At 39.8% G+C, this 72089-nt stretch overlaps 2 protein-coding genes and 1 long non-coding RNA gene across 4 annotated transcripts in view; all 3 read right to left on the reverse strand.

Moving 5' to 3' along the window:
- Positions 1 to 616: 616 nt before the first annotated feature.
- LOC102959849 (ubiquitin-conjugating enzyme E2 variant 1-like) lies at positions 617 to 46717 on the reverse strand. Its single transcript, XM_042963646.1, has 3 exons — positions 46659 to 46717; positions 9695 to 9725; positions 617 to 1157 (listed from the first exon to the last, which is right to left on the reverse strand). Exons 1-3 carry the CDS (start codon positions 46700 to 46702, stop codon positions 708 to 710), a joined length of 525 nt encoding a protein of 174 aa, XP_042819580.1. The 5' UTR covers positions 46703 to 46717; the 3' UTR covers positions 617 to 707.
- On the reverse strand, positions 16791 to 17441 carry IFNE (interferon epsilon). The gene has a single exon (XM_007098513.2). It carries the CDS (start codon positions 17439 to 17441, stop codon positions 16815 to 16817), a length of 627 nt encoding a protein of 208 aa, XP_007098575.1. The 3' UTR covers positions 16791 to 16814.
- Positions 46718 to 66441: 19724 nt separating the features above from the next.
- The window catches only part of LOC122233065, a 9714-nt gene continuing 4066 nt past the window's right edge, over positions 66442 to 72089 (reverse strand). Inside the window, exons 2-3 of one of the 2 annotated variants that reach the window (XR_006210512.1) lie at positions 71918 to 72089; positions 66442 to 67753 (exon numbers count right to left, since the gene is read on the reverse strand). The exon at positions 71918 to 72089 is cut by the window's right edge and continues 23 nt beyond it. This is a non-coding gene — a long non-coding RNA (uncharacterized LOC122233065). Of the gene's footprint in view, positions 67754 to 70216; positions 70341 to 71917 lie in introns of those variants that run through there. The other variant, XR_006210513.1, reaches the window with a different exon arrangement.

Consider the following 72089-nt stretch of genomic DNA (forward strand, 5'->3'; position numbering starts at 1 on the left):
AGAGCCCTGAAGTCCTCACCAAAGGCCAATTTCAGAGGGGAGCAGAGGGGGTTATAATCTATGCTTCGGCCAAGGGTGGCGGTGGAAAGTTAAGAAGGGACAATGGCTTGGGGGGGTGTGGTGGGGGGGGCATCATTTAAGACTTAAAAAAAAGCAGGGGTGCAGGTGCAGCACCCCCACACACTCAGCAGTAGTCCCACAGGCTGTGACCTGAAACCTTCACACCTACTGTAGCAAGCCAACCCAAGCTGAAGGGCTGTTGCAGGGAGGGAAGGAGGGAGGGGAGGGAGGCAGGCAGGGAGGCAGGGGGAGGAGAAGGGGAGAAGGCAGAGACCCCAGGCCATGTTATCAGCAGCAAGGTGATTGTGTGATGTGTCTTTTCACAGTTGAGTTAGATGTGTGCCCCACCAGTTATGATGGGAATCAATTTAAATATACTTTCTTGATCCCAGAAGTTCAACCATGTGGACAGTGGTTACACTTGACAGGATGATTTGTTATAGCACAACTTATATATTTTAAATGGACAAAAAAAAATTAGTATCGTTTCCAGTATCTTAAGATAAATTGCCTTTGAATGGGAGCTTCCTTTCCAGTACTTTGAGGTCTACAAGACGTATCTAGAAAACTTACTACTGTGGAAAATGAAGACTGCTTAAATCGAATGGGAGGGGGGTAGGGGGAGGGCCTGTGGTTTTTCTTTTTGATTAATTGCTGTAACACTGTCCTTCGGGCGGCTGAGGGAGTTTCGTGTTTTCTTTAGACATCATTAGGTGCCGGAGCTCTTGCAGGATGACTTTGATGCTATATGAATTCTGCCATTTTGCTAGCACTGATATGGCTCTTGGGTCCACCGCTCCATTAATATTAATTTTTGTTACAAATCTTACAAAGGGGGGTGCTTCTGGGTATTTAGGTCCACATTCTATTTTAAGGCTGTATATTCGGTTTTCATAAATTGTTCTCGGAGGCCCAATTATCATCCCTGTCCATCTTGTAAGTGTCATGTCTTCGTCATCTTCTAGACCCCAGCTAACTGTGCCATCTCCTACTCCTTTCTGGCCTTCTTCCAGTTCTTCCAACCGTCGAAAATTGCGAGGGACTTTTACTCCCGAGCCCGTGGTGGCTGCCATCTTGCGTCGCTGTCGCTCCTGTCTCTGTCTCTCAAAAAAAAAAAAAACATTAAAAATTATAAAATGAAATGTGTCAACATTTGGATGGACGATATAATTCAGTGAACTAATAATTTCCAAATGACCAAAATCATGCAGAGGTAAAAGATTTATTGAAAGAGGGGGCACCTCGCTGGTTCTGTTGGTTAAGCATCTGACTTCGGCTCAGGTCATGATCTCACAGCTCATGAGTTCGAGCCCCGCGTCAGGTTCTATGCTGACAGCTCAGAGCCTGGAGCCTGATTGGGATTCTGTGTCTTCCTCTCTCTTTGCCCCTTCCCCACTTGTGCACGTGCGCGCGCGCTCTCTCTCTCTAAAAAAAAAAAAAAAAAAAAAAAAAAAAAAAACCACACAACACAAAAAACAAAACACATGCACATAAAAAAATACAAAAGGGAAAAAAGCTTATTAGATAGCAACAGAAACACATTACTAACAGGGGAAAATTCATTCACTGTATTTCTTATCTCAGGGACTCTCTCTAAATAAAATCCTGCATTTGTGTGATTGTTTTTCCTGTGTGCTAAGGATGATATATTGTATAGAAAGGGAAGCAGAACTGGAATGGAGCTAAAGCAAACCACTGGGCTTTTATACTGGACAGGAGGGAACATTTTGGGCAAAGAGGTAGGAAGAATGGATCCAGGAGACCAAGGGCATGCTGGGCGTGCTCACCTGTGCCCTGGGCAGGAGATCCAGCACCCAAGGGTGAAGAACCCTATGTTTATCTTTTTCCTTGAACTAAAATAAGGTGACCTTCCAAGGTTGGTGTTGATACATACAGAATGTAAGATATTTCTTGAAGTAAATTTGTAATTATTAGCTCAAAGAAGGTGTATGCATGTAGGCAGAGGGGATGACAGAAAAAAATGGGGTAAACTTTAAGCCTGGTGGAAGAAGTAAAATTTGCAAGGATTGTAAATTATGAGTTAATACTGACTTTTTTAAATTAAAATTCACACAGAGAAAATTTCTTATTGATGGCTGAATTTTGATTTAAAGAATATTTTGATTTCTGAGTCTTACACTTTCCCCATGTAATAAGATAAAGTAGATGAGTCAATAGTGATTATACTTTCCTTCTCCCCAGCCTCCTTGTCCATACTCCCAAAGCTGTTGACCGGATTTTGGCTGAAATAAGTCAAAGAATGATAAGACCCCATTTTTATTGTAACAGTTTTGGGAACATGGCCCAGTAAACAGTTGGATATGCTTTTATAGACAGGAGCTAGAAAAGGAGACTATGCATAATAAAACAGCACAGTCTGAGTCACAGACCTGGGGAGTTCTCATCTGATGTACATCGATCTTATTCTTATATTGCTTCTTATTTAAACTATTCCTTTGGTCATATCCACAAAAGAAAGATGGGAATATATTCAGACAAGCTGAGATTTTAGGAAGCACTACGAAATAGCACATGTGTTTATAGCCACATCCATCCTAAGTGAGAAAATGCTTCGTATAGGAGAACAACCTGCAGAAAGAATGTGCTGGAGAATAGGGGATGTAGTCATGGCCATCTGACTGTGCAGATGGTCAACAAATAACCTTGGCTGAAACGTGTCGAGCACTGGGAGAATCTGGGTTCACTGATCCAGAAGCTATTCTGTGTCATTCACACATGTGTGCTTGTGTATATGTGTGTGTGTGTGTGTGTGTGTGTGTGTGAACTAGATGAAAGCTACTGAGCTAAAGTGGCAAAGATCCTAGAGTCTTCAAGGAAATAGTGTATAAAAAGTACTTAGAATACTAAGACTTTGTCAGCTTTATTTGTGTTTGGGTATGTTACATGGTTCCTTTTTCCTGCCTTTAAAAAATGTTACTTTCTTAAGGCTTGAAGATATGGTACTCTTTAGAAAATGGCATGGAAAAGACTCTATTGAACTCCACCATTGGTTGTGAATGCCTAAAATCGAGTTGAAATGTCGTAGTTCTGAAAACTTTTGAATGACGTAATGGGCAAAACAATGGAAATCTGAATTACAGTGAGATCAAATTATTTCTGCTCTGATTATTTGACGATGTATATACATCAAGTTTTCCAGGCTGTTTTTTTATTTTTGGTTTGTTTTCCTTTTAAGGGGAGAATTTCACAAAGTTTCTACCTTATAGCAATTTTCCCGGAATGTATGTAGGCAGGGATTTTCAATTCGAACCACTAGAGGACAGAATAGTATCAGTCACTAGAGAGGCTGCTCAGTGTGTCCATAAAAAACAAAGTAATTCTAGGTATTCATACGTCTTACGGCATCTGGTTAATTAACGTAGCACCAGGCTATGTTCATCCTTAACGACCACAGCTAATGCTTTGTTGTTGTTGTCATTGTTGTTGTCTTTTGTTTTTACCAGCATTCAGCCATTCAAATATGCTTCTTACTTCTTAGCAAAGTGATACCAGGTGATAAAGTTATTAAAACCAGGATGGGAAAAATTACCCCCAATTCCCTTAAAAGCCAATTATATTGGATGGTGTGATGCAGTCAGATTAGACAGTAAATAACAACACAGAACTGGTGTTAGCCTGACATCATCATTTTAAAGCCTGCCTTTTCCCTTTGTTTTGCATTATTTATTTATTCTAGATTCCCATACATATATTTGCTATTTAAATAAAATGACAGTTGGAACATTTTTGTACACATTGTTTATAAGCTAGTTATCACAATCAATAATGTGAGCCGTAACATGGGTTTTCAAACCAACTTGTGAAAATTAATAAAAAGAAACCTCAATAAAATGGAGTCAGGAGGTTGGGCAGGGGGAACTCTCCTGCCTTGCCAGCCCTACCAATCAAAGTCAGTTGTGAATCCAACCGGAAGACATGGGCCTTGCGAGCCAATGTTACTTTACTATTGGCAATAGTCCAGCCAGTGAGAGACAGTCACAATTCAGCGAATGGGAAGCCACTATACTTTGACCTCCTAGTTTACTCCAATGGACTTTTTGTTTATAACAGCTACCCTCCCCGGCAACCCCACTCTCCCACTTTTCTCTATAAAAAACATTTCCTCTTTTTTTTTTTTTTCCAAACTTGTCTACTGTTTTGCTATACCTTGCTGTGCCTGATTGCAATTCTGTGCTATTCCCAAACAAACCCATCGATTGCTGGCAAAAATGTATCAGTTTTATTATTTTTTTTAACGTTTATTTATTTGTGAGACAGAGAGAGACAGAGCATGAACGGGGGAGGGTCAGAGAGAGGAGACACAGAATCTGAAACAGGCTCCAGGCTCTGAGCTGTCAGCACAGAGCCCGAAGCGGGGCTCGAACTCACGGACCGCGAGATCATGACCTGAGCCAAAGTCGGCTGCTTAACCGACTGAGCCACCCAAGTGCCGCCTAGTTTTATTTTTTAAGGCTAACAAAGTACTGGCAAAAATTCAAAACAATCTATTCATCACTATTTAACATGAGTCTGGATGCAGGTGAATATTCTTTACCCAAGTGAATTTAATGGCTATTACAGTATTCTATAAAATGGAGGGCCCATTGTTTACTTATCTAATCCTTTATAACAGCACATTATTATGGCTGCAATCATCTTTTATATAAATAATGCTGCAATAAAAAATTGGGCACACATTTGGACAGGTGTAGTTCTGTAATATAAATATCTAGAACTGCATTTTCTGGGTTCAGTGGTTCAAAAATTTTGGTAGATTTTACCAAATTAATCACCCAAGTTTGAGAATTATACACTTCTACTGTGTATAGGTATGTGCTCTTACCCCAATCATCACCAAGCCATCTTGTTTATCCGATTTTTCATTTATATAAATGATCGCCAGGGAAGCTGGTTTTTTGATATATGTATATTATCTACTTGTAGCTCTATCTGTTTTTGTAATTGGCACTGAGTTGTTAAACTTTTCTGAGTCCTTTTTATATTGAAAATGTTAGCATCAGTCATATGTTTCAAGATTTGTTTTCGTACATCTTTAAATTTCTTGATAGTTCTTTATCGGGCCGACTTAAAAAAAAAATCACATATTAAACTGTGTTGCTCTTTTCTTTTCTGGCCTTCGGTTTTCATATCACTCAGAAGAACTCTCCCATCTGGAGATTAAAAACTGTTTTCAAATTTTATTTTGATTTTATTATTTTTTTAATTTGAGGCAAGGAGGGGCAGAGGGAGAGGGAGAGAGAGAATCTTAAGTGGGGCTTGATCTCACAACTGTGAGATCATGACGTGAGCCGAAATCAAGAGTCAGACGCCTAACTGACTGAGCCACCTGGGCACCCCTAAAGCTTTTTACATACATGGTTTTTTCCCTCGTATTTAACAGGGCTTTTTCTCCTTTCTTATATTTCTATCCATAACCGTTCAGTGATTTAGCAACTTTTATTGTACTCACGTAACAGCTGGGTGGTCTTAGAGAGGCAGTGACATGCTCCTGGCCACAGAGCCCTGTATGTCAAAGCTGCTATCGAAACCCAGATGATCTCCCTTTACAGCCAACCTGCTCATTTCCTTTTATCCCTTAAACATCAAATTTCATTTTGCGTATTATGGGAGACTTGAAATCTCATTTTTTTTGTCCCAAAGAGACTATTTTCCCAACAACGTTAATTGAATCAGTCAACCTTCCCTTATTTATTTCGAAAACAACCATTATTCTATTATCAGTCCTCACTTATACGTATCTGCCAGGGATCGTAAAGCAATTTTATTTGTTTTTGTTCCAGTATCAACTTTAAAAATTCCAATTTCTAAAATTCTTTTTAAGTAGAGGTTACATATGTGTCAACAAAAAAAATACCCTTTTTTGCCAAGATATATGAAAATTCAATTCAAATTATTATCGGAAAGCATAACTCCTTCCCAGGTTCTTCCATCTGGATTCTGCTCACCCATCCTGCACCCTATTCCCCCAGCCTCTGCACCGTGGAACCCCTTAGGATCCTCCTTTTACCTCTCTTTCTAAATCTAAATTTGAAGAGGGGATCTCTCCTCAAATCGTCTCTAACTACATGGAATGTTTGCCTTTTTTTCTGATCCCTGCCCCTGCTCTGCTGGATCCATTCTTCTATCCATCTCACAATTATTTTCTTCCTATATATTATAAAAATTGCTTTCTATTGTTTTCTGGAGATCATTCCACTTCTGCATCACTTTCTACACTTTTATATATGCATACAATGGAGCATGACAAAAGACCCCCAGACCAAGCAGAGAGAGGCACAATCTTCCTTACAGGGTACCTGAGAGGAAGAAGCTGTGAATACACATGCATTTGCTTTTTGTTTTGCTCCTATGAATATTTCAATGCGTGTGACGATAGCTTGTATAATATATTTAAATACAAAACCAAATCAGGACTTAAGAGTTGTTGAGGGAGGAGGGTGTAGGGGGTCTCCTGATGATTCTGACCCACAGGCACCATGGAATGGCACTGCTCAGGATGCTTGAGGAAAGATAGCAACATCTTGGTTCCCTTGTGTTCAGAGGACGTGGCATGGGCCCCAGTTTCTGTGGCTCGATCTCTGCTCTTGAGAACAGATCCTCTGAGTGTTAGATCCTCTGAGTTAGCATTAATAAGTATCATTTTTCAACCCAGGGGCTACCAAACCATATCGCTTGTGTGGGCACCAGATATGTTCAACATTTCCACATGGAGAGACGCTGCGTCTCCTTCTTCGTTTCCTCAATTTTCCTTATTCTCTTAAATTTTCAACAGGTTTTTTCATGGAAAGATAGCACCTGCTGATTTCACCCTGACATCCTCCCAGGCCAGGGGCTGTATTCTTTTGCTTTCAACAGAGAGGCTTATTCCTTGGGAAATTCTCTTAATTCCCACTGTTAGTGCCTCACTGCTCAGGAGGGGAACTTCTTTTTTCTCCTCCCCCGCCCCTACTACGTCCACCTGCTGATGAAGCCAGGGGAGGAGTTGCTCCATCCGGGTCTCGTCCCGAATAACAGGAGATCCTCTGTGCCGCGAGGCTGAAAACCTGCTGGCACCTCACATGAAGGATACGATGGCTTGGTCTTTTGTCAGTGCCTGGCTCTCTTCCGTCAGCTACTGAGGGACTCTGAAGGTCCCTCCTATTCTCTGGGAGTGACAGAAGCAAAATTCTCATTTGGTACAGAAGTGTTAAGATCCCCTTCCTGTCCAAATTCTACCCTCAAGTCTGAACCCCGCCCAGGAAGCAAGTGAGGCTGGAGCAGAGTTAGGACCCAGGTAGGGGTGTATCTATCTCTCGAAAAACATGTTTTTATTAGGTCTGAGTTTCACAGTTTATTGGATGTATATCGAGCATTTGATTCATCATCTGAATTGCCTCAACATATGTACATACTGTATTATTATATTTTATATTTTTTCTTAAGTAGGGAAGATACCTACTAATTTGAGCCTCAAATAGCACTGCTTTTGGATTCACACCAGCAGGGGTTTACGTCAGGGGTCTTAGAGTGGGCTCACATTTACATTAGATGACAAGGAACATCCTAAGAACCCATTCTGAGGAAGAAGAAAGTTAATTCACAACCTGGTCCAATTCTCATTACCCAGCTTGGGAATAGAAAGTCAATTCTGATAAAGCCATGATGATGACACCAGGATCACCTTTGGCCTGACCCTTAAAATGCTGTATCTAAATGATGTGAAAGAGAAGGACAGTTGGCGTTTTATTGTTCTTGTTGTATTCGTTTATTTTTAATATGTCAGGCATTTGTTGCACACAGCAACCTGAGAGAGATGCTTTAGGGAAAGAAATCTTTCCTCCAGAACTGAGCCCTCTACCCATGTGTGTATAAGATGCATGTAGTTTTTGATGTCTGAGGCCTCAGATATGGGCCCAAGTGCTCCAAGGAACTTTGTGTCTAGAACTTAGAGATGAATCTGCTGGGGAGATCTCTAACATCCTTTCTGCCCAGGACCCTTGATTGTGTATCTTCTGAGACAATCTCCCTGTAGAAGGCTACGGCTGAAACCCTGAAATATCCAAACACCTCTCTTTGCCCTTCTAATTTCAACTCATGGTAGAAATCCACCCAGCCAGGGGCACCTGGGTGGCTCGGTCGGTGAGCGTCCGACTTCAGCTCAGGTCATGATCTCACGGTCCATGAGTTCGAGCCCCGCGTCGGGCTCTGTGCTGACAGCTCAGAGCCTGGAGCCTGTTTCGGATTCTGTGTCTCCCTCTCTCTCTGCCCCCTCCCCTGTTCATGCTCTGTCTCTCTCTGTCTCAAAAATAAATAGACGTTAAAAAAAAAAAAGAAATCCGCCCAGCCAGAGGGATTTTGAGGACAATTTTGTTGGTTTATTTATTTCAGTTCCTGAAACCCACCCACCCACAGAGAATGCATCCTCTTTCTCCCCCAACCCTCCGTAGGCACAAATGGGTCCTTCAAGGCATTTCTCGTGTAATCCCATAATTTGCTCTGGAAATATGCTTATTTTCTTCCCAGTTCCATTGAGCATCTTTCCTTCCTCCCAAGGAATGAGAATAAATGAGGAGCTGTTACTACAAAAAGTCCATTATACTGAATAATATACCAGCTAAGAATCCAATTTTTAGCACTCTCAAACTAACTCCCTTTTGATCATAAATATTTTTATCCACATTGGTAACCACTTTGTTCATCTGGCATGAGCCCAAATGAATTTCTGTTATTTGGAATAATTCAAGTTTCTCCCAGGGAAATATTATATTTATTACAAGGCGAATATGGAAACTTGGAATAAATTTCTACAACAAGGTACACTTAGATCTCTTACGTAGAAAAAGTCACATGATTTATGGGTCAAGGGTAACCTTGTTCTTTGTTCTCCTCAAACCTTGCTCCACCCTTCCCAACAGGTACACATCTCCACCTTCAGTGGCTAAAACGTGTCTGACCATCTTTCTATACTTCCAAGAAGATGGATTCTTCTCGCATTGAAGGTAAAACCATGGGGACCATTTTTGTGTTATGATCATTTCCCTGCATCACTGTCATGTGACTCTGGCTACTTGTTTCTAGATACTACATGCTGGCTATCTTCTGCTTACCCATAATATTTCAAGTGTACAAGCCAAAGAAATAAGGACATTTTCCATCAAATCTCTACTAATAGTGGGTGGAAAAACTAATTCAGCGGCCACCCACTTTGGACAGTAACAAGACAAGCGCTTTTTGGATACAACAATGGGAGGAGTGTTACACACCATACAACTATAAAAGTGAGCCATTTACACTATTTTCATGTATTGTTTTATGTATATCTGCTATATTAAGTGTTTCTTAAACTGCACCAAAAATAGGAAACACTCAAGTTGGTGTCAGTGGTTTCTATATTACTCGGCGGTCGAAAGCGTGACTAATGGTCACCAGCAGACAGCGACTGAAGGGCCATGAAGAGCGGGTTCAGGAAAGGATTTTCTCGGGTGAGCAGAACAATTAGTTGGGAGACGGGCTCCCACCGGCACTTCTGTCCTACATGTCATGTCTTATTGTGCTCTTACCATACAAGGATAAAAACCACCCTGTCATTAGAGAAAGAAAGATACTTCATTTTTTAGTGCAAGAAGTCGCTTACCCAAGTTGTCCATCCAGGAAGAGTAGAGAAACTGAAAAACAAAAGTAAGAATATGACCTCTTAGCAGACACGTTAACAAGACTTCCTCATCTGTAGGTAGAGTGTCTTCTTACGTGTATAACTGGCCATGACGATATGGTACTTATCTCTCTCTCTCTCTCTCTCTCTCTCTCTCTCTTTCTCTGTTAATGCTGCATTTAAAAAAATTTACTTATTTATTTTTATTTGAGAGAGAGAGAGCACACACAAGCAGGGGAGAGGGGCAGAGGGAGAGACAGAGATAATCCCAAACAGGCCCTGCACTGAGCGCAGAGCCTGATGAAGGGCTCCATCCCGTGACCCTGGGGTCATGACCTGAGCCAAAATCAAGAGTCAGACACTCAACCAACTGAGCCTCCCTGGTGCCCCCCTCTGTTAATGCTGCACTTTAAATTTCCCTACTCATTCAGTATTTAGATTGTCCCTTTATGTGTTCAGGAATGTGCTAGGCAAAGAGTTCAGAAGCCATTTCCCCACCATGAAGTAGGTCATACCTTAGTTGAGAGAGAACTAACCCATCATTGTACAGTGTGGTCTGGGACGTGATAAAAGTTTTACTCTGGAGGGGCAGATAGATTTAGACAGATCGGACTCTGAGGGCTTTCTGTGAAAAATTTTAAGGAGTCCTAAAGAGCCAGAATGAGATATTAGCACATATTAGGAAGCGAATCTGTACCTGGCCAAGGCAATAGCATGTGAGTTTGCGTTTTCTGTGGCCCCAGATGGAAGGTCTGTGTGTTATGCTTTCGGAGGTCAGGTGCTGAGAAAGCGGACTCTGAGACAAAAAGTGCCATGTGAGGAGTTTAGTAGGGAGTGCTACGGGCTCAACGCATGTGAGAAGAGCAGGCAGGATGAGGAACGGAGGAAAAGCCGAAGGGCTGTGCAGTCACAGTGTGGCTTCGGTCAAAACCCGGGTGGGGGAAGGGGCTCTGAGACTGCGATGACCCTTCAGGGGTGGAGTGAGGGGTCTGAGCCTTTATCCCTCCACATCCAGTCCTTGGATAGAGGGGAGAAAACTGGGGCTAAATGACTCATTTCAGCCAAAGGCAATTCCAAGAATGACTCCCAAGTCTCTGTATTTGCCAAACATCTACATTTCTCAACAGAAGAGATTACTGAACCGTCTGCCATCTTCCACCTTGGAATCCTCTGTCTTTCACAAGTTTGATTTCCCTGTGTTCACACCATATTCTTCATCCAATCGGATATTGTTATGGTTGCAGTTTTGATGTCACACGATCATAGGCATGAGGAACAGACACGGTTACAGAAACAAAACTTGGGTTGGATCATCTTCCTGAAGAGACAGTTACTGTCACCTGGCGTATTAGAGTCTTTACATCCAGCTTCTTTAAGAAGGAGAAAGACCATTGAATCCGCTGCTGTGAAAAGGCAGTGATAGAAAAAAGAAAAAAAAAAACTATCCTTACCAACTATCTCCCACCTGAGAGGCTCACTTCTCTCTAGGTATTATGGGAAAATATGAGATCAGTAACCTCAAAGAGACCATGTCTTCAGCTGTTAACAGTCTACCAAGGCTATCAAGAAACAGAGGCATGGGCTGTAATGTGGAGTCCGAGGACCAAAAGCATCAAAATCATCTAGAAATTGTTAGCAATGCAAATACTCAGTCCCCACTATAAGACTTAGTGGATCAGAAACACTGGGGTGAAGCCATGACCCCTGTATTTTAACAAGCCCTCCAGATGATTCTGATACACACTGGAGATGGGGCTTCATTTAGTGCAGGTGATAAGTATCTTAAGCCAAATCTCTACAAGAAGCCATATTTAGGGGAGCCTGGGTGGTGCAGTCAGTGGGGCGCCCGACTTCAGCTCAGGTCATGATCTCACGGTTTGTGAGTTCAAGTCCCACGGTGGGCTCTGGGCTGACTGTGTGGAGCCTGCTTGGGATTCTCTCTCTCCCCCTCTCCCTCTGCCCCTCTCCTGCTCATGTGTGCTCTCTCTCTCAAAATAAGTAAAGTTTAATAAAAGAAAATAATATTCAAAAATACGAGAATGGAAATTCTATTACCCAGATAGTACTGCTGTGAACATTTTAGTGCAATTCTTTTCAGACATTTTACAGGAATTTTAATTTATAGAAATTATGATGGTACTAGTTATTTTGTAACCTGCTTTTTGATTTAATAATCTGTTTAGCTCAGACATGTATATGTGATAAGGATAACTCAGATGACCCAGCCTATGAGTACAAATGAGCTTATCTTTACTCTGAGCCCCCAAACTTGTCTCTTCAAAATCAATGTACAGAAATCAGTTGCATTCTTATACACTAATAATGAAGCAACAGAAAGACAAATAAAGAAACTGATCCCATTCACAATTGCACCAAGAAGCATAAAATACCTAGGAATAAACCTAACCAAAGATGTAAAAGATCTGTATGCTGAAAACTATAGAAAGCTTATGAAGGAAATTGAAGAAGATATAAAGAAATGGAAAAACATTCCATGCTCATGGATTGGAAGAATAAATACTGTTAAAATGTCAATACTACCCAAAGCTATCTACACATTCAATCCCAATCAAAATTGCACCAGCATTCTTCTCGAAGCTAGAACAAGCAATCCTAAAATTTGTATGGAACCACAAAAGGCCCCAAATAGCCAAAGTAATTTTGAAGAAGAAGACCAAAGCAGGAGGCATCACAATCCCAGACTTTAGCCTCTACTACAAAGCTGTCATCATCAAGACAGCATGGTATTGGCACAAAAACAGACACATAGACCAATGGAATAGAATAGAAACCCCAGAACTAGACCCACAAACGTACGGCCAACTCATCTTTGACAAAACAGGAAAGAACATCCAATGGAAAAAAGACAGTCTCTTTAACAAATGGTGCTGGGAGAACTGGACAGCAACATGCAGAAGGTTGAAACTAGACCACTTTCTCACACCATTCACAAAAACAAACTCAAAATGGATAAAGGACCTGAATGTGAGACAGGAAACCATCAAAACCCTAGAGGAGAAAGCAGGAAAAGACCTCTCTGACCTCAGCCGCAGAAATTTCTTACTTGACACGTCCCCAAAGGCAAGGGAATTAAGAGCAAAAATGAACTATTGGGACCTCATGCAGATAAAAAGCTTCTGCACTGCAAAGGAAACAATCAACCAAACTAAAAGGCAACCAACGGAATGGGAAAAGATATTTGCAAATGACCTATCGGACAAAGGGCTAGTATCCAAAATCTATAAAGAGCTCACCAAACTCCACACCCGAAAAACAAATAATCCAGTGAAGAAGTGGGCAGAGAACATGAATAGACACTTCTCTAAAGACGACATCCGGATGGCCAACAGGCACATGAAAAGATGCTCAACGTCGCTCCTCATCAGGGAAATACAAATCAAAACCACAGTGAGATACCACCTTGTGCCAGAAAGAGTGGCTAAAATGAACAAATCACGAGACTAGATGCTGGCGAGGATGTGGAGAAACGGGAACCCTCTTGCACTGTTGGTGGGAATGCAAACTGGTGCAGCCGCTCTGGAAAACAGTGTGGAGGTTCCTCAAAAAATTAAATATAGACCTACCCTATGACCCAGCAATAGCACTGCTAAGAATTTACCCAAGGGATACACGAGTGCTGATGCATAGGGGCACTTGTACCCCAATGTTTATAGCAGCACTCTCAACAATAGCCAGATTATGGAAAGAGCCTAAATGTCCATCAGCTGATAAATGGATAAAGAAATTGTGGTTTATATACACAATGGAGTACTACGTGACAATGAGAAAGAATGAAATATGGCCCTTTGTAGCAACATGGATGGAACTGGAGAGTGTTGTGCTAAGTGAAATAAGCCATACAGAGAAAGACAGATACTGTTTTCACTCTTATGTGGATCCTGAGAAACTTAACAGAAACCCATGGGGGAGGGGAAGGAAAAAAAAAAGAGGTTAGAGTGGGAGAGAGCCAAAGCGTAAGAGACTCTTAAAAACTGAGAACAAACTGAGGGTTGATGGAGGGTGGGAGGGAAGGGAGGGTGGATGATGGGTATTGAGGAGGGCACCTTTTGGTGCACTGGGTGTCGTATGGAAACCAATTTGACAATAAATTTCATATATTGAAAAAAAAGAAAAAAACTGAGAACAAACTGAGGGTTGATGGGGGGTGGGAGAGAGGGGAGGGTGGGTGATGGGTATTGAGGAGGGCACCTTTTGGGATGAGCACTGGGTGTTGTATGGGAACCAATTTGACAATAAATTTCATATTTAAAAAATAGAAAATAAAAAATAAATAAAAGCTCACACAAAAAAATAAAAAAAATAAAGTATGTATCTTCCTCAATATCTCCAAGTTTAGAACTCTGGTTTTAAAGTTTTAAGAGAGCACACATATTTAAAAGCAAGCAATTTTTATTTTGTATGAAGCAGTTAAGACAGTAATACAAGTAGGATGTCAACCTAATAAAGCTAAATGTTTGGGGAAACATTAGCATGTACAGTATTGCTTTTAGCTTCTAGATAGGAGTACATATTAACTACTGTAAATTTCTACTTGGCCTCTTCTCCATTCTGTTCTCTTCAGTTCTTAGGAAAGAAATATCCAGGGGGAGAAAATGTTCTTTCTCTAATTCAAGACTGCGGACAGTATGTGAACGTGAATAAGGAAAGCCAGGAGCAAATTGTCGTCATGCTTGTTATCATTATTATTTCGCAGAGATCTCGCACAATGCCATTCGGGTTTGTGGGGTCTAGAACAGAGTGCACTCTTTTGAGTCAGACAGATCTGGTGGAGAATCTCTACTCTGGCATCTACTGGCTCCGTGACTTGCTACATTACTTTGAGCAAGTTACTTCACCTTTAAAGTCTTGTTATTCTCATTTCAGAAAAGAAGATAATACAGAAACTATCTTGCTAGGTTAACTTGAGAATCGAATAATGTGTTAAATGAAGGATTTGCTTCTGAAAACTTCCTGGTTTAAAGAAAACAAAAATTCTACTGATCATGTGAAGCAAATGACCTGTATTTGCAGTCAAGTGTGGTAAATGCCTCTCCTCTCTCCACCTCCCTACCTCTAGGTGAACTTGAAGGTACACAGGGGTTGAAAGGTGACGTGGACCAAGACTGCCTCTGCTTCTCTGCCCTTTTCCTCTCTGGCAGTTGGCCCTGCCTCAGACTCAGGAGCCTATTCAGCTCATCCTCCTTCCTCTGAAGCCAAATCCGAAAGCACAGGCCAACGACGAATACACTTACTAACACTAATTAAACCGAAATGAAATGTGTTTTGTTCTTCAGCAAGTTTTCACATTAAGTGATAGATTTCATCTCGAATTATACAATGAGTCAAAAACAGAGCATGACGTAAAGTGGCAGAACTAGCCCCAGAATTTTGGACCATGGCTCTGCTTCTTACATTGGGTGAAGGTCACCGTGGCCGTGGGAAAGCCACCAAGTCTCAACTGAACTTCAGTTTCTCTGGCCCCGCATTTGTTCCATCATGGTTTCGGGGAGCTCCCGGCTGGAAGAGCTGGAATCCTTTCATCCCTAGCAGCTCTCATGAGTGGAAACCCCCTCCCTTGGTTGGCACGAGTGCCCTTCTGTGCAGCCCTCCTCCTTCTCCTGGCCACTCCCCTCCCCTCCAGGGGAAGGCTGGAGCAGTCCTGTTTCTTCTACCCTTCATCTAACACTTCCTTTTGCCAGCAAGACTCCTTCATGCGTATTTCTAAGAACTCTGACTTGTTAGGTACATTTTCATTTATTGTTTTAATTTGTAATGTTCACATGATTAAAAATACAAAAATATGCTGGAAAACCTCCCTCCCCCTGTTTCTTCCCCTAGCGTCGTTTCCCCAAAACACAGGTCATCATTGTAGTTTATTCTTATATATTCTTTATTTGTTCATGCACAAGTTAGGTCAAATAGAAAATTTGTTTTACATTTTATTAAAAAAATTTTTTAATGTTTATTTATTTCTGAGAGACAGACAGAGACAGAGTGCGAGCAGGGAAGGGGCACACAGAGAGGGAGACACAGAATCCGAAGCAGGCTCCAGGCTCCGAGCTGTCAGCACAGAGCCCGACGTGGGGCTCGAACTCACAAACCGCAAGATCATGACCTGAGCCGAAGTTGGACGCCTAACCGAGTGAGCCACCCAGGCGCCCCTTGTTTTACATTTTAATGTCAAATACAGCACTTTATACACACTGTTCTTCATCTTGCCTATTTTTTTACTCTTTTCTTTCAGTATAGGAAGAGCATCCTCACTCTGTTGTCCAGCCAGGTGGTGTTCCTTTGCGTGACTATACTTCAACTGTCTCAAACTAAAAGAATTTGAGTGGTTTCCTGTCTTTTGATATTATAAATAATGCTGCAGTGAACAGTATTGTATGCACGCCATCAGACACATATGCAAGCATTTTTACAAGATCAAATTTATGGATCAAAGATGGTAATTTTAACAGATATCAATATATTGCCTCTACAGCGATCCTACCAATTTCCAGTGCTCTGGCAAATTATAGGAGCATCCCTCTCCAAAATCTCCACGAAAGTGTGGGCCTTCAGCTGTTATGAATGGCATGCTGTTCACTTTTAATTTGTATTTTTTATCATTATAAGTGAGGCTGAACCTGTTTTCATGCATTTGTTTTCCCTCTGCAATCTGCTGTTCGTGACCTTTGGCCATATTTCTATTGTGTCACCTGTAACAGATATTCAGTGTGTATTGACATTTTCAAGTCTGGCAATGCACATTATTCCTTGTACTTCTTAATGTTTCTACCAATTTCTGGCAAAGAAATCATTGGAATGGATGTGCTAAGTTAAGAAATTAGTACAGTGGAGACGTACCTCATTTACTCTGAGGAAAATAAACCCATTTGAAGAACCAAGTATGAAATACTGATGAATCTATTTTATCTCATGAAAATTTAAGATGAATGGAAAATACAAAGTGACATTACAAAACAAAGACCATTGTAGTCACTACGCATAATCTTAAAGGACAGGTAAATAAATATACATATATCTACACACACGAAACCAAAGCAATTAATGACAAGAAGAAATAATAGTCTCTGGAACAGTCCTCCCGCCCCTCCACCTACCCTATGCTTCTAAAGTCTGCCCTCGGCTCATGCTCCTCATTCTTCGAGGAATGCATTCCTCGTTTGCTTATCTTTCTTATCAGCTGGAGTGCAAAGAAGAGACACCGGTTGATTTCTCCTCGAACAATGGTCCAGGCACAGCTGCTGTACTCTTGGCTTTCCAGGTAATCGTGGATCCTTTGGAAGTACATTTTAATCGGTAACCTAACGTTCTCACTCCCCAAGATGCTGCTGTCCTGCTCTGCTTCCAGGCCTGTGAGTGTTTCTAGGTATTCCAGCTGTTGATGAAGCTCAGTGAGGAACTTCTCCACGTGGCTTTCCTCCCAACCACCCGAAGAAGTATTTGCCCTGAAGAGGTTGAAGATCTGCTGAAGCATCTCGTGAAGAATGGCCAGTGCTTGTCCTTTCTGGTACTGGCGAGGATTCACAGACCGCTGGGGAAGCAGGAAGTTTTTCCTGTGTGGCAGACACTGCTGAATTGATGAGCTTTGCAATGTACTCAAGAGTTTTAAACTCTCTCTGTTTACTCTTTGTTGGAAGAGAGCCAGTTTCAACTCTAGGGAGAAGATAGTAGAAGAGGCCAACAGCACCGACACAATTTCAAAGAAATGCTTGTTAATCATGGTGAAGGTCAAATATGCCACTTATCTCTGGGCAGACTTAGGAAAGCTCCAACTTTAGTGAATGTTTGCCTTTCATGCAGCTCAGATTGTTCTGGAAGGTGTTCTCTTTTGTTGGTTTTGTTTTCCGATGCTGTCATTACTCCAAGATTACATACTGGGTTTTCTGGTTCCCTTTTCATAGTGTTTATGGGACCTTTCCTCCACTTTCCCCATTGTGTTGGCTGTTTAACGAAGTAACCAAAAGAACTTGATTCATTGTATGTGTTCCTTGGATAATTACAGACTAGTCACCCAATATGATTTTCTATTACTCTCATTATGTATTAGATACAAAGTTTCACTCAACACAATATGCTTTCTAAATATTTAGTCAAGCTTATTAAAGTTCTTTTATTGAGAGTATTTTTTTAAAGGAGTACTCTTTCATGGAGTAATATTTATCAGAGGCTTAGCAGCACCTATAGGGTGCTTGGACAGGGGGTGGGGGGACAGGGAATTAAAATCTATACAGACTACTAAATTTAAAAACTCAAGTAGAACTGTAAATTTGTGCAAACGCTTGAGCAAATTAACCTTAAAATATGTATGAGCAATCTAAAATTGTTTTTTAATGTTTATTCATTATTTGTTTTTGAGAGAGAGCTAGAGAGAGAGCAGGTGAGGAGCAGAGAGAGAATCCCAAGCAGGCTCCTCACTGTCAGCACAGAGCCTGACATGGGGCTCCAACTCCCAAACCATGAAATCATGACCTGAGCAGAAACCAAGAGTCGGACGCTCAACAGACTGAGGCACCCAGGCATCCCAAATTGTTTTATATCTTACTAAAGTAGTTCAATATCTAAGTTTCTAACCTATGAAAGTAATGTGAATGAGAAAAAAATTAGCGAAAGAAGGTCATTATAAAGTTATTACAACTGCAGAATATTAGAAATGGCTTATAGGTCCAATAATAGGGAAATGGTTAAATAAATGTTGGTATATCCATATAATTAAATGCCATGTAATCATTATAAATGATAAAGTTATATGTGAAAAGGTTGGGCAGTTGGCTGATGTACATTCCCTCGGGTACCACTAACTATGGTAAAGCAAAGCTACTATCTTTACATTAATAATGCCTCTTGAATTACAAATACCCAGTTCCACATTTTAAGTCCTCCCAAATATGCCTTCAATCTACCTTTCCAATCTTATCTCCCACTGTTGCTCCAAATATAAGGTAAGGGAAACTGAATTCCAGATAAAGTTAATGACTCACTATTTCCTTAATACACCTAGCAGAGGTGTGTGTGTGTGTGTGTGTGTGTGTGTGTGTGTGTGTCTTCTCTCTCAGAAATATCACCCATGGTGTTACCTCCTTCACCTCTAATATGTGTCTGTGCAAGGACTAAGGGTTACTTCTTTAGGATGTAGATTTCTTTTACGAAGCTATAATCTGTCTTCTGGATCCTCACAGCATTGTATACCCTTTTAAAAACACTTTTCTTGTTCTGTCTTATGCATGGCTATATATTTTTGTCACATTTACATTTATGTGAGTATGTAAGTATGATTGTCATATAGCAGGGTTACATCTAACCATGTTGCTATTTGTTTTCTAATTGTTCATATGGTTTTTTTCCTTCTTTTGGATTGATTACAAAACATGATTCCATTTTATCTCCACTATTGGTTTATTAGCTTTACCACTTTATTTTTATAGTACTTTCTCTAGGGTGTAAAATATATGTCTTTGGGGTGCCCGGGTGGCTCAGTCGGTTAAGCATCTGACTCTTGATTTCAGCTCAGGTCATGGTCAGTTTGTGGGATCGGGCACCATGTGGGACTTGTGCTGACAGTGTGGAGCCTGCTTGGGATTCTCTCTCCCTCTCTCTCTGCCCCTCCCATGCTCGTGTGCTTTCTGTCTTTCTCAAAGTAAATTTAAAAACTTAAAAAATATTAAAATATATATCTTTATTTAGCATATTACAATTTACTTTCAAATAATATTACACATGGCTTAAAGGATATCACAATATACTCTTCTCCATCCACTCATCCTTTGTGCTCTAGTTGCTAAACATTTTCATGTGTTTTAAACCCCACAAACATTGATACTATATTTATTTTAAATAGTCAATTATATATTTTAAAGAGATTTTTTAAATGAGGAAGCCTTTCTTCTATATTTACTCATTATCATACATTTACCAACATACCATTTCTGGTGCTGTTCATTTCCTTTCAGTAGATCTAAATTTCTATTTGCTATCATTTTTCTTGAATAACTATTATTATTCTTAAATCCTTTAATAATTCTTGTATCTCAGTTCTGCTGGTGACATATTCTCTTGGCTTTTTGTTTGTCTGAAAAAGCATTTTGCCTTCAGTTTGAACATACGTTTTTGCTGAGTATAGAATTCTAAGTTGAGATAGTTTTTCCCTCAGTACTGTAAAGATGTTGTTCCATTGTCTTTTGGCTTGCACGATTTCTGAAGAGAAGACTACTGTCATCTTAATTTTATTTCTTTTGCATAATATGTCTTCTCTTTCCCCAACTGCTTTTAAGGTTTTCTCTGTACCATTATATTTCAGCAATTTGATGATAATGCGCCTTGATGCAATTTTCTTCTTGTGTCTTCTGAGTTTCCTAAGCTTTTTGAATCTGTGAGTTTATAATTTTTTTTAATTTACTTATTTTTGAGAGGGAGACACAGAGCATGAGCAGGGAGGAGGCAGAGACAGAGAGACACAGATCCAAAGCAGGCTCTAGGCTCTGAGCTGTCAGCACAGAGCCCGATGCAGGGCTCAAACTCATGAACTGTGAGATCATGACCTGAGCTGAAGTTGGGCGCTTAACCAACTGAGCCACCCAGGCGCCCCGATAATTTTAATTAAATTGGGAAAAGTTTCAGACCTTATTTTTTTCAACATTTTTTATCTCCTTCTGGGACTTTAAGTACAGATATATCAGACCATCAGTATGATCATACAGGCCACTGATGTTTTGTTCGTTTAGCTTTTTCTCTTTTATTTTTGATCATTTCTATGGCAATGTCTTCAGGTTCAGTGATAATTTCTTCTGCTTTATCTTATCTGAATGTTAATCCCATCTAGTATATTTATCACTTTAGGTAGTATATTTCTCATCTCTAGAAGTTTATTTTGTTCCTTTTTGATATCTTTCATTTCCTTCCTCATCACGTTCATCTTTTCTCCTATCTTCCTGAGCTTATGTGGTTTATATATGATAGGTGTTTAAGCTTCCTTCTCTGCTAATTCTGTCATTTGTGTCATTTCTGGGCCTTGTTTCATGATTATCTTTTCTACTGCTTATGGGTCCTATTTTCCTATTTCTTTGTATGCCTGATGGCTTTTGGCTGGATTCAGAACATTCTAAGTTCTACATCATGGGTACTGGATTTGTTAAGCCCTACATATACGGCTGGGCTTTGTTGTAGGACATAGTTGAATTACTTGGAATCTGTTTGATTTGTTTGGGGCTTGTTTTTCAACTTCGGTAGCATGGATGGAGCAGACTTTGTAGTCTAGGGTAATGTCATCTCACTACCAAGGGACCATCCTTATAAGGACTCTACTCACTGTTCCCTGTACTAGGAAGTCTTTGCACTCTGGCTGATGGAAGCAGGAGATGTTCCCAGCCCTGTGTCCACCCTGGGGATAGTTGGCCCATTCCTTTTTAAAAAATATTTATTTATTTTGGGGAGAGCACAAGCAGGGGAGGGTCAGTGAGAGGGGGACAGAGGATCCAAAGTGGGTTCTACGCTGAAAGGTTGACGGCAGGAGCCTGACGTGGAGCTCGAACTCAGGAACAGTGAGATCATGACCTGAGCCAAAGTCTGACGCTCAGCCCACTGAGCCACCCAAGCACCCATGCCGATTCCTTCCTGAGTATTCTTTCTCCAGTCTTGAGATTCTAAGTGACGTGGACACTAGGTATTCTTAACAAAAAGTTGTGTGTGCAGGGCACGTGGGTCGCTCAGTTGGTTAAGCGTCTGACTTTGGCTCAGGTCCTGATCTCGCGGTTCGTGAGGTCGAGCCCCGCGTCGGGCTCTGTGCTGACAGCTCAGAGCCTGGAGCCTGCTTCAGATTCTGTGTCTCCCTCTCTCTGACCCTCCCCCGTTCATGCTCTGTCTCTCTCTGTCTCAAAAATAAATAAACATAAAGAAAATTTAAAAAACGAAAGGAAAAATAGAATAAACTACCAGTGGCAATCTATCTTTCACTAGAATGGACTTTGTAAGTGGTTTTTAAATTTGCTCAAATATACATTTTTATCTATTCACCTTTTTTCCCACAAATTTATTTAACATTATTGTCAATCTAAAAAACATTAATGCTGCAAAAAAAAAACCTCGCGATTACCTCTCTGTGTTCAAAACATACCACAATAGCTCATTAGTAAGAAAGGCATTAAATTTTTTTTAATGTTTATTTATTTTTGAGAGATAGAGACAGAGCAGAAGCAGGGGAGGGGCAGAGAGAGAAGGAGACACAGAATCTGAAGCAGGCTCCAGGCTCCAAGCTGTCAGCATAGTACCCGATGCAGGGCTCGAGCCCACTAACCGTGAGATCATGACCTGCGCTTAAGTCCAGAACGCTTAACCAACTGAGCCACCCAGGCGCCCCTGTAAGAAAAGCATTTTACATTTAACCAAAAGATGGCAGCATAACATCAATTACTTAGAGCCTGGTATCATCTTGCACTGTTGGCAAGAGAAATCCAAAAGTTCATGGCACCTAGTGGTCTAATAATGTGTGGTCAGCAACACATTATTACTTTGACAAAATGAATAGTTCCCATAACGCATAAGATCATTAATTACTCTAAGTCATATGAAGATACTTGCTGGTTAGTATTGTGAAGTCTTTCCCTTTTCTTGCCTTGATCGCTTTAATGGACACTTGTTGCTTCCTGACTATTCACAGACATCACTTCTCCCTTTCCTAAGGGCTGTTGGTCAGCACAACCTGACTTCTCTGCATGCTCTCGGGTCTTGTGCTTCTGGCCAGAGTCCCCATCTGATACATCTAGCCCTCATCCAGGCTACTCACTACCTCACTTTCCCTGGACTCAGTGATTATTTTGAGCATGGTCATTTGTCACAATGATCTCAACACACCTCTGCCCCCTTTTTCTGAGCATCTATTTACAAAAATTTAACCATATTAATTTAGCTGTCATCGGACGCTGTTAGTTAGAAGTGATCTTAAATGACATATAATCTCTGCTTCGTATACCTTTTCTGAAAAATCCAGTCCTAAAACCACTATTTGGACAGAAAAAAGGTAAGAATTGTGCCAGAAGAGGTGGGGATGCATGGTAGTTCAGAGGGATGCCAGGGCTCAAAGAGGATGAGGCGAGCCTCCATATGGACAGCTGACCTAGCATGGGGTGTTGGAGCCTGAGAAGAGTAGAGTATCTGTGGGGGTACAGTTTCTGGAAAGAGTCATAGCCTAAGGCGAGTGACTTATGGAGGAAGGCAAAGTTCTTATGGAGAAAGTTTCAAAGTACAGCCATAGAAAATACTCAACAACTTTACTCTCTGTTTATTTATAAAAGTTGTATATATTTAAGGTAAACAATGTGATATTTTGGTATACATGTACATTGTGAAATGATCACTATAATCAAGCTAATCAATGTATCTATTACCTCAACGGGGGCGCCTGGGTGACTCAGTAGGTTAAACAACTAATTTCTGCTCACGTCATGATTTCATGGTTTGTGAGTTCGAGCCTTGCATTGGGCTCTCTGCTGTCATTACAGAGCCCACTTTGGATCCTCTGTCCCTCCCTTTCTCTGCTCCTCCCCACTCACATGTGTGCTCTCCCTCTCTCTCTCACAAAAATAAACAAACATTAAATATATATACCTCATATAGTTCGTATAGCTTACGTAAATACTTACACTTAGTGTTAATGAGCTAAATAGAGGAATAGCCAGGCAGTCACATCAAAATGCCTAGATGCCATACTTACTCAGAGGATCAAAGTGAGCCCCATCAGTAATGGGACAAATTGAAATCATGCACCATCCCATAAGATGCAAATCAAAATAACAACATCCCTTCTGCGCTATTCCCACCAATGTAAATAACTTGGATTTAATCATGAGGAAATATCACTTAAACCAAAATTGAGGAACATTCTACAAAATAATTGCCCTGTAACAGTTCAAGGCTGTGAAAGTCAAAGAAAGACCAAGGAAACATTCCAGATTAAAGGAGACTAAAGGGACCTCCGGTTTCCAGTTCTGCAAATGAGGAGCTTAGAAGGCATCACTCTGTCCTATTAAGTAAAAAGCTAAACACACTGAAAAATCAATCACTCTTTTTGGATCCATAAGACAGAGGGAGACACAGGGCAAACCAACGCCCCCCAAATTGGAGAGAGAGAGGCCGGAGAATCCAGGGACTAACAGTTTACTGAAACAGAGACTCATGAGCAGAAACCATTGTGGGAAACAGTGCGGGGGCAGGAAGCCTGAACTGTAATTGGCAGATTGCTAGAGGTTCCGTGAGACTAGAGAATATGCCAACTGAACCCAGTGTGATTCTCAACAGTGTCCATTTGCTATTAAGGATATTACTGGTACAACTGGACAAATCTAAACATGAAGGCTGAGTATTACATTCTTCTAATGTAATGATGTTAATGTCTTAATTTTGATGATGACGTTATGGTTATGCAGGAGAAATGTTCCTGCTTATAGGAAATACACATTAAAGTTCGTGAGAATATTGGGGCATCAGACTGGCAGTTACTCTGAAATGTTTCAAAACCAAGATTCTCTCTCTTATATTGGCAACTTTTGTGACTAGTTCAAAAGGGGGAAGAAGTGTGTGTTTGCATGTGCATGTATTTTTTTAGTGAAATTATTCATTTTTGAGATGTGATCACTGAGGCCTCATAGGGCAGAGTACCCTTCTTTCTCCATACTATCATCGCCTATGCTGGTTTTTTGTCCCCTCTTCACAGTTTAATTGAGGCCAAGAATGGCAAAAATACAGGGAAAGAAAAGGCCACCACTCTGCATTATGAGTATAGCATGATGCTTAAGCTCATGGGCTCTAAAGTGTGACAGCCCAGCTTTACTATCTGTTTGCTGTGTGCTCTTAACCAAGCGATGAACATCTCTGTGTCTCCATTACATCAATGTAAAGACAAGGGTAACAACAGTATCTCATGCAGCTGTTGTGACTTCTGGTTGAAACAATGTGCTTATCACAGTGTTTGGCAGATGCTCCACACTCAATAAATGATATTAGTATGTTATTTGTATGAGGTATGACAGTATCAATAGATTGAAACACTCTTTTCCATTGACCCCCGGACAAGTACATTCAACATAGCTCTCCCAAGCTCAGTCCCCGCTCAGTCCCCTATTAATCAGCCACAGCTGAAAATAAGATGAAGCCTATCTTCCATCAGTGTTTTTTTTTTCCCAGTAAATGTCAATTAATCCAAAGAAAGAAGGATCAAGAGGGTGCATGCTCTAAAAGCACTTAGACAACATGTAGTGGTCCTCATGACATTAATTCAGTCAACAAATTTTTATTAATTGTTTATTATCTTCTTATCACTGTTTAGGCCTGTTCAGTGAGCCAGTGATAAAGATCCCAGGAATGAAGCTTAACTGGATTAGGTAGGGTGAGAAGGGGAAAACAGTGAAGTATAATCAAATTGTATAGCATGACATAAAAGTAGATCAGAATAAGATCAGTTGGGAGCATCTTCTCTTTCTACTTATGGACTGCCTGGTTGTAGAACTTCCATATACAGAACAAGAAAATCAGGTAGCCTAAGATCACCCCCTGAGGCACACCAGGATCTAAGGAATGAGTGGACGAGGATACCACAAAGGGAAATAGAGTGTCTGGATCAGTAGAAGGGAAAGCGGCTTTCAAGAAAGAAGGGTAGTCTAGCAGTGTCCCATGCTGCCGAGTGGATAAGCAAAGAAAGTACTTGAAAGCATACATTGGTGTTAATGACATGGAAGTCATTAGTGACTTTCGTAAACGGAATTTTCAACAGAGCAGTCTGGGTGGGAGCCAGATTTCACTGCTTTTAAGATGAAATGGAAAAAACAACGTAGGTGATGCCAACAAAAGTCTGATCACTACATGGAGGAGAAAAACCAAAAGAAAGCAATAATGGAATATTCAATCTTGGAGGGCTTTGATATTTTATTTTGGTTTTTGAGGTGGTAATGACAACCTGTTGACTAGATGAGGCCAGTGGAGAGAGGAGAAAGAGATGGAACTCATGGCAGGCTTGGTCTTTAGCAGGAAGGATGGAAGAAAGACTAGGTGTCAATATAAAATTATATTGACATATATATATATTTCATATTTAACATATATGCATGTATTACTTGACTAATGTACCTGGTTAGTCACCAGATATATAGTGCATAGTTGCTTAGTCACCCCTAAGGTAATAATGACATCAATTTACCTTGCTTTGAACAAAAGCAGAGAAGGTCCACAGTCCATCCAGGATTGGGACTTTGCCAGGTGGTATTCAACTGAATGACAATGAAACAAGGGACTCTAAGATACGAGAAAGAGAGCAGTGGAAGTGTTGAATTCTGGAACTGATAACAGGCGAGTCTGGATTATACCTAAATGATCAAGTTCAGGGCAATATAGTCCACCTACACCCCTCTGATCATACTTCACAACTGACTTCCTATTTTCTCTAGTCTTCGTATTTATACTTGGTTAGATAACAATGCTACTTGGGTATCCACTCACATGGCAATATCCACTTACTTAATATATACTACATATGAAATACTTCTCGTAAAGCTTTATGTATTTGTAATTTATCACCTCCTCTTTTCTTCCCCTCACCCCCAACCCTCAGCAGGATTCTTCGGTAAAATATTGTAAAGCAACAGAGACTCTTAGCACATCAAACATATCAAAGTCATAAGAAGTGGTCCAGATAACAAGAGAAAGATTTTTGCTACATAGGATCCTTTCTGATAAAATTAAAAGACCTAAGCTTTTCGGAGATCAACAGGAAAAGATACACCAAAGCTCTTCAAAGATGCAGGCAAATATGGGCATCATGATTTTGAGAATATTTCATCACACAGCCAGGAGTGAACTGGGTAATTGGGCAGGGAGGGGACAAGAAGTTTAAGACAGAGGGAAAATGAAGGGCAGAAGAGAGAGACGGAACCCTGTACAACCATGAAAGATGGTCTCTATAAACTGAAAAGCATCTCAGCGGGAAAAGTTAAGAAATTGTTTGCATGTCCTCTGAACTCCAAGTATGTTTACTGTTGGTTAGTGGTAGAATTGTTTTCTTTCTAGTAGCAAACAACATCCCCATGATTGTCTAAAATTTTTATTTAACTACCATTATCGCACGACATGCTAACTAACTTGGATGAAAATTAAATAAAATTTTTATTTAACCAACACCTACAATTCTATGTGTAGGGCATTACTTTTGGCAAACTCTAAATATGAATTCATTTCATTGTTCTATGATTTAAGTGCTCTTACAGCTCCCATTGCACAAAAAAGGAAACCAAGACATGGGCATATTAAATCCAAATGTTGTGCAGTACTAAGAGAATATATTGATATTATTTATAATCTTTATAATAGGCTTGAGAGGTAGGTATTATTATCTCCACTTTAAAATGAAAAGAAAAAAAACCCACCTGTGATTTAGAGAAGTTAAATAACATTTCCAACCACAGGGACTTTCACTTCTGATCATGAGGGACTTACAGGTCAAGAATTAACCTCCCAGAGTAAACAGCTAGAAAACTAGACAAAATATAGGCAACAGCTATTTGTAGTCACTGGATGAAAGGCAGCGGAAGACTGTGGTTCCTGAGAGATGGGAAGCAAATGAGGCTTTCTAATTGGAGGCAATTTCTAGACTGGGCACCAGGAAGGAGGATCCTCCCTAGACAATCTCTCTGAGTTGAAGAAACAGAGATTAGAGTTTGGGGAGGCCAAAACCAGCCAGAACTTGCAGAGCAGAGCACCCAAAAGGAGGGAGCTAGTTATGGAGAGAGAGTTCCAGAAATTTTCAGGGGGTACTCTTGAGTCCTTGGTGAATACTGACCTGTGCACACATCAGGTGAAGCCCAGTAAGGCTCAACAAGTATAACATTCAGAGGAAGAAAACAAACATCATGGAGCTTGAAGCCAAAGAATACATTCAGGGTTGGAAATCATTCCAAGTCCCACCAGCCACCTAGGAGAGACATTCTTGAATCCATAGGGCATTCAATGAAGAACCCCCAAAAAGTCACTCTTAAATATGAGGCTAAATTAGTCCTAAAGTAAAGCCTAATCAAGACCTGTCTTGAAAGAGCTTAAGAACAAGACTGGAAAAAAACCAACTCATCTACAACCAGTGACTGCCTACAGAACAAAACCCAAAATTCTTTAAAGAAATAAAACAAAATCCAGCACATTAAAACATAAAACTACAATGTCTGACATTCCATATAAACTATTAAACCTATAAGGATATAGGAAAATGTGTTTCCCGTATTCAGGAAAAAAAAAATGAGTCAACAGAAATGGACTGAGAGATGATGGAATTAGCAGAGATATTAAAGCAGCTACTCTAAATAAGATCCACAGGGAAAATGAACATAAATACAATGAGAAGGGAAATGGAAAACAGAACAAAAAACTGAACCAAAGAGACACTCAAGACTTGAAACACACAGTATCTGAAAATGTCACTAGATGGGATTAACAACCCAAAACAAAGACACAGCAAAGATAGTTAGGTCATAAGTAGAATTCAAACCCAGCTCCACGTGACTCTAAGGTATTATCATGTTCCCTTGGTGCTTCTTATTTTACAGTGCCTTCAAAAAAAAACAAAAACAAAACCCACAGCTAACAACAAAAGTAGAAATATCATCCAAGGAGAGGTTTTGTGGGTAGAAGGGCAAATGTAAACATGTCACAAGGAAGAGAACAATTCGAGCATCAAGACAGACACAGGCTCATATTCTAGCTCTGTCATTTAGCTAGGTGAACTTGTACAAACCTCTACAGCTTTGAATTCATTGCCTCATCTGTAAAATCGGGATAGAAAGATAGCCTGATATATAACAATATATACCAATTATTGAGATAACATGTGAGAAGTTATTTATCATCCACTTGGCACACAGAGACATAACTGTTTTTCAATCGCTAGTAGGGGAGAACCCTGAAATTCTTACCTGGGTTTAAGAAACTACATAAAAATCAATGATTGAAAGGTCTGAACAAGGCTCAGGAAAAGCTCTGTTCTCTCTCTCTCTCTCTCTCTCTCTCTGTGTGTGTGTGTGTGTGTGTGTGTTTAAGGGAGTGGTCCTGGGTGCCAAGAGGTCCTGGATCCTTTTGCACCAAACTTTTGCCGCATCTAAATCTAATGCGCCAGATAATGTGAGCAAACATATTTCTTCCAGAATAGTATAGTATACAATGTCTTAATGGATGCTGCTCGTTTGACCTGAAAAAGTTAACAGGGATTCTACGTGGAAATCATTACAGAAAAAGATCTGCCAAAATATATATTTTAGGAAACGCGCCAGTCAACTTCACATTGTTGTAATGAATGCTGTCTTGTTTCCTTGGAACAAAATGTATTTGAAAGAGTCCGTGTCTTACCCTGAGATAGTCCTGGCTCTGAAATAGCACGCGAGCTGCACAGTACTTGGAGAGCCAGTCAACTGCAGTAAGCCGCCATTTTGGTAAATTAGGTATGTAACAGTAACACCGTAGACTAGTTACAAGGATTAAATAAAGTAACATATATGAATTGCCTAGTATTAGTAATTTAAAATTAGTTTGCTGTCCTTCTGGAGTCCTTTTTTTCCCCCCCTCCAATTCCTATTTATTTTATTTGATATGAAATCTTCCTGATACGGGAACTGAACTAAGGTTCCAAACCACTGGTCCCTGGTGTCAACTCTCTCAGGTTAGATTTGTCACTTCTTCCTTTCCTGAAGAAACATTTGATAGACCAAAAGAGACAAACACCAGAGAAGCCACTGTAACCACATGGGGCTCTGTCACATTTGGAATTCGTTACTCTCTGAGTTTTGAGAAGAACTCAACCGGCTTCAGTCCTTGGCAGAGCAAAGAGAAAAATAAATCAAGAGTCTATAAAATAGTAAAGAGCTATAAACTTTGCCCTTTGCCTTCTTACTCTAGCAGACATTTTTCAAGGCTGTAAGCAATATCAAGTGACACGGTTGTCTAAAATCAATACAGCTACCTGTGTAACGACCAGAAAGCAGATATGAACAAGCGTGCCTGAGCTGGTCCAGGGATTTGATGAGTTTGCTGAGTAACTTAGTCTGACTACCTGGTCACATATTTCTCTTGACACAGTGAACAACTAGGACAAGAGGGATGCCTAGCGGGAAGGCTATGGCCTAAAAGACTTCCCACTAGTGGGAAGTTTCCAGGAAACTCTTAGATTGAAGTATTATCAAAAGATCAGTGAGATGGGAGAATATCATGTGATCTATGGACTGCCATGCCAGGAATCCAAGTTCACCTCAGTTCCAGATAAAGATACTCTTGTGGCCTGAGATAAGAATTATTGCCTCAAATAAATAAGATGTTCTTCTAAATAAATAAATAAACTAAAAACTAAGACAAGGTATCGCTGCTTAAAAAAAAATCTTATTAAAGGTGCAGTAGATTTGTAAAGTTCCTTATAACGAGTAAACACCTATGCCTGGAGCTCAAAAACGGAGGAGTATTTAACAGACTTAAATTCAATTTCAATTTTTTTGAACATAATTACACTTATTAACAGTGAGTCGATTTATCTGCATGCTCAACTTCCTGAGGGCACCTTAGTTTGACCCCATCTATCAGTGTCAAACTTCACTCTGACTAACCTGGGAAGCCAGGAAACCCAATCTGTGTGTTATATTCCTTGGGTCATGTGTGAATGCAAGATGAAGAGAGTCATTCTAAAGATAGAAAACTGGGAGACAGCTGCCCAGAGTGGCCCCTATTGAAATTCAAGAGAAGACGGCTTCGAAATGGACACACACTCAACAACAGGCAGCAACTGGGGCACGGGTGGAGCACGCTGGAAGGATGGCAGTGTCTCTGATAAGCGTCCTGTGTGGTGACAGTTCTCCTTTTTGGGGGTAGGAATAAAGGTTTTTTAAAAGAAGTCTTTAGACACAGGAACAAATGTTCTCTTTGTCACTATGACTTTGCAGCAGATACAGTCAGGTCACATAATGAAGCCATTCATTAGCGTTGGGGATATAAACTGAGCCTCTTCCTATTCATCTCACCCTTCCTGAAGGTCAGAACAAGATTAAGATCACCCTGAAATGAACGGACTGCCTGGCCGGTGGTGTAACGACACTTTCAAGACCGTTTCATTAAATCAGTTTCTGAGGCCCTCAGAATGGTTTTTCTTTTTGAAACATCAGCAGGCATGATCTTTATGTACAGAGAAGAAAAGAACATTAAAACAATTTTTTAATGTTTATTATTTATTTTTGAGAGAGAGAGAGAGAGAACAGGGGAGGGGCAGAGAGCGAGGGAGAGACAGAATCTGAAGCAGGCTCCAGGCTCTAAGCTGTCAGCACAGAGCCCGACATGGGGCGCTAACTCACGAGCTGTGAGATCATGATCTGAGCTGAAGTTGGACACTTAACCAACTGAGCCACCCAGGAGCCCCAGAAAAGAACATTTTAAAAGAAAACACCTTATATCGTAGAAGGGGGAAAATGGACACTATGAAACGTTGCCAGTCAGCTGTTGTTTGGGATTGAGTGATGAATACAAAGCATTGTAGTACTGTAAGTCTTTGAGGTTATTTGTTGGCATTTCAGAGACCAAGGAGATCATTTTATATTCATCAGGTGGGCTTTAAAAAAAATGTGCGATTTTGAATAGTAGCTCCTGGCCATATCCTCTGTATGTTCACATTACCATCCCAGAAATTTAAAGACAGTGATTTCTTATTAAAGAAAAGTATGAACTACAATGCTTAATTTTAGATTTTAGCAAAATTGAACTTTTCCCTTTGTAGTTCATGTCTATTTAGCCATAATTAGAAGATCACATACTGGGGGTGCCTGGGTGAGTCAATCAGTTGAGTGTCCGACTTTGGCTCAGGTCATGGTCTCATGGTTCATGGGTTCAAGCCCTGCATAGGGCTCTGTGCTGACAGCTCAGAGCCTGGAGCCTGCTTCACATTCTGTGTCTCCCTCTCTCTCTCTCTCGCCCCTCTCCTGCTTGTGCTTGGTCTCTCTCTCTCTCTCTCAAAAATAAATAAACATTAAAAAAAAAAAGATCACACACTGATGTGAACAGAAAAAGTGCATAGATATATGGTGGGGAAGGAGAATGGTAGAAAGCAGAGGGCATTAAAAGACAGGCAATAGAAACAAAACATTTTGTAATTTATTGAGATAAGTACAGGCACAACTACGTTTTTTAAATAAGAAAAGCAGTGATAAATTTTCTGACTCTCAAAAATTTACATCAGATTTTATATTAGACTGACATGTTATTTTTCATTTTATTAAGAGTTTAATAGTGAAGACCATTGGTTCTCAGACTCAGTGGAACAAAGGTTTTGCAAGTGGAAGCTAGATGATCTGCTGTTAAAATCAAATACTAGCAAGCATTTCCCAATTCATATACAAATAAGTTAATGGAAGCACTTTCTAAATTGTAAGCATTTTCCTCATAAATTGGTCTTAAACCACTCATGTGGCAATGATTTACCTTGACTTCTCAAAATGGCATCTGATTTGCTCATAGCATACAATTAAAATAGTCATAGCAGTAATTCATGGTGTTCTTTTAATACCACCATGACTCCTAGATGTTTTGTCCTTTAAAGATGTTAGAAAACGATAGACTAAGACCATTGATCTATTGGTAGATAAGCAAATTTAAGCTTAAAGAAATAAAGAGAGGGGCGCCTGGGTGGCGTCCGACTTCAGCTCAGGTCACGATCTCGCGGTCCGTGAGTTCGAGCCCCGTGTTGGGCTCTGGGCTGATGGCTCAGAGCCTGGAGCCTGCTTCCGATTCTGTGTCTCCTTCTCTCTCTGCCCCTCCCCCCTTCATGCTCTGTCTCTCTCTGTCTCAAAAATAAATAAAAACGTTAAAAAATTAAAAAAAAAAAAAGAAATAAAGAGAAAGGAATCCAGGTGTGTTTATGGGCCCCAAACAAAAATGGGAACTCTGCATATGGTCTGTGGAAAAGTGGGTCACTGCATGTAAGGCAATGTGGATATCTTTGTCAGTCTTTACAAAGGATAAAGTTTCAGCAAGCGCAACACAGTTAATTTTGAGACTTTTCTGGAAGGCAGTGCCTTCATTAATTACTCTTTATGTTCCTCCAAAAGGAAACTTGATCTTTAAGGACTTGTTACTCCTTTAAAATCTAGATTACGAGGGTTTGAAACGATCATAAACTTCATTTATTTAATAATGGAAATGGTTAGTCATTTTTACAAGTATTTACTGAGTACCTATCAAAACTAGCAGTGAAACCTAGAGATTCCTCATGTGATTCCTAAAGATAGGTTTTGAATGTTACATCTTTTTCCAAATGATCACTCCTCTTGTCCTTTCAGAGAGAAAGAACATGTTGTTAGCTTTTAGATTCTCTTGTAATTTTCCTGTAAGAAGAGGTGGAGAACAAACCTACATACCAAAACACATTAACAGGGAATTACAAAGGTTAGCTAAAACTCAACACCCAAAAAACCAAATAATCCAGTGAAGAAGTGGGCAAAAGGCATGAATAGACACTTCTCCAAAGAAGACATCCAGATGGCCAACCGACACATGAAAAGATGCTCAACATCACTCATCATCAGGGAAATACAAATCAAAACCACACTGAGATACCACCTCACACCCGTCAGAATGGCTAACATTAACAACTCAGGCAACGACAAATGTTGGTGAGGATGTGGAGAAAGAGGATCTCTTTTGTACTGCTGGTGGGAATGCAAACTGGTTCAGCCACTCTGGAAAACAGTATGGAGGTTCCTCAAAAAATTAAAAATAGAACCACCCTACAACCCAGCAATTGCACCAGTAGGTATTTATCCAAGGGATACAGGTGTGCTGTTTCGAAGGGGCACACGCACCCCCATGTTTATAGCAGGGCTAGCAACAATAGCCAAAGTATGGAAAGAGCCCAAATGTCCATCGATGGATGAATGGATAAAGAAAATGTGGTATATATATATACAATGGATTATTACTGGGCAATCAAGAAGCATGAAATCTTACCATTTGCAACTACGTGGATGGAACTAGAGGATATTTTGCTAAGCAAAATTAGTCAGTCAGAGAAAGACAAATATCATGACTTCACTCATATGAAGACTTTGAAATGAAACAGATGAACACAAGGTAAGGGAAGCAAAAATAATACAAAAACAAGGGGACAAAACATAAGAGACTCTTAAATATGGAGAACAAACAGGGTTACTGGAGGGGTGGTGGGAGGGAGGATGGGCTAAAAGGGTAAGGAGCATTAAGGAATATACTCCTGAAATCATTGTTGCACTATATGCTAACTAACTTGGATGTAAATTTAAAAATAAAAAACAACAACAACAAAGATTAGCTAAAGGCAAGAGAAATGCCAGGAAAGACTGCAAATCAGCACACTGCCTTATTACTATTTTTAAAAACTCGTCCATTCATGTTTAAAAAAATTAAAGACGGCCAAAATAAAGAAATGCTTTACTCTGATGCTGGCTACCACCAAAAAGGACGTTTTCAAGAGCACCCAAGGAAAACCCTAAGATTAAATTGGAAATGTGGGCTATTTATGCTATGGTCATAATGTCTTTCACGGAGATATTCTGGATTACATAACTTCAGAATTAAAGCAAAGTTGAAAGATCTGGGAAATTAAACAAGATATCAGACTTGATTCCTTGAATCTAGAAAGTCCTTCTTTTTTCTCATGATTTCTCTAACTCAGCAAATCACTGGACATCAAATTTATTTGTGGGGTAAATGTCAAAAGAACCAGGCCTGAAGTAGAACATGAAATGAGGAGACCCAGCCTCACGTATTGTCCAGAGTTTATCCAAAATTCTTGGAAGCAGTAAGATAAGGGATGGAAAAAGAGAGGGCAAACACCAAAAACTGGGAACTTACGTGGGCTCTATTATGAAATGATGAGGAAGAGGAGAGACAAGGAATCTCTAAGGTTTAATCCTTTCTGGGAACATCAGCATACTTTAAATCTTATGTGTGTGTGAGAAAGTCCTATAAAGGAATGCTTTGAAGAACAAAGCACATCATGAAAAAGAGGAGAAACAGAAGCGACAAATAAGAATTGGGGTTATGGTTTTTAACCAATACAATTACTTTAGTGTTTGATCAGGATATATGAGAGTAGGAAAATAATTCTGAATTTGTAAGTGTATGTAGATATTCAGTGATGACATTTGGTGAGCTTAGGTAAAAACTGCTCACACTCTTTACAAAGAGGGACCCTTGTCCTATGACCTAGGCAACGATGTTTTGTAGCAGGCTAGAAGGTGACTGGACCAGAGGTGGCACAAGACCTAAGGACTGCCCGTGGTAGAACCCTAGGACATGGTTTGGCACAGGACAGCTGGGCCATCAGCTTCTCAATGTTGGTAATTTGAGCTGGAATACATGGAGAAGTTAAATGTGAGGGGTGAAGATGAGACAGAGACTGAGTCCACAGAAGTGGGTGGTGGTACTTTTAAGAGCCCCTTCTAAGCCAAGGCTCTGAGAAAGAGAAAAATGAGTGAAAATACAAAGTTGACCCGAAGAAGAAAATGGAGTTGCCTCTCAGAAGGGAGTAGGGAACCAAAGAGCAATAGATATACAGGGAGTGACAGGTGGAGAGAAGAGGCTTTCCTCAGAGCTGTTTTAGTTCTTGACATCTTTTAGTTCCAGCCATGAATTCCTACACTGGACCCTTCTTCCAGAGGTAAGTGGGGCAAGACTCTGATCCTTGAAATCAGAGTTTAATCACAGCAGCTTTTATAGTAAGGTGCTTCTGAAGAGTTTATGCTGGGAAAGGAGTCCTCACTAAGGAAAAGGAACCGCAGCATTTCATACGTGCGTGTGTGTGTGTGTGTGAATTCAAGTTAATAAAAGCCAATCTCTTTGAAGTACTTTGTATATCAAACAACACTTGATAATTATAACAGATATCATCAGATGTATGTGCAAGGTGTTGTCGTGGGTATCATGACGATATACAAAGAAGTAAGACAGGTACTCTCCCTCCGACAAAACACTCTTAGGAGGACCTAAGTAAACTTAAAACACATCTTCCTTGGAATGGTTTTCCTTCACCATTTCCTGCCTCAATTAGATTGCCTTGTTATGTTTCCACACACACAAAAGTACTTCCCAGTCATAATCACACTTACAATGGCTTATCTCTTTTCTTAGACTGCAAGCCACAGGAAGGTACTGTTCCTGGAACATGGCACGCGCCTAATAAATACTGTATGATGAATAAATAACTGAAAAAAACTAAGCCATGACAGAGAAAGTTGGGTAAAGGACTTCGGTAATTCTCAAAAAACTGACAAAGCTTTTATGCTGTAACAATGCAAGTAAGAGTCATGTAATTCAAAATAATTGTAAGCACTGTACAATTATTTTGAATGTATTAAATTTAGAAAAAGTATTCATTGAAAGACTCTATAATCATTTGTATTTTACAAGGTGGGGTTTCTCTCCTTTTTCACTTTGTGGCCTTGTCACTAGTTACATTTGTTTCCTTTGTAAAAACAGGAAAGGTAAAAACCTTTTCTTCATTCTCAAGTGCTGGTCTTTCTTTCCGTATTAGATCTTGATCTGCCCAAGGTGATCTTTCTCTTTCTCTTTTCCTCCTTCGCCACTCACTCCCCACCTCCACAATCCAGCAATACACAACCTAATTTTTTTTTTTTTTTTTGACGAGTCTTCAAAGTCCAGTACAGTTTTAGAAATCAGGAAAGGTTTGCAAGTGAAAAGGCAGATCAGGAAATACGAGCAGTTATTTTCGGTCACCCAATTTCCATGAGTGCTCTCCTATAAATTACCTTAATGATGAGGTAATGAATTTGGAATCAGCAAGTCAAATCACTCATTTTTTCTGGAAAGTTAAGCACTTAGATATGTATGCAAACTACGAGGGTGGCCTGCTTCCCAGTAACTAACTACATCATCTTCCTGTAATACCCTCCCAGTTTTGTTTCCCCATGCACGCTTGATGACTCCTCTCTGCACAGATCTTTCGGGACTTTCAGATTTTGAATTTCAAGTTTAGCAAATTGTCTTTGCTGACGTTTTTCTAATTTGCATTTCTCATGGCATTGTAGAGGCGCTATAAGGCAAATCTCCCACTGTTATTCTCTGCTATGAGACTTTGAAGGTCCTCTAGACTATTTAAGAAAAGGTGTCTGCTTTTGTTGCCATATACAGATTACGTTCCTGCTCTGTCAATGGAAAATGCCACAGTTCGGCACTGAGGGCCCTCTTACCGCCACAAAAGGCCACACATCTATCCTCAAATACTTGCTCAGATTGGCTAATCAACTTATGAATGAATACACTTTCTCATTTGCCAACTGGGCTTTGCTTTCAAAGACCTATGACGGCAAGGTCTTTATATTAGGGAAATACTAGTAATTCTCCATAGCAGCTAAATATATGATCATATATGCAATGCACAGGTAAAGCCCACTCATTGTCACTTTATGAAAACAAAAATTTTCTGCATCCAAGAATAATACATGAACTTCTCAATTTGAACTGTACATTGGAAAAACTTTAGGAAACATCTATCCCATTCCACAGAGCTCTCCTTCCTTCTCCCACAGCAAGATCTTGCTCACCCAAACTCCTGTTTCCCAAAGTTTGACTATCTTAAATTCCTTAACATTTTATTTAGGTTGATTAACTTCTAAAATATTACAACAAATTTATTCTTTTAAACGTATATGTATTTTTGAGAGACAGAGACAGAGCACAAGCCAGGGAGGGGCAGAGAGAGCGGGAGACACAGAATCTGAAGCAGGCTCCAGGCTCTGAGCTGTGAGCACAGAGCCTGACCTGGGGCTCAACCCACAAAGCACAAGGTCATGACCTTAGCCGAAGTCTGACACTTAACCGACTGAGCCACCCAGGCGCCCCATAACAAATTTCCTTTCAAAAGTAAACTATAATGTATATTTTTCTAGCACACATTAAATAAGTACACAAAATATTTATATGGGAATAAACACATTATGTTAGTTTCAGCGAAACTACAAATAATAGTCCTCTGGTTTGAATACGGGTTCGAACTGCAGCTGATGGAATAAGTACTCCCCTTCAGTGGAAGCTCCAGGCCCCCACTTTTTTGCTTCTGTGTTCCCAGATGACAGAACTAAAAGACGATGGGCCCCAACATACAAGCTCCTGTCCATTTAGCTGCTATAAATATAAGGGTAAATGACTAGAATCCTATGAATTGAAACTTTATAGCCAGTTTAGAATAAAATACTTTCAATCACTTCAAAAGTAAACTTTTGTAGGGGTGAAGGGAGCGAGGGAGGGTTGGAAGGACTTAATAAACAGTATCCAAGGACTTTGTATAACTTCTAACCATTTCAAAGCAGTGTCATGTACCTTACCTAATTTGAATCTCATAAGCCAAATGAGATAGAAAAAAGGTGTAGGAGTTACAGAATCATTATTTGAAGGTCTAGAAGCTATTTCTGGACTTTAAACAGCGTAAGAGAAGCCAGACCTTTCCTCCACATAACACTAAAATATCACATTCCTTCTCTTTTGACCGGGATTAGCTAGCAAATGAATGGTTCATGCTGGATGAGAACAAAGTTCTGCCTTTTAACCAGAACTCAGTATTTTTTACTCATATTTAAATTAGACAATAACAACACAAAGCAATAAAAGACTATAAACATTTTAAAATAAAATTAATGACTAGTCAAGATCTCCCAACTATTTTCTTCTTGTAGAGTCCCTTCCAGTTTGCCTGCATGATGTTTTCACAGCTACATTTTGCTTTCCCCTTTTTTCTTTCTAATTTATCGTATAGTCTCTCTTGCTATTACTTCCAAATAGGATGACAGATTAAATGCTCTGCCCAAATTCATGTACGGTGTTAGAAAATGACAGGTCTGGGAGTAGAGCTTAGATGTTTTTGTTTTTGCATTTCATTCTGAAGCTGTTTTTACTACACTGTCTCACAAAGGAAGAGACGTCCCCATTTTTAAAAATCCACAAAAATCTAAACTTCAGAAACAGATCAATTAAGATGTGACCCTTTAGTTTGTGGAAAGATTTGCCACCGTAGCAGTCCTGTAAGTGTTGAAAATTCCCCTTCTGCATAATTAGACTTGGTCTCTAGCCTCGAGGAGTTCATAGATCACTTACAATTTGACATAAATTCTAAACAAGTATGTATATTGAGAGGGAAAGGATTTGGGTCAATATCAAGTCAATCAGAAAAGAAAAGACAACATCTTAGAAATTGTAACGTGAGCCAGCGGGGAAAAAATGATTGAATTAAAAACAACTCCACAGAAGCACATGGGCAGCCTATGGTGCTCCAGTGTGCAGTGATATGGGCTGTTTACGTAAGAAACCCCAGAGTAAAAAGAAAACACAATTACAAAATGCTGTTCCAGTTTTCCGTTAAGCACAGCTACAGTAGAAAGCAGGCTGCTTCCAAGACCATGCCCGAATTCCATCTTGGGAACTGTATGCGATGTTAAAAAATTTGCCCTGTGATGTGAGATTGAAGACAGGTGTTCTCAAAGTGTAGTACGTTGTCAAACTATCAAGATGCTTGTTAGTGAAGATCCTTCAGTCTCAGTCAAGACCCATTAAATCAGAATGTCTAAGGGGTTAGTTTGGGATCTGCCTTTCTTCACAAGCTCTCTAGGCAGCTGATAATGAACGCTGAAGTTGAAAACCCCAGAAGTTACTGGATATAACAGTAAAACCTTGGATTGCGAGTAACTTGTTCTGCGAGTGTTCTGCAAGTCGAGCAAACATTTCTAATAAATTTTAACTTGATAAATGAGCAATGTCTTGTAATAGGAACAGTACACGATGCTGAACATCACATGATCACAACTGAGCCAATGGTTCTCTCTCTGAGGGATTGTGGGTGACCATCTCCCATGCTTGGTTGCCTGGTCTCAGGTCATGGTGTTTGGCAGAAATCAGTGATTTTTCAGAAGGTTGGAAGGTGCCCACACTGGCACTAGTGTATTTTTTGTCACTTCAAAGCACCTATGGATAGTCCTTTGCTTTTCCATAGAAAAGTTAGCTTAGGAATGCTTTGCTTCATTTTAGGTCAGGCTGCCTGCAGATATAGACCCTTTTCTCTGCTGCCTTATTGCCAGTTACACTAAATATGACAAGAGTTTATTAATACTGTACTGTAGTCAACATCCGTGCGAGCATATACAATTGCCCCCATGCAGCAAAAAGGTTGAAAGTTAAGGCGGTAAGAAGGAGATGATTATGGTGGAAGTTAAGAAAGAAACCATCAAGAAGTATGAACGAGGTATGCGAGTAGCTAAAATCACAAGATTTTAAAACAAGTCTACGTCTGCAACTCGTCTGCAGAGGAGGAGGAGAAAAAGGGTGGAGGAATCCCTCACTTCAAATGAGATTAGGGCGATGTGTAAAATGCGGGAAACACTGCAGAATTTTGTAGAAAAGCACCACAGGAATAAGGCTGTAACGGTATGAGCGATGAATCTGTTTGACGACAATGCAATGTCACGTTTCTGCGAAATCCTCAGAAGGAGGCAAAAGCAAGTGTCATTGGATAGGTTCCTTGTTAAAGTTCCACGAAAAGAAGAAGACTCCATTGAGTCAATAGATAGCAGGGATTCCATTAGTGATAGTGAAAGTCGTCCCAGACAGTAACCTTCCTCTCTCTGGTCCCTCTCACACCAGCCACGAAGATTTTCAAAGGTAAATGCAGGTTAGTTTATTTTTTGTACTTTTTAAAAATTATTTTGTATTATATTACAGTAGTGTAAGCATTTTTACATGAATATTTTAGGGTTGGGAATGAATCATCTGAGTTTCCATTATTTCTTATGGCGAAATTCACTTTGATGTACAAGGGCTTTGGATTACAAGCATGTTTCTGGAACGGTTTATGCTCACAAACCAAGGTTTTACTGTATTCGAATAGTAATTTCTTAGTCTGCTGCTCTGCTCTTCCTATGTCCTAAGTACTCTCCACCCCCAGGACCACTTGAAATCAAAACAGCAGGTTCAGGTATTTAGCAAATGACAGTAAAACATGAGGAGGATTGACTGACGTGAGCTCTGTGTTCATTTCCACACTTGGGTCGAGCTCACCCTGAACTGAGGTCAAGGGGCTGTGGATATCTCTGTTCATTGATGTAGATGAGGGTAAACGGAACTCTGAAAAAAGGGGAAAGAAGTCCAAACAAGCTCATGAAACCAGTTTAGAACAAAATTGTAGGTAAAAACAACAACAAAAAACTATTAAATAACAACAGTTATGTTTTTAATGAAAATTTTAAAAGTTTATTTATTTTGAGAGAGAGAGAGAGAGTGGGGGGTGGGTAACAGGCAGAGAGAGAGGGACAGAGAGAATCCCAAGCAGGCTCCACACTCAGCACAGAGCCCGATGTAGGGCTCGATCCCATGAACAGTGAATCATGATCTGAGCCGAAATCAAGAGTCGTATGCCTAACTGACTGAACCACCCAGGTGCCCCAAAATAACAATAGTTCTTAAAATAAGCAGCATGTCCTAGTCCCTTCATTCTGCACCATTGCTTTTGCTAGCAAGACAGAGAAGGAATAAGGCACTGCGGATATCAAATTTCAGCGACAGCTATTGTGCAGGCAGTGACCCTCCGGGGCTGGTGCTCTGTGTTTACTTCTTCAAGAATTGAAAGAACAAAGCAAGGTAGTGAATACACAAACCATCAAGATGGAAACAATAAATCTGTAGATACTTCAGACCAGAAAAGAACTGTAATATTGCTCAAGGTACATAATTATCATATTGAGTTTTAAATGATGTCTTTAAACAGAATGCTTATAAAACTTGTGGACTAAAATTGCCATACTTTCATGCTACATGCTTTTGTTAAATTCATAGCTCAGATTAATATACTCTCAGAGGCTTGACCTAAAGGCATAGTGAACACTTTGAGGGTCAGACTTATAATTCCATGAGTAGCAATAAATGATGAGAGCCAAGGGTACTAATAGTTATTTTATTTCTTGAAAAGGCACAAAAATTAAAATAAAAATTCAATTATGAAAAATAAAACATTTTGCTAAAACTTCAATGCTTAAAATAAGAATAAATAGTATTTATTAAATATTCTCACTCTATCAATTGAATCTATAAAAGTTGCTTTTAAAAGAGATCCAAAGGGGGAAGGGAGGGGGAAGGAAAACAATTAAAAAAAAATAGATCCAAAGCCAGGAACTCCAGGAATAAAGGAAGGTACAGGAGTGAGAACTAACCAGGAGAGGAGAAGAATTTGAGATACTTGGACAATTAACTCCTTGGTCTCTCAAGAGCTCTTGTGTCTTAACATAGAATTCCACATACGCTATAGTTCTGGCATAGCACTCCACAGACTTCTGTCAGATTACCTGTGTCTAACTAAAGAAAAATTAACTTTTTTTTCCTTGGTTGTAAACTAATTAAAACTTGTTGGGTGCCTACTCCTAAGCGCGTATCAGGAATTTTACAGGCACTAACTTTTCAGACGTGAAGTAAGAATCATCTGGCTAAAAGATCTTAGCTCTTAGTCTCAAGAAGCCTTTGGGATTAGTGTTATTATCCTCATTTTACAATTGAGAGAAACATGGCTCAAAGACATGGACAAATGATTTGTCCAAGAACACACAGACAGGCAGCTCCAGTGTGAGAGTCTCACAGAGGTTTTATTTTGAAGCCCAGGCTTTTCTCATTATGATATACCGACTTCCATGAAACTGTGGACCCAATGATACCATATACATATATAGACTACTTAAGGAGTGAGGTTTGCAGGTCCAGAACTAAATAATAGTTTACTTCTTCATATTGGTACTTGTTACTTGTAGTATTGTAACAATACTACATGCTGTTAGTCCCAGTTTCACCCGTCATTTGTAAAGGGGAAAATATTATGATGTGACCTCTTGCACCGTAAAAATCAGGGTGGAGTTTCAACAGCATGTCCTGAGGGTCTACTGTGTGTCAGGCTCCAGGGGTACAGTGGTTGAACAAGACAAAGAAGATCCCTACCCCTCGAGGAGCTCACATTCTCATGCAAGGGATAAAGGTACTTAAATCAATGAGTATGTTCCAGGGAGTGAACCAATATTTTGCAAAAAAAAAGCAGAGTACAGGGGTGCAGGGCACGTGTGGTATGTGACAGCTATTTTAGACGGTGCGGTCAAGGAAGGTTTCTCTGAGGAGTTCATGCCCTCCGTGAGACCCAAATGATGAGAAAGAGGCAGGCACGCTAAGAGGCAGGAACACCCGGAAAGGCCAGTGTGGCTAAAAGGGAGCGACACGGAGCACTGGCAGAAGAGAGGTCAGAGAGGTGAGCAGGGCCAGGTCATGGAAACCCACATCTCCAAGGAAAGGTACACATCCGTAGCAATACGTGAGGAGTGGCACACGGTGGCCATGGCTGCGGTCAGACAAGAGAGATGGCAATATGTTGGCATAGCAGGTTCTCAGGTCAACAGCTATGCCAGCATCTTGCCTCCTCTCCAGTTCTAAGTTACAGGAACAATACCGTGCTTCTTCGGTGGTTTACTTTTCCAAAATCTTCCCTTCCACCTGAGGGAAGGAAAACATACTCATTAATTAAAAATGCAAGTTTATTTCTGAACATCACAACAGTCTTCTTAGAGTGGTCAATTTTGAAGAAGTAGTTAAGCACAGGAAGGTTGTGGCTAGTTTCTTTGTTCGTGGCCTTTGATCTAAAATGAACCCTGAGAATGTTAACTCACCCCTTGTGAAACGACGAGGGAAAATTTCTGACATAAATTTTAAGCCCGTAAAGTCGAAAGTTGATGGGAGATAATTACAGGCTATTACCACCATATTTACAGGGCACTGTACATCCCAGTGACTCTTAGTACAGTTTAATTTTTGCTCTAATCACTCTATTGGTCAGTTTCTGTCACTCAGATGTACTTAAAATAACAAACTGCCATCCTGTAGGGTGTGGTTCACTGCTCCGTGTGCCCTTAAAAATCGTGCTCTTTTGAGCCAACGATTCGCAGCTAGGAACTTATTCCTAGTACATTTGCAAAAGCACCACGAAGTTATATTTGCCAAGGAAGTCACATTTGCCAAGGATGTTCGCTGCAACACTGTTTTTAAATAGCCAACGAACTGGAAATAACCTGAATGCCTATCAGTATGATTGATACTGGCTAAATTATGACTCTAAGTGATGATATGATCTCACACAGGATATTTTATCATCCTTACCAAAGCTTAAGGCATAAGAATAATGACACTGCGTAGGAGCAGTTCTGTGTACAGGTGACTGCTGAACAACATGGGCTTGACTTGCAAGGGTCCATATATGCAATTTTTTTTCAGTATATACATTATAGTACTGTGAATGTATGTTCTCTGTCTTATGACTTTCTTTAAACAAATTTTAAGTTGAAGCACAATTAAGATACAATTTTATATTTGTCTCAGGTATACAACATATTGATATGACGATTCTATACGTTACTCAATGCTTACCACGATAAGCGCAGTCACTATTTGTCACTATACGACACTATTCCTATATCGCTGACTATATATATTCCCTATGCTGTACTTTTCATCTCTGTGCCTTATATATTTTACAGCTGGAAGTTTATACCTCTTAAACCCTTTGATCCATCTATCTATCTTCTTTGGCAACCACAAGTTTGTTCTCTGTATCGAAGAGTCTGGTTTGTGTTTTCTTGTTTGTTCATTTGTTGTTTAGCTTTCAGATATAAGTAAAATCATACGGTATTCATTTTTCTCTGATTTATTTCACTTAGCCTAATACCCTCTAGGTCCATCCATGTTGTCACAAAGGTCAAGATCTCATTTTTTTTATGGCTGAGTAATATTCCATCATAAGTATATACAACAACTTCTTTACTCATCTACTGATGTACATTTGGGTTGCTTTCATATCTTGGCTATTGTAAACAATTCTGCAATAAACACAGGGGTGCTTATTTCTTTTTGAATTCGTGTTTTCATTTTCTTCGGGTAAATACCCAGTGGTGGAATTACTGAATCATACGGAATTTCTATTTTTAACTTTTTGAGGAACTTCCATCCAGTCTTCCACAGTGGCTTCACCAATTTACATTCCCAGCAACAGTGCACAAGGGTTCCCTTTTGTCCACATCCTTGCCAACACTCAGTATTTCTTATTATTTTGATACTAGTCAATCTGGTTGGTATGAAGTGATATCTCATTGCAGTTTTGATTTGCATTTCCCTGATTAGTGATGTGGAACATCTTTTCACGTGTTGATTGGCCATCTGTATGTCTTCTCTGGAAAAATGGCTATTTAGGTCCTCTGCCCATTTTTTTATCAGATTTGTTGACTGCTTTGTGTTTTTTTGGTGTTGAGTTGTAGAAGTTCTTCATATATTTCGGATATTAACTCCTTGTTGGATAGATCATTTGTAAATATCTTCTCCCATCCTCTAAGTTGCCTTTGTTTTGTTGATTGTTTCCTTTGATGTGCAAAAGCTTTTTATTTTGGTGTAGTTCTAATAGTTTATTTTTTTGTTTTTGTCTCCCTTGCCTGAAGAGACATATCCATAATTATATTACTAGGATCAAAGTCCATTCCTTACAATTTTCTTAATAACATTTCCTCTTCTCTAGCATACTTTATTGTAAGAAGAAAGTACACAAAGTATGTCTTTTTTTTTAAAGATTTTATTTTTAAGCCATCTCTACACCCAACATGGAGCTCAAACACATAATCTTGAGATCAAGAGTTGCATGTCTATCAGCTGAGCCACCCAGGCACCCCTACATATACAAAGTATGTCTTGACTTTTTATGTTATTGGTAATGCTTCCAGTCAACAGTAGGCTATTAGCAGTTAAGTTCTGGGGGAATCAAAAGTTCTGGGGGGGATGGTCGGCACCTTCAAACCCCACATTGCTTAAGGGTCAACTGTGAGTATGAAAGTATGTATACACACACACACGTTCTGAAGTATACATATACATATACATTTTTCTTGAAGGATACAAGAGTGATTTATTATTTTAAATAGTAGAAATAAACAGATGACAGTATTATAAATTCTACTCGTTTTCTTCTTTAAATGTCTCCAATAAGAATACTGATAAATGGTATTTACCCCAAAAATGAGTCTAAGATCTACCTATGAAGTATAAAACATTTAGTCATGTAGCATTATCAAGGTACAGATTAGAAGGAAGCACAAACATGGCTAATTATCAATCGTATTTACCAGAAGCAAAAGTTCAGTGTTTCTCCTAAGTCTGGAACTAGGTTTATACACACACAGTCATTCACTTACACGCATGCCATAGGTGGTGTATATTTCTTGTGGGAGGAGAGGAGGAAATAAGGATTCTATTGCACAAGACCCTGTAAAAACTTGTGCTGGTGGAAGAGGCACTAATTGACTTCCCAGAATACAGTTCAACTTGATAACATGATTTATTAATGTAAAGGTATTTAGGAATTTTTGGCTCATCAGGTATGGAACACTGGATCAAAATTAAAGGCAAACACAATATAGATTACAAATACAGGTTTAAAAAATCACTGAATCAAGAAGATTGAATTGAATCAAATTTCTCCCCAAAATTCATGTTCTTGTATTTCTAATATTCATAATTGAGAGGGAGATGTAGGTTATATCATTTTAGAAGGTATATACTACATATTTGAAAACAATAATTTCCTGTGATTTTTTTAAGGCTCATAATGCAAAAGAAAACTATATGCTAGCAATGATCTCATTTACCAGTCAGATCCAGCAGATCCAACAGATCCCTGAGAGGTTATATGGGCTATTTCATTATGCGGATCACTGAAGGGATCAAAGATAGGATGCACTACATTCCTCTTCCTATTTACTTGCACATTTTTAAAACGGAAGAAACCTACTTTGTAAGTTATCAAATAATTTCTCAATGTATAATTGAAAAGTCTAGAAGACCATACCATTCCTCTATTAAAGATGTTGTTGAAACTTGGGTTCTTTCCATCGATTTCTTTGATGTATCTAGTGGCTTCTCACAGGGCACTGGTAAAATGCACCTCCTCACTACATACACCTCAGACAAATCTGCAAAAATACAACCCATCTATGAATTATGTTATAGCTGGAAACCAGAAAAATATTATGGGTACCTAATTACAGCCTTTAGCAGTTAAATTCTGAAAAACACTCAGTAAAATGTCCTGGAGATCACAGGGCCTATTTATAATTAAAAAAAATTTTTTTTAATGTTTACTTATTTTTGAAAGAGAGAGAGACAGAGTGTGAGCAAGGGAGAGACAGAGAGAGAGTGGGAGGCACAGAATCCAAAGCAGGCTTCAGTCTCTGAGCTATCAGCACAGAGCCCGACGCGGGGCTTGAACCCACAAACCATGAGGTCATGACCTGAGCTGAAGTCGGACACTTAACTGGTTGAGCCACTCAGGTGCCCCTATAATTTTTTCCTAAAAGAAAAATTTAAAATTTTTAAAAAGCATCTCAAACCTTTTTAATTTTTTTTTTTTAACGTTTATTTATTTTTGAGACAGAGAGAGACAGAGCATGAACGGGGGAGGGGCAGAGAGAGAGGGAGACACAGAATTGGAAGCAGGCTCCAGGCTCTGAGCCATCAGCCCAGAGCCCGACGCAGGGCTCGAACTCACGGACCATGAGATTGTGACCTGAGCTGAAGTCAGATGCTCAACCGACGGAGCCACCCAGGCTCCCCACATCTCAAACTTTTAAGGGTACAATTAACAAAATAAAGTTCAAGTCCAGAATTTTTCAAAGTATTTTAACTAACTTTAAATTCATTAAAAATCAATAATCTGATTTCATTTTGTGAATAACTGGCTTGAAACCATCCTGACAGAAAATCCAGTATGTCCTAGACATGTGGGGGACAGGAAGTAGTTGACTATATCAGCCCCAATTACTACACAGACACAAAGAATGAGAACAACTCAATCACGGCAACTAAAAAAATAATGTAACTAATACTCAATGTGTTTTTTCCAGAGCTGGAATTCAATTTAGTTAATGCCTTATTAAAAAAAAAGTTTTTTTAAAACACGCTGGAGGTAGGAGGCTGATTACGTATAAAGAGCTAGAATGTCCTATTTTTCAACTACAGTATTATGGAAAAATTTGTGGTCCAATCAAGAACATAACTGTGGGGAAAAAATAACATCCACTGAATGTGTTGGTATTGCTTTTGGGAACAGACAATTTGACAGGATGTGCTTAAAAGCTACTCACTAACTGATAGAAGCCAGATGTGTATTTGCCTTACATCTGGGGGGTTATAAGAGAAAGGAGTCAAGTTATAAATGTTAATTTATTTTCATTTGTATATAACTTACATATGTTAATTTACACATAGCAACATATACTTAAATATATAACTATATGTAAAAACTAAATATAAAAATATAAATAAAATAAATATATATAACTAAATATAAAGTGAAATTATGTATTTTTTAATTTAGGAATTTTAATGAAGCACAATTGAATATCTAGATCAGGCATCAGAAACAACCCCTAAACTACAACCACTAAAGCAAAGAGGAACTGGCAAAAAGGGTTAGTTTTTTATTCCTTGTTCTCTCCAGTGACCCCATCACTCCTGCTGGAAGGCCTCATACTCCCCTTTGTCTGTTCGGTGCACTGCACCCCCCGTTCTGCCCCCTGCCCCTGACATATACTGTGGTACCTACCAGACTTGTTCTCCCTCAAGTAGCCCCACTACCCAAAATTACACTCCTCTCCCCATTCTAAGCTCCTTTTTCCTCTTTGCATATGTTCTCTATGGGAATGAGAAAGAAGACACCTGCCTCTTTATTATAGGAACTTAAGACAAACAGCAAATGGGTTCATAGCTTTAAGCTTTCATGGGGACCTAAATTTTTTAGGGTATGGGCATTATACAAAAGTATTTGTTAGTTAGAAGATATGGAAGATATATATATATATATTTTAATGTTTATTTCTTTTTGAGACAGAGACAGTGCGTGAGTGGGGGAGGGGCAGAGAGAGAAGGAAACAGAGAGTCTGAAACAGGCTCCAGACTCTGAGCTGTCAGCACAGAACTCAATGTGGGGCTCGAACCCATGAACCATGAGATCATGACCTGAGCCAAAGTCAGACGCTTAACCGACTGAGCCACCCAGGTGCCCCTGAAAGATATTTTCAATAGGTGAAACTCTATCCTATAAACTCTTGGCCTAAAACAGGCTAAGATTAAGTCCTCTACTATTTTCTTAATGAGAAAGGAAGGTGGGAAGAGGGGAGAGTAGCACCTTTCTCTTTTGAGCAAACAGAATGTACTTTTACATTTCCCTCCCTATTTAATCCTCAGAAGAGTGGTTGCAGTTGGTATTATTATCCCTTATTAACAAATGATCAAGCTGAGGCTGAGTACGTTTAATTACCTCAAATTAACAGTCCAAGGTCACCAGCCTGCTAATAATTCTGCTAGTTTGACATCTGTTGGGCATCTATTTGATGCCAAGCATTGTGCTGAAGACTGGATCTCTGTCCATAGTGGGTTTCCCAAGTCGGGCATTGAAGAAATTCTGTATTTCCACTTAATTTGGTAAGTCCTATGATCAAGTTACAAAGTAGAATAAGCGAAAACATGGCATTGTGATGGATTACAATTACGACCTCACTTCTCCCTGAATCCGCTCCTGGCCACGTAGCTTTGACGTATCCATTCTGGCTCTGGAGTTAGCGGCGTCATTCACTTTAGTCAACTTGTGATGTTAGCAAGATATGATGCAACCAGAACTTCAAAAGCACTTGTGAGACCAGGCTTATCTGCTCTCTCTTGAACCTTAGCCGTCACTATGAGAACATATCCAGGCTACTCTACTGAAAAATAAGACACATATAGCACAGCAAAGTCTCCCTCGGCATCCCAGCCAAGGCCAGTGTTGGTCAGCTGACAGCCAGCCGACCCTGACGTGTGAGTAAGCCCAACCAAGATGAACAGAGCTGCTTAGCTGACCACTCCAATGTGTAAGCAGATAAACAGTGATGAACTCCTTTGGGTTTTCCGGTTGTTTGCTATGCAGCATTACTGTAGAAAGATGACTGGCATAAGTATAATCATTAAGACTATGTGCCCCGGATTTAGGCTGACTGGGTCAAAAGTATCCTTAGAGCAGCATAGGCGATGTTTGTTCAAGCCATCCATTTCACTAAGAGGCATAACACAGTCAACTGTTACCTAAGTTCATTCTGCAACTATGCTGGTAAATTACAGGATTTCTGTGAATATTTGCGAACACACAAGTAAACTTTGATCAAATACTGTTTTGCTCAATTGTGAGCTCCCTGAGGGTTGGAGACAAGACTGATTTATCGCTCATCCCCAGGACACAGTGTGACGAAAAAGGCTTTTAGCAGAAAGGCCCATCAGTATCCATTGAATGAAAAAAGAATAAGATTTGGTTTATTTTACCAAGAATGGGAAGCCACTAGAGGGCTATAAGGCAGCAACATAAGACGTGTGTGCGTGTGTGTGTGTGTGTGTGCGTGTGTGAGATGTGAATGTGTGTGTTTTAAGTTTCAACAATTGTTATCGCTTTGTGTTTAGACGGGACTGTTCTCTAGTGGTGAACAGATGGAAGGGACTGGAGCAGATGCACAGAGACCAACTAGGAGCCACCAAGGCTGTCCATTTAGAGAGGGTGTCAGTTTGGTTGAGAAGAAAAAGCACACAGATTCAAGATATATTTGAGGCAGAACAGAAAAGTCTTGCTCGAGGACTTGAGGGCCTAAGGAAATGGAGGAACCAAGAAAAAAAAAAAAAGTTTGCTGATCTGTGCTCCTGGATGGGCAGAGACTTTCACTGATACAGGGAAGTTGGGAAGAGACAAATATTTTAAAAATGTAGACTCCTGATTAGACAGATCTTGAGTTAATCCTCATCTAAAGCCACCACCTGGAACTTCAATTTAAAGAATCTGTGGCATCAATTTACTTGCAGATTGATGTTCCTTGAACACTGAATTGTACCCCGTGACACCGGAAAAGTTCATTTGCCTTATGGGGCTGAAGTGGTTTGAATGAGGGCTGTGCTGAATCTTTGTAAGAGGGCAAAATACAGCCCCACCACGAAGACTTCTTGAGCTGTGTTAAACCTTGAAAGGAAATTAAGCTTAAGACGGAAAAGAGTGTAAAATCAGTTTTAGAGACTAAGGATGAATCCTTTCCTCCTTAAAAAATTATCTATGGATGTGAAGATTAAACTAGACTTTAGAACATTTCACTCACGTGAAATATGAACTCTTATTTTGCTCCCTTATGCTCATCAAACTCCATATTCCTAGATTTTCATGTAATGCCATTATTTTTTAAAAATCCAATTGTTTAAGGTTATGATTCAATTATCTTTTTGAAGACTGCTTACAGCTGCCACATTATGGTCTATGTCAGTGTAAAAGCATTGGCTTGGATGGATGACTGGCATCTTTTCCTAAAGATTTTAGCCCTTAATCAAGCCCTTAAAATATGTGCTTTATTAAACTGAAATGTTTATTCTGCAATAGGGTCGTGATTTGATTTATGAGTCATCCTTCTTTCTCTGGACTTCATGGCCATGGACTGTGTCTCCAATCATAGCTAGTCACCTAAAAAATGCGTGCTGTTGGCCTTACAGGGGCCAGGGTTGTGAGAGACTGGGGACAGATGTGTGCAAACCTGTCAACACTTCTGGAAAGAGACCGAAGCACTCTGATGGTGGGTGAGCGATACTTTCATGTGTGAAATGTGGAGAATGTGGTGCTACTGTGACTTATCAGCAATCTATGGTGGCTCCAAAGCCCAGCCAAGCACACGGGTACCCCTTTAACCACTGGAGAGCCACCACCCTTAAAGATCTGGTTCAGTGCTTGTCTTAAAAAATGTTGGTAATGACTGAGTTTTCCACCGAATTCGTATTCTAGATCCTCCAAAGCCTAAACCAAAGGGAGGATGAATTTAGAATATATTAAGTGTCAAACACTTTACATCTATTTTGTTATTAAATCCTAACTCCACACTGAAGAGCTGTTGAGGAAAATTATCTCCATTTTATACACGAGGAAACTAAACCTCAGAAAGGTTAAGTGGTGAATTTATAATTACACTGCCAGTAAATGTCAGAGTCAAAATTCAGTATATTGTCCCTGAGCTCTGCACCATCTATGCCCCCATACTAACTTCCAGTCTCACCAGCCTTATTTTCGACTTATCAACATGGCCCTCCCTCTGGGGCTAGATTTACCTCCTCACCATATCCATCCCATGCCAGATGCAGGCCCAGCTGTAGTTTGTTCATACCTTTTCTCCTGTCCCTCAAATATCCCTCTACATGATCATTCTGCTTCATGATTCCAAAAGGATCCATCCCAAAGGAAGCATTCTGAACTCAAAGGAATGATCCACCATGTTGATTGACAGCAAAACTATAAATGACTCCATTTTCCTATTTGTCAATAATCTTTGGAGTACTGTCTAAACATATAATTAAAATATAAAACATTTTGGAGTGTTTGGGTGGATCAGTCAGTTAAGCATCCAACTCTGGGTTTCGGCTTAGGTCATGATCTCACCATTCGTGAGTTCGAGCCTCAGGTCAGGCTTCCATGCTGCCGGTGCAAAGCCTGCTTGGGATTCTCTCTCTCTCTCTCTCTCTCTCTCTCTCTCTCTGCCCCTCCCCTGCTCTCTCTCTCTCTCTCTCAAAATAAATAAACTTAAAAGTTTTTATTTTTTTTTTAATTTTTTTTTTAACGTTTATTTATTTTTGAGACAGAGACAGAGCATGAACGGGGGAGGGTCAGAGAGAGGAAGACACAGAATCCGAAACAGGCTCGAGGCTCTGAGCTGTCAGCACAGAGCCCGACGCGGGGCTCGAACTCACGGACCGCGAGATCATGACCTGAGCCGAAGTCGGCCGCTCAACCGACTGAGCCACCCAGGCGCCCCAACTTAAAAGTTTTTAAACCAAACATTTTTATTATCAGACTAGATGGTTACCTGTGAGTCAAATACCACTTTTCAGACATAAAGCACACACGGTAGGGGAAATCTCCCAAGTACTCCAAAAACCAAGGGCTCCCAAGTATTTCCGTCACCTGAAGTGGCATTCTCTTAGGAGGCAAAGTCCCTAGCCCTTTGCAAGTGTTGTTTCCTGTCTATAACGCCCTCCTAACATGCCCCTTGCTCTACCTGGGAAAGCAGAATTCATCTTCAAAGCCCTGCTCAGGCAGTGCCATGATGACGATGGTGATAATGATGACCAATGACGATGATGACAAATGCCCAATTCCAACCAAGGAACAGACTGAGGCATGCTAAGTTGTATTTACTGGAGGCTGTGTGTTTGGTTTTTGCTTTTCGAATTCTCCCTTGCAGGTAATTTTGGTGCTGCTGATGAAGGCACATTGGCCAATTGGGCTCGATGTCTGTAGGCTTTTGCCAAGGCTTTTGTCCTAATTAAAATCTAATGCCTTGAGCAACTAATGATGACAGGGCAGTTTTCTGATCCAGAGACTATAAGGCTCCGAGAAGATCTAGAATCCAGAAGGAGGCTTTAGGAAGGAATATGGTCTGACCACTTCAAGAAGACTGGAGTCAAGGTCATCGTGCGCAAGCTACCTGGGGTTAAGGAGAGGCAGACAGTCTGCCGGAGAGGACAATGGCTGTCACTTGCTTCTACTTTAGGCTTAGAGAGGGAGACAGAGAATCCAAAACAGGCTCCAGGCTCTGAGCCATCAGTACAGTGCCCAATACAGGGCTCGAATTCCCGAACCACGAGATCATAACCTGAGCCGAAGTTGGCTCCTAACCAACTGAGCCACCCAGGCGCCCCTCCATTTACATATTTTTAATTATATTTCTACTTGTATTGACAGGAATTATCTTTTACTAAAAGCCCCATGTGTTGATTACTAATGTCAGCCTGAGAACATTCACTCTGAAATGCAAGAAGCACACAATCAAAATAATTTCAATTCTTGATGACAGCCATTAATGGATTTAATTAAGACATGGCATTTTAAGACAAACACAAGCTACACTTTTAAGACAGAGATATAAGAAAAAACCTTTCCTTATTAATTTGCAGTTAGTTTTCTAGAGTCATAACTCCATTCTATAAAAAGGAATGGAGAATATTTTAACTAGGTTCAACTTTGTATCTATCATGTTGATATCCAGAAGAAAGTGCAAACTGTCCCACTTACTATATTGCAAAGTATCTGCTACTCCAAGGATGATGACTTTTTATAGACCTGGAACGAAAAACTGGCCCAGGTTATACTTGGAAAAAGCAAATAGGCGACAAGGTGCTTTCCAAACACAATGGAATGGTTACGATAGAACCGAGGGTGTTCGGATTTTTTAAGATGTTGGCAAAAAGAAAATGCAAACCAAAAAAATACAACTCACTGCTCTTCATTTAAAACAGTAGGTAACAGATAATGTAAATATCTTCAATAATAGATTACTGTCTTACATTTAAACCTTCACAATATTTATTACAAGGGAGGAATGTAGATTTTTAGAAATACTATTGCTTGAAATTATGTCTAGAAATGCTACTAAAAATTTACCTCGTAACATAATTCTCCTGACTCATTTGGAAACATTAAAAATATGACCACCTCTACTTAAAATGTATACTTTCCCCCAAAACCTGAATGTTAAAAACAACATTTATATTTCATATATGCAAAAAATAGCCACTTAAGGTGTATGATGGGATATCAATGAATGAATCTTGGGAAAATAGAACTCTTTCTTATAAGCACAGATATTTGCTTCTCACTAGTTTTATTACTCAGTTTATTTCTGATTTACAAAATTCCTCTTTAAATTTTTTTAACATTTATTTATTTCTGAGAGACAAAGTAAGACAGAGCATAAGTGGGGGAGGGGCAGAGAGCGAGAATCCAAAGCAGGCTCCAGGCTCTGAGCTGTCAGCACAGAGCCCACGCGGGGCTTGAACTCACAGACCACGAGATCATGACCTGAGCCAAAGTCAGACGCTTAACCAACTGAGCCACCCAGGCACCCCTGATTTATAAAATTTCTTAAAAGCAGTATAATTATGAGCACTTTAGTCCCAATTTCCAGGCCAGAGACTCATACTCCAATCTTCCTCCAGATCAGAAGCTGACTTTTCATTTCCTGCCAACTTCATGATCAGTGACCAGAGGGATGGGTAGAGACGGTGGGCGGGCAAGCTGATGCCAGAGGCGGGAGCAGAGCAAACTCCTGTCCCTCCTGGGAATTTTAACGTCTACTGAGCCTCCAGCAGAGCAGAAGTCCTCAGTCCTTGCCGTTCACTAGAATCCTCTGAACTTTTTAAAACTACTGATGCCTGAACCCTTGCAGCACGGTGAAGAAACCAGAATCTCCAGATAGGGCCTGAGCACCGGTATGTTTATAAAAGCTCCTCACAGGATTATCATGTGCAGCCAGGGTAGAGAATCGCAGGTAAGAGGCTTTGAGACAGGCGGTCACATCATGATACGCTTATTATTGTTAACAAGCTGGTGAGTGTTGAGTGGAGGAAAAACGAAGCTCCATGGTAAACTGGTAGTATCTGGAGAAGGCTCTATCTGTGGACACAAGAGAATGGACGCTGCACACCCTTTGGGTCCATTCAGATTTACTGTAAATACAATCGGCTCACATCCACATTATAGCCTACACCTGACGCCCTAAAACATTTTTTCTGGCAACAGACCTTCATATGGAATGAAGAGGCTATACGTGTGCCAACTCTCTTCTAGGTTTACCACTCCAAATGAACTCCCTACCCTTCTTCACCCGGGGAGCTGACCTATAAAGGGATGTATAAACAGACTCCCCTGTCCTTTGACTCCTGTTGGGGCCAGTATTGAGAGGTCCTGACAGGAGATGTGAGGGAAGGATGAGAAGGAAATTGGGAGTGTGTACTCCCTGGGTTTGCTCCCTGTGGGAGCTCAGCGGAAAGTCACAGCCCCTCTCAAGGTGTCTCTCTGGCAGGTCCCTGTAACCACGCCTACCCGCTCCTGCATGCCCAGGGTGCAAACTGTCTCTGCGCTTACGAGCTCGGCTCCTTCTCTGTCCTCTCCCTTGTGAACAGTTCTTTTACCGAACCCTATACAAATCATCCTAATTTGAGTGATCTGTTTCCTGACCCCTGACGGGTTCCTGACACGTATTTGTTGGCCAAGAGACGTGGGGCACCTGGTTGGTTCAGTTGGAAGAGGATGTGGCTCTTGATCTCAGGGTTATGAGTTTGAGCCCCATGTCAGGTGTAGGGATTACTTAAATAAAAAAAAATAACGAGAGACGTATGCAAAGATTCAGGGGTGTCATTAACTAGTTTGAAGAGATATACCATAGTCAGGACTAATCAGAATAAATGCCACCTATGTCCTAGAGGCCTGTTACTCTGCTAAGTTGAAACCCACTAACTGTTGGATCATCAGGAGTCCAGGAAGAGGGGTGGAGGGAGGACACTGAGGGCACCTGGGGTGATGTCTAGTTTCCAATCAGTATAGAAATATTTCAGTATTTTAGTATAGCTGCAAACAAACAAACTGGAAAAATTTTGCATCATCAATAATAATTTGTAGTCGGTCTGTGTTTTAGAAGAATATTTGCAAATCTGTGAAGATAATTACAAACTACTTGGCAAAAAGCAGTTACAAAATAGCATAGCATCCCCATTTTGTTTCAATACACACCTAGACATGTATTTATATCCTTAAAGTAAAAAAGATTGAAGAAGTATATCAAAGTGTTAATATTGTTCAATTTCTGAGTAGTAAGATAATAAGCGATTTTAATTTTCTAATTATAAAAATGTGTATGTTTTTGGGGGCACTTGGGTGCCTCAGTCAGTTAAGCACCTGACTTCGGCTCAGGTTATGATCTCATGGTTCCTGAGTTCAAGCCCCACATCAGGCTCCAGGCTAACAGCTCGGAGTCTGGAGCCTGCTTCCGATTCTGTGTCTCCCTCGCTCTCTCAAAAATAAATAAACATAAAAAAATTTTTTTAAGTAAATAAAAATGTATGTGTTTTCCAAAATTCCTGCAATAATATTGATTTAATTTTTACAGCAAAAATAAGGTAACATTATTTTTTAAGATGGGGCACAGTAAAAAAAAGTCGTTACATTTAAAATGAATCTTAAAGACCTTTTAGTGTTTGTGGTGAGCATTTTCACCTAATCTCAACAAAGATTTATTGCTTAATCCTTATATACCAGGGAATAAAAAACAGAGACAAGCCCAATGCAGTTCAGCACTGATGGGCTAACAACCAAGTGGAGAGGGTGGAAAGATTAAAGACTAACGCATCATTATGATACAGACAAGAACAGAAATATCTAAAGATTCTAAAACACGGGGAAAAGATAGATGAATTTTGTCCGGAAGGAAGTCATAAAAAGTTTCACGGAGGAACTAAAGACTGAGCAGGATTCTGAAGACTGTGGAAAAACCAGATAAGACAGGATAGAACTTTGCTAAGAGAGAAGAAGTCCATGCAAATGATCTCACGCATGAAGCAGCCAAGACCTAACAGAATTAGCTCTGCTTTCTCCGAAAATAGAAACTTGTAAGAACCTTGACTTTGAGGGCAGGGAGTGCGCACTTATGAAAAACACACTGTATGACAAGGACTGTGCTAGTTTTTTTTTTCTTAATGTTTATTTTTGAGAGAGACAGAGAAAGAGAGTGAGCAAGCACACGAGCGGGGGAGGGAGAGAGAGAAAGGGAGACAGAATCTGCAGCGGGCTCCAGGCTCTGAGCTGTCAGCACAGAGCCCAATGCAGGGCTCAAACTCACGAACATGAGCCGAAGTCGGACACTTAACCAACTGAGCCACCCAGGCGCCCGTTTTGTGTTTTAAACTGCAACCATATTACAAATAAGAAAAACTGAGGCTCAGGTAGGTAAGGGCTACTTTAGCTATCCCAGGAACTACACCTCCATGGGTAGTTAATATTATTCTTCTGTTTATGTGGAATCTCTTAAAATACATATTATATCCTATCAGTTGCTCTCATTACATGGAAAGGATTATGACGAACTGCTGGTGTCCAGGGTTTTGGATTTACCCACCAGAGTACTTCCTCATGGCCACAAGAGTTAAATATTAACTCTCTGCTGATACCTGTCCGTGGTGTGTGTGTATGTAGGGGGCAGGAAGGAATGGAACATGTCATAAATGTAAATAGTTTGGGGAGCAACTAATCAGGAAATAATGTGTACCATATTGGAATAATCACCTTAAAAGAGAAACCTTTAATAAAAGCAAATCTTTCAGAAGTTCAATATAGGAATTAAATTATGTTAAAACTACAGGATGTTCTGAACTCTGGATCTGGTAGAGTTTGTCAAAACTATTGATAAATACTTGCATTCGTTGTTTTGAAAGTATTTTTCAATGCTCACAATTTTAGGTCACTCATTTTGTTTAGAATGGGTTAATTCTGGGCTTATTAATTTTTTGCTACTTCTCAATATGGAAAACAATTCTTTAATAAATGCCTACATGGACGAAAATCTGTGAGTATTTAATGTAGATATCAGACCAAGTGGCAGTCCCCTCCTGAATAGTGCAGAAATCAAATTAAACCCAGTCCATTTCTCACTATTAAGGGATTTTATTTGGGCATGAATTTATTTGGCCAAGACAAATTTAGTTTTTCTTCAGCATAAACCAAATTACTTTCTTAGATGTGTGCTATTTTACTCTACTTAGATCTCCATTCTTTGAAGCCCAGGCATCCCCATTAAGAATCTTTTAATAATTCTATTATAGCTCAATTATAGTTCAATCCTAGACCACCTGACTTCAATGGGATATTCTCCATGAAAAAGCAAGCTTACTGGAGTTCCTTTAAAGTTTTAAAAAGTTAATTAGTATCTGCCAAGTACTTTGAAGATAAAGTGTGGCGAGAGTAATAATTATTTAAAAAATAAAGTCACAGGGACCTACCCTTCTATAAATCTTTTGTGTATCTTTATTATTTATTTATTTAGAGAGAACATGGATGAGGGGCAGAGAGGGAGAGAGGAAGGGAGGGAGGGGGGGGGAGAGAGAGAGAGAAAGAGAGAAAGAGAGAGAGAGAGAGAGAGAGAGAGAGAGAGAGTCTTAAGCAGGCTCCATGCCTGGCGTGGAGCCTGAAACAGGGCTGGATCCCATAACCCTGGGGTCATGATATCATATGGGGTCATGAAATCAAGAGTTGGGACATTCAACTAACTGAGCCACCCAGGCGCCCCTCTTTCTTACTGTTTTAATCCACACTTCCACATCCCCCCATATCAGGAGGCACTGCACATAAAAGCATGTAGTCTGTATTCTCTTTTAAGTTAATGCAAAGTCAGGCCAAAAAAAATGTACTTTTCACACCACAGTTTGCTCTCCACAACTTTCAGACACTAAGCACACTTGAAAGCACTATGGTGCATCAAAGCCATGCATCAAAATGCCATGAGAAGGAAACTGACCAGCTTTAAGTCCCAACTCTGATTCTGAAGACCCTGTGATCGTGGCCTCGATTCTCGTAACTACCAAACCAGCAGAGGTGGATTATATCCTCTGCACAGACACCCTCCACTCAGCCTCAGCATTGCATCTGCACTATCCCAAATCACGACGCAGTGGAAATCAGCCTGTTTATTCTATGTATCAAATTGTCAAACATCATGATTGCAACTACCTGAGGAATTTGATCAATTCCATAATTATTAACATTTTAAAAGGCTTTTAAGAACATCATCTCTCAAAAAGCACACATCTAGAGAGAGGATCCAATAGTGAGAACCTGTCTAAAAATCTAGAAGAACCCGATGATTTCCTTGTAGGAAATTATAAACTGTGGTGAAACTGAGGTCAGATGTCCACCCGCCTGCCATTACCTCTGCATATTAAGCCTTCACTCTTGCATACAGCTCTGTGTGTGTGTGTGTGTGTGTGTGTGTGTGTGTGTGTGTGTACTACATTAATTGAGTCCATGGTGGCTGTCTATGAAGGTCCAAGGCATTTGCAGAAGTGGGAAACACTGTTGAGTCCTAACACACCAGAAAACTCTTGCCTCTAGAAAACTATTGGGGTGGGGGGGGGCTTGGCTATTGGAGAAAATGGTTCATTGAATTCAGCTTGTCAAACCCTTGACAGTCTTCCAACTACTAACTTGATTAGCATAAAATGATACTGGCAAAAGCAGAAAACTTAAATGCTTAAAGTTTCTCTCACTTTGATGATGAGTGTCAAAAATTTTTTTAAAGATTTTAAAGAAGGACCACCTTCTTTAAAGTAAATTGAAACATCTTAAATTCTCAGGTTTATTTAAAAAACGTTGATTTTCACATATTAGCATTTAATTAGCCTTTGTCTGTACCTAGCAGGCATTTCCAAAAATTATAACCAAGTGTTCAAGAATTCAGTGAAAAACACATTGCTTGTAATGATCTGAGATACATAATATTAAGAGTACAAGGGCAGAACAGAGCTGTCTAAATGAGTAAAATTTTAGAGAGCATCTACTCCTTTAGGGCTCATAATTGCAGTATTTTGCCAGTGAATCTCTAATAATTTCAAAACGTCTCTATTAAAGATCATGCTTCTGAACTAGTAAATCTTAAAAGGAAAATTAAGCTAATTAATAAATTGCAATAATTTGGAACAATGCAGATTTGAAATTAATGTATTCCTAAATCCAGGAAAATGATGCAAAAGCTGTCTTGTGTCACCAGGACATTTGTTAACTTCCTCAAGCAGTACCTGCTAGAATTTTAACTGTGGTGACGAACTATTCTATAGTTTGCAGGGTGGCAATTTCAAAACCTTCCCATAAAGTCAGTATTCCTACATCTTTTGAACTCCTAACAAAGCAGAACATTTCCATATAAAAAGTCCAATAAAGCCATGAGTGGTCGGACACATTAATGCCAATTACAAAGGAGCCAGTAGAAAAGAAAACACCCACCAAAGTCATTCATGGATAGAGGAGGGCAGAGAACTCTTGGAAGGGTGAGAGAAATCATGGTGGAGCATATTTTGCCTGGGTGAGCACAGCTGGCTCTGGGTTGGTCCTTCTCAGTAAGCCAAGTCAATGCTCACTTTTAAAAGTGCCCGTTCTGGGCACCGGGATGCATTTTTTTTCCAGGAATTTTTATAAAGTGCACGCATATCTGTTTTGACAGATACACCATCCGTTTGTGCTCACGTGCAAATACGGCTTGTCACTTGGCACTTTGTGAATTTCTTCTTGAAAAGGAAGTTCTGCGTTGAGCAAATATTGTGATATACAAACAAGGGCTTTTAGGAGGTAGGGGTTGGAAGACTCACGAAAGAACAGTCACTTTGGCTAATGTTCTAATCATAGGTACAGTTACTGCCCAGGCCAAGAGAAAGCTGAAATGTCTTCAAGACACTAAACTAGAAGAAAAAATAGCAGAGATACTGTGGATCACAATTCAAATGGGTGGAGAATCACAGAATCTTAAGATGGGAAGGCTTAGATGACTAGATTGACTAGTCTAATTGCCTTACCTGACCAATTCGGAGATGTAAAAACAAGTTGTCTGTGAGACCTCTTAACCTACAAGGAATACCAAATTCACATTAAATGTGTATGATGCATCCTTTGTTTATTCGGCTTATGGTATGAAATGCAATGGCGAGTAAGCCAGTAGGTGTAAGGGGTGGCCTTGGTGCACTCTTTTCCCTCTGTTCCTGGCACCAAGGCAAAGCCAGTAGCCACAGGTACATAGGTAAAGTGTGAAAACTTAATTATTTTTCAATTAAAGATCCTTTGAGAAAGTTTTACTGTATGCGCTCAGACACTGATCTTGTCCATAATGCTTTCACATGTGTTCATGTGGAGATTGCTTACGTTTTAAATAATACACTCCAGATCTTCCTCCAGTAGGGTAGGAGATTGGGGAGAATTTTTGGTGGCCATTCATCACGTGTTAGGGATTTTACACACAAGCTCTCAGTTAATCTTGATCATTGCCCTGTGAGATGCGATTTCACCTGAGACACAAATGAAGTTCCAAGAGGTGAAGTGATTGGCCAAGGATTCCAACCCAGTTCTGTCTTCCTCCAAACTCAAGGTGCTTTCATTTTATCATGTTTTAAACGCATGTTTAGGGGCGCCTGGGTGGCTCAGTTGGTAAGGTGTCTGACTCTTGATTTTGCTTCAGGTCATGATCTCGCAGTTCATGAGATCAAGCCCCGCATCCAGCTCTGTGCTGACACCAAGAAGCCTGCTTGGGATTCTCTCACTCGCTCTCTCTGTGCACCTTCCTTTCAAAATAAATAAATACACATTGAAAGAAAAAGCATGTTTAAAATATCTAATTCTTATCTAAGGAACAGTCAGGCAAGCCATGCCTCAGGGTTTTCTCTAATTATATAGCATCACTGCAGGACTTTTAAATGACCACTTTATGCCTGAAACACAGATTCAGAATAGAGGCAAAGTGTGTCTTTCCTATTATCCTTTTTTAAGAAAGACATTTGGATGTGTTTGTGGAGTCTTAGAAGCTTGCCTATCCTACATTCTCCCACAAATGGACCTTGAGAGCTTGTTTGGAGGTTCTAGCAGGGGAGCACAGCTACTCGTATACCCTTGACCGAAGACCGATCCTCTTCTATTGGGGAAGGTCGTCCTCTTCAACTGAGCATGCAACATCGGGAGGGACACACGTGGAGTGGTGAGGGAGGAAGGGGACATCTGCCTAGCCAGCCAGATCAGCCGAATCAACCCTGGCGATCAATGGGGTGACAGATGTCATGGCCAGATTGCCCTCACTTCCTATTATCCTGCTTCTTACCCTCTTGTTCCCTATCCTCTTTCCTCATGGTTCCCAAATAGTCTTCTCCTTCTATGGACACTTCTCTTATTACAGCTTCATTTCTCTTGTGACTTTTGGAATTAACCAGGACCATCAGCTGTTGGATCAAGTACTAAAATGGTGTTGGTCTCTCCTAATCATTCACAGTGGACATGCTCTCAAAACGCGACATGTAGCAAGCAGCATTTTTACTTCCCGTGTTTCACTCGGATGCTGTTTCTACAAAATCTTGCCGTGTGGTATGACAAGCTGCCCACACAACAGGAGAGCATGTTATCTACATTGCTCTAAGGAGTAACCAGAGAATTCTGAATCAAGATCTTCTGTGTGAGTGTGTGTGTAAAAATGAACATGTGTGATGGTCACAAAATGCAAGTTTTCAGTAGCTTCTCTAGGTCACCCAGCTCTAAAGTGGCATGGTCTATATTTTTTTAATTTTTTAACGTTTATTTATTTTTCAGAGAGAGAGAGACAGAGCATGAGCAGGGGAGAAGCAGATAGAGGGAGACACAGAATCCGAAGCAGGCTCCAGGCTCCGAGCCGTCAGCAAAGAGCCCGACAGGGACTCGAACTCACAAATGACAAGATCGTGACCTGAGCTGAAGTTGGACACTCAACCAACTGAGCTACCCAGGTGCCCCCGGCATGGTCTGTATTATAAAGCAAGCTTCACTCTAGTGCCTGTGCTTCTAACTACGTGGCTCCTTCTACCTCTCCCCTCAGAACTGACTATAAATAAAATTGTCAATGACCGCAGAGAAAATATAAAAACCCTAATGAAAGCAGACTCAAAGGATAAATGTATCATGTGTTGAAGAATGACTCCTAGAATGTATGAATTGCTCTGGTTTTCATTAATCAGGCACAAATGATCAATGTAGTTTCAGAAAACAAAAAGTGTGAATGTAGAGAAAGAGCAGGAGCTCATCGAACCACCAGAATCACATCTGTTACAGGACCCATTATAGGAAATCCATTTTACATCATGACTTATTACCCAATATGTGTATAACTAAAACAAAAGTTTTACAAAGCTATAACTATCATTCCTACATGCAAACACACTCTGCTGTTTTTCTATTTCCTTTCTTAAACAATGCTCATGGTGATCCACATAACTGGTGTCATCACACACTAATGGGTCAGACCCACACTGGCGGAGGGCTGTCAAATCCTGGGTAGCGGCTGCCTTTATCTCTTGTCCAAGGCAGACAGTATTGATGGATCGCAGCATTCTTTCTGATGAGTTCGGCCAACCCTAAGGACCCTTGTGAAACTAGCATTGTAGGCAGCGACTGTCAGTTGGAATTGGGACAAAGACCTGACATGGTCGCTATCTTAAGTTCCAAAGGGACAGGTGCAGGGATAGACTGGTTATTTTTGTTACTTGCGCTCTTTGTATCCCTCGTGCCTGTTTAGTGTCCAGGACACAAGAGACACTCAAATATCCAATGAAAGGTTGAACCAGCAAATGGTCACCAAGGGTAGAGGATAAACTTTGGCTCCTAAAATTCCTCTGTGAGTCCTTTCGCTCCCTCCCTTTGCTTTGTTGCTGTCTTAAAATGTAAAGCTTTCCAGGATTCAATGGTTTGGGGTAATGCCGTCCGAGCCCATCTTATAACAAGAGTTATCTGCACTTGTCTGCTTCATAATATCTGTTACTTTCAAAGACCATCGTTTACACTTAAAGAATTGCTGAAAAGGATCATGAAGTTCAAACCATGGTACAGTTCCTTGAAAAACAGGTACTGGAAGGACCAGGGCTGGATACTGGGCATATATTCTCTCCTTTCAACCTTTCAAAAATATGTTTCATACTATTAACCCAACCCTTAGAAAAGACGAGGTGAGGTCACTCGATTAGTAAATGTTTGGCAGGGCCAGGATTTAAACCTAGGTATTTCACTGTTGTTTTTATTAATCCTCAGCTGCTCCCAAAAATGGTGCATTAAATTACAAAGAAACAATGACCAGAGGCCTCGAGTCCATTTGTAGTGTGTGAATTTAACAGGTTATCACATTGCAAAAATAAAACCCAATACCTTTGTAGCATATTTCGTCATATAACCTGACTTTTTCTTCACCAAATCTGGGTGTTACTCATTGTTGGTATGTTTTCCTTGGCAGCAGTTAATCTTGGCTCAGACATAAATTCTTACTGTAGAGTAATTCAAATGTGTTAGGTCCTCTACTACACAGAGAAAAAACAAGACTCTGTGTGTGTGTGTGTGTGTGTGTGTGTGTGTGTGTGTGTGTGTGTGTCTGTGGGGGTCAAGTCCAAGGGGAAGTGTAAAATGGAAACAATATATGAATTGGGTGTGTATACAGGGCAATTATAAGAAGTTGCACACAAAACATTGGCCTCTTGGCTCTCTCTTACCAGAAGCAGTGTACAGAAAGGGAGTGGAAGAGAGCAGCATGGGTCCATTTCAACTTGCATCCTCCCCCATGCAAGTATGCACAACCTGACATCATCACAGAACCTGCAAGGTGTAATTTGCCTAATCGTGATGATGAGTCGCTGTAAAAGCAACTAAGAAGGTTGGCTGGGAAAGTACATTTCTGCTGTAAGTTTACAGCAGTTGTTTTCAACTGGGAGCAATTTAGGGGACGTTTGGCAAATGTCTGTAGACATTTTTGGTTGACACAAGTTGGTACAGGCCAAGGATGTTGCCGCTAAACACTCTGTAACGCATAGGGAAGCCTCCCTGCACGGGACAAATCAAAGGGTCAAAATGTCAGTGGTGACAAGGTTGAGAAACCCAGGTTTATAGCGCGAAGCAACCGCCTAAGTGATATAAACACTTCACTTCCAGCCGCCTCTCTGGCTTCAGTCGCCTCATGTGCAAAATGGCAATGAGCAGAGTACCTGCTTCACTCGGTGGTTGGGAGGGTTAAGTGATTAGTTATATAGCACTTAGAACAGTACCTATGACACAGTAGTAAGTGCTCAATAAATGTTGTTATCACCATCACCACCACCACCCCCAAAGCTTACCACTGTGCAGGGTAGTATTTCCCAAAGTATTATCCCTTACTAGGTAGATCTGGGTGGGGGGAGGGGCAGAAAAGGGATTCTGTGGTCAAGTAAACTTAGAAAATAGTAGATTAACATCAGCCAAGTTTCTTCACTGCAGAACTTCTCGGAATCTTTAAAAGGTAAAAATATATGGCATGCGGAATTTTCAAAACTAACCAATTCAAGAGTCTTACCCAGAATCTTACAGGATCGAGCACAGTTTAGGGACAGGCCAGTGTGGTGATAGGGTGGTGGGTTGAGAATCTACAGACAGGATTTATTCCATGAGTCTACCACTTACCCATTCTGAATCCTGGGTAAGTCCCATGACTTTTCTGGGCCTCAGTGATCATCAACACAGAAGAGAATTTGGGCCCTTCTGATTTGCTGATGTGCCTGCACAATGAGCATCACTAGGAGATCTCAAAGTCATGCAGTATCAGATGACAGAGACATCAAAGTCAAAATCAAGAGCTGTGACAAACCCAGGACGATCATGTCTATCAAATTCTTGTTTTTGAAGAAGCTCAAATATCCAATACAAGAAATCAAGATGAATAGGCAAATGCAGCCTAATTTTTTAAGCAGAAAACAGAGCTGGCAGGGAAAATACAGATACAATAAAAAAAGGTCTTAACCATTCAAAGTATACACCAGTATAATTTATTATCTCTTATTAGGTACTAAATAAAATCAACAGAAAATATGACAACACAGGATTGCCATCTAAAGAAACTAAAACTCTATTTGAGGAGGAAGATGCAAATATATTAGGCATTCCATGAGTATTCTGACATTTAAACAAAGACCATGGGAGCAGAGTAATCTTAATTATTGCCATTTTTTTTATGTCAAATGGACAATTGCAAAAGCACAAAATAAAATTTAAAAATGAAATCTAAACATTTATCTTCTCGTTTGGGTTTCTAGCTGCACATTCTTATTCCATCCTTATGGAACAAGAATAATAACGTTCTTATTCTATTGTTTAGACATCACCTACAGATGTTAGGAGACATCTAAACTGGAGGGTACGTATGTGGCTTGTCATGCCCTGTGATCTTCACCCCTCTGAGTGCACTGCAGAGTCTGGCCTGAATCCACCATGCATGAGAGAGGTGACACCAGATGAAGAGATCTGTGCCTCATATTGTCCAGGGCACTGTTTCGTTATATTGTAACGTTAAGCTATTTTAACTTGAATAACTGGATTTTCTCACCATGGAGTATACTATCAGATGTGGCTATGTGAGTAGCTAGTGTACCAGTAATCCTTTTAATATCAGTATCTGGTAAAGCCGGTAGGCCCTCTGTCAGAATAAAAACTTCAAAAAAAGTTTTTGCATCTATGGACCCCTTCTCACGTGAAATGCATAAAACACAGCATACTAGGTTACAAAGGAAACCAATTACATTGAAATATATAAATATTAAAATGCACATATAGTATAGTCATACACGGGATTCTTAACATATTAAATAACAAGATCTAGCAGATGTCTTGTAACTAACGTTATGGCAAAGCTGGGTCACCCGTAGACAGTATTTCTAGATGTCAGCAACAACTGTAATGTAATATAAATTACTTGTAATTTTTAGCGGTGATAAAATCACAGGTCCTGCCAAAATACTACTGCAACTTGTCGCCTCCACTCAAAATTGAAGGAAATGCTAAATTCCAATTAGTGGTTAGCACGAATAGAATGCAAACACATTTTTTTTTTTGCATCCAAGTTCATGATCCCCTGAATTCTCTCTGTGGGTCACTTGTGATCCATGGACAACAGATTAGGAAGCTCTATATTCAGGTGAGGTCATAAAGGCTCAAGAGCTTTGGTGACTGAAGAGAACAAAAAAATGAATTCATCGCATTCTTTAATTTCTTCTTCTCTTTGGAAGTAATTCCAAAACGATCTCTCCCCTGTCACTAAAAACATTCAGGTATGCTTACAAAATACTTCCACATATGTAAAGCTCATTTGATTCTCCCAACAGCCCTGTGAAGAAGGTACTAGATTAACATTAATAATCTCATTTAACAAATGTGGAAAGTGAGGTGGAGAGCTTTTAGAAGATGTGCCCATGTCACATGACCAGAAGTTAAGTGCTCAGCTGAGCCTCAAACACAGAGCTTCCCATATTAAAGTCTACACCTAGTCCATAACTCCTGTGAGGCACCTATAATGTTGGGGTCAGGGAAGACAAAAAAAGTGAAATGTTAAGAGTCTTCTATCCACAACAACCTACTTAACTTCGTTACCGCTAGACTGAGCAGGCCCTGGTAACTGGTAAGCAATGTTAGCTCATTTCTCCCTGTTAACTCTCAAACACGACTGTGCATAAACTAGTGTCATTTTCTAGAATGCCACAGGTTCCAGCAATTATATCGGGTCCCTCTGACCCAAACAGAATGCAGAATTTGCTATAGTTCTTTTCTAGTTATCATGTTGTTTCTATTTTATTAGCCCTTTGATTCCAATGAGTTTTTTGGAAACATTTCTGATGACAAATTCTTTTGCTTTTTTTTTCTTTAAATGCTTTAAATTTCAGGCGACTTTCAATCTGTGTAGTCCTTGCTTTCCACTTCAGGCACAAAAAAGAGCGAAAGGCTTCCTATTTTCAAGTAACTTTAGAATACTCTTTTGTCAAATACCTCCCTTTCAAAATCCTTAGATTTGGATTTGGTGGTGTCCCAGAATGTTGTTCTCTATCACCTTCCTCTTAACCTCTTTCCCCATACACATAAAATTGCTTTCCTGGAATATAACTACTCTGTTCCAATGGGCCTCAAAAGAGGAACTATGATGGAAAAAACCTTAAGCTTTAATTGCTTTTGCTATTTAAAAGTAATTTTTCCATTATGAAATTTGTTTTTTACAGTTTCATTTTCTTCTCATGTAAATTTGTCTAATTTTGTCCTTAACATTTATGCTTTGACCTTTGCACCCATCTTAACTCTGTGTGTGTGTGTGTGTGTGTGTGTGTGTGTGTGTGTTTCTTTGCTATTCAAGTTCCTTCTATTTCTCTGCATTTTAATCTTGGTTTTGTCCAGCCTGCAAACTGACTTGGTTGCCTCTTTAGCCTTCTGCTTTTGCTCTTTCACTGTGTACCTACACAGGACTTCAAAAGCTGTAAAATGTTAGCCCTGAAAGGGGTCTTTGCTATTATCCTGCATAGCACTGTAGGGTCTTTAACCTCTACAAAATAAAAACTGCCGGCTGCCTCCTTTGCCATCAGAGAGAGCAGTGAAAGAGTTTGGGGGGAGGGGAGAAGGAAGGATAGTGATAAGGAGAAGGTTCAGGTCCAAGAAGTGCTAACCTGGATCTGGAAGGTGAGGCTGTATGTCTGCAACGCTAACATCTTCCTACAGGGAGTTCCCTTAAGTCCCCTAGAGGAGGTACAGTGACAGCAGACACTTAAAACTTTGTAGGCAGAGCTTTAAGATGGACCATGCTCAAGCGACTCTTAGGTAGCCCTGAAGTGTGCTCTCAGTTTACACATCAACAGCCCAGGCAACTTGTCTAAAGCCACGGTCAACACTAGGGATTCAGCACGGGAATACAGGCCCCTTCCTCTGCTATTCTCTGTCTGGGCTTGTACCCTTACTCCAGAACCAGCAAAGCACCACCTTCATCTTCTTCCTTGGCCTTGACTCTTTCTCTGGTGGGTTTAGTTACACGAACTCCTATCTCAACTCATGGCTTCATTGTGGCTTGCTCTGACAATTTCCCTTCAGTCCTCACTACTCCGACAGGCTTTATACCCACATAAAAGGTCAGGTGTGAGAACAAAGAAAAGGCAATTATATATTTAATCTTCACAACTTATTGAGGAAGATGTAGTTATTTTCATTTCACAAAAGAGGAAACTGAGGTTCAAGAGGGTGCAGTAACTTGTCCAAGGCTGCATAGTCAGTGGTAAGATACCCGCCCTCGGTACTACCCTTGAACACACAGTGTGTATTAGAACTTTCACAGGCAAAGAAATGCTATCGTTTTATTCATTCCTTGTTTTAAAAAATATCTGAACAGCTACTGCGGGTTGGGTGTAAATCTGGATTCCAATTCCAGTGTCATGGTTCCAAAAACACACAACAAAAAAATTGTCTACATGATTCTTTTGGAAAGATCTCCAGAGAAAATTTCCAATCCGTTCTGAATTATCAGGCTCGGTATCTTAAAGACACTACCTGTTTCTTTGGGGCACAAACATTATTACCTATATCATCTATGTCTTTTGCCAGACTTGGGCACGAAAGACTTTGAGCTAGTTCTAAAAATCAAAGAAAAAGATGTGCAATAACTGAGGACAAAAGACTCCCAAACAGCTTGTTAGACGAGATCCCCAAATATTCTGCTCAATTACTGTGAAGTATAGTAAAGTAAGCAAGTATAGAGAGGTGGGAACAGGCAAAACTTAGGTTTGAGTCTGGGAGCCACACTATTTCCTAGCTGTTTGATCCGTTTAATCTTGCCAGGCCACAGTTTTCTTGTCTGTAAAACAGGACCAATCATGGTGCCAAGACTGTGAGGTTACTGCAAAGATCATCGGAGGTAATACAAACAACGCATGTGGTAAAGCACAGGCACACAGAAAATAATCAATAGAGTGATAATTATCATTATTATTGTTCTGGCGGTTAGGGGAGTTGGACACATTTTATTTTAATATTTGCTTTTGAAAAAAAGATCTTGACAAAGTCAAAACTCCAGAAATTTAGGACAATCATTCTGTGCTGGTTCTAGATAATATTTGGACAGGTGCTCTGAAATTACAAGTGGACAATAATAAATTCTGCTATTCCATTTATATTTTAATATTCCTAATATAAATCATGTTTTTAGGTTAGCGAGTACAACTGACACATAGTAATTTATCTATTATTCTGAAATATGCAGTTGTCTTATCATTTCTACTTGAATATATTTTGCAAAAGAAAATTTCGCTGACACTTATGATTAGTACAATGAACTCCACCTTCAGAAGGAAGATTTACTTTTCAAACAAATCTGCTTTTCAAATTATTCTTAATTGATACATAATTGGCTTTATGATTTCATTGGTTTATTTGTGAAAATGTGCTAATTAACTAAAGGAAACACAGAACATTAGCTTTTTCCAACTACTAAATACATTTATTTTGAAGGGAAACTAAATTTTGTTAAATCTTTTGATCATCTTTGTCATTTTGTATGACTTACTGCCATTTCTCCAGAATTTGAAAAACTATAGGCACCAAGAATAAAAATTATAATAAAAATTTAGTTTCTTTAAAAAAAATAAACCCAGTTTGTTAGTCTTTTGTTTTATATTTCTTTTCATATATTCTTTTGTCTATAAAGGTATTTTTAGTACCTTTGGCTGAAAAAACACAAATCACTGAAAGAAAATCTTTTGGTTAATCTATCTTAATATTTAACAAGATTAAGATGTCTTATTATATTTTCCCCTTTTATATGAATCTGGAAAACTTTTCAGACGTTAAAATATGATAAAATTTCAACTGTTTAATTATTAGGAGCACTAAGAATGTAACTTACCAGACAGATATCAGTCCAGGTACTAACTTGTAATTTTTTTACTTAGAACTATAATTCAAACTACTGTTTGTCACAACTAACAGTGAATATGCATATGGATAGTCATCTAAAAGGGATATTAATGTTACTCTTTTCATTAAAAAAAAAAATCCTAATCCCCATTCCAAAAACAAAAATAAATAATGAAGCAACCTAGAATCTTTTCAGGTGTTAGCAAATATGCAGCAGTGTTCTATATTAAAATCAGACTGTAAGCTGTAAGTTGTTTGTTTTGTTTTTGATTTATTATAGTTCCACTCTTACCCATAAAAAGGAAATCAGTTTTGAGTTATGGCACAGAATATGAAAAGGAAATGTCAAGTGACAATATTACCGGTTAGTTACCTAAAAAGCCACTCTAGTTAAAAGCCAGTTAAATCCTAATTTTAAAAGACTTCATGCACTATAGGTAGATTTTACCACAGAGCTCTCACACTTTATTCCTTGAGCCTACTGTTTCTTATCTGAGACTTTTTTTTAAATTAACTTAATGAAGTGGAGATAACAGGTAAAAGGTCAGGTTTAAAGAAAGAAAAGAATTATTCCATGGGGTTATTCAATAATGATTTTATGACTTGAATTTCCACTTGGGTATGCGTTGTAAGTCAAAAATCTCAGGTGATTTTAGTAAGATCTTATCAGTTTGGCTTTTTTGGGGAATGAATCCTTTCCTACATTTGGACTCCAAAACAATTTCACCTCATATGTATAATAATATTGGTCTTACATGTTACATTTAGATTAATTACAAAAGCACACATACCACAAGTTTCTGGAGCAGGCCTTTCTGAGCTGATTTGTTAAAAATCTTCTTTAATACATATCCAATTTACTAACAGGGCCAAAGTTCACCCGAAATTTGACAGAGCTAATTGAAGACATCGGTTGTCGGATGGCACTGGTTTTTAGGCAAAGTTCTTTTCCTTCTCTGCTCC

This window comes from Panthera tigris, chromosome D4, assembly GCF_018350195.1.
Source record: "Panthera tigris isolate Pti1 chromosome D4, P.tigris_Pti1_mat1.1, whole genome shotgun sequence".
Lineage (NCBI taxonomy): Eukaryota > Metazoa > Chordata > Mammalia > Carnivora > Felidae > Panthera > Panthera tigris.

Excerpts from the sequence above, each read along its gene's own strand:
- IFNE (XM_007098513.2), bottom strand. The coding sequence starts at position 17,441 with ATGATTAACAAGCATTTCTTTGAAATTGTGTCGGTGCTGTTGGCCTCT.
- LOC102959849 (XM_042963646.1), bottom strand. The coding sequence starts at position 46,702 with ATGGAAAGAACCCAAGTTTCAACAACATCTTTAATAGAGGAATG. Across the intron at positions 9,726-46,658 it reads ACATCTTTAATAGAGGAATG|TTTCTCTACTCTTCCTGGAT; the intron begins GTATGGTCTTCT and ends TTTGTTTTTCAG. Across the intron at positions 1,158-9,694 it reads TTCCTGGATGGACAACTTGG|AGACAGGAGCGACAGCGACG; the intron begins GTAAGCGACTTC and ends TTTGAGAGACAG.